At 38.0% G+C, this 71,703-nt stretch overlaps 3 protein-coding genes across 4 annotated transcripts in view; all 3 read left to right on the forward strand.

Annotated features, from left to right (window-relative positions):
* The first annotated feature begins 3,689 nt into the window (after window positions 1–3,689).
* mcm8 (minichromosome maintenance 8 homologous recombination repair factor) lies at window positions 3,690–16,833 on the forward strand. The gene is made up of 21 exons (XM_042010313.1): window positions 3,690–3,788; window positions 4,522–4,800; window positions 4,964–5,029; window positions 5,138–5,220; window positions 5,346–5,495; window positions 5,774–5,871; window positions 5,973–6,171; window positions 6,297–6,382; window positions 7,106–7,251; window positions 7,405–7,479; window positions 7,563–7,701; window positions 8,028–8,058; window positions 8,248–8,385; window positions 8,538–8,598; window positions 10,245–10,325; window positions 10,578–10,773; window positions 10,884–11,097; window positions 12,855–13,064; window positions 13,223–13,299; window positions 13,511–13,700; window positions 16,552–16,833. The coding sequence occupies exons 2-21, from the start codon at window positions 4,524–4,526 to the stop codon at window positions 16,642–16,644; spliced, it is 2,610 nt and encodes an 869-aa protein (XP_041866247.1). The 5' UTR covers window positions 3,690–3,788; window positions 4,522–4,523; the 3' UTR covers window positions 16,645–16,833.
* A 452-nt stretch (window positions 16,834–17,285) lies between these two features.
* On the forward strand, window positions 17,286–25,952 carry crls1 (cardiolipin synthase 1). 2 transcript variants are annotated; one of them, XM_042010314.1, is made up of 7 exons: window positions 17,286–17,918; window positions 21,870–22,007; window positions 23,097–23,226; window positions 23,340–23,425; window positions 23,725–23,793; window positions 24,848–24,939; window positions 25,420–25,952. In XM_042010314.1, exons 1-7 carry the CDS (start codon window positions 17,484–17,486, stop codon window positions 25,511–25,513), a joined length of 1,044 nt encoding a protein of 347 aa, XP_041866248.1. In that variant the 5' UTR covers window positions 17,286–17,483; the 3' UTR covers window positions 25,514–25,952. The 2 variants fall into 2 exon arrangements, with proteins under 2 accessions (XP_041866248.1, XP_041866249.1); XM_042010315.1 differs by having other exon boundaries at window positions 17,302–17,912.
* Window positions 25,953–42,493: 16,541 nt separating this feature from the next.
* LOC121656144 (1-phosphatidylinositol 4,5-bisphosphate phosphodiesterase beta-1) overlaps window positions 42,494–71,703 on the forward strand; it is a 30,665-nt gene continuing 1,455 nt past the window's right edge. The window contains exons 1-28 of the mRNA XM_042011201.1: window positions 42,494–42,869; window positions 45,345–45,422; window positions 49,644–49,712; window positions 50,426–50,566; window positions 50,662–50,741; window positions 51,085–51,138; window positions 51,772–51,847; window positions 54,087–54,187; window positions 54,771–54,934; window positions 55,789–55,935; window positions 57,716–57,873; window positions 58,178–58,260; window positions 58,358–58,442; window positions 58,542–58,707; window positions 61,229–61,284; window positions 64,104–64,200; window positions 64,456–64,540; window positions 65,277–65,401; window positions 66,626–66,780; window positions 67,306–67,473; window positions 67,557–67,656; window positions 68,921–69,025; window positions 69,686–69,798; window positions 69,867–70,017; window positions 70,153–70,206; window positions 70,359–70,536; window positions 70,683–70,815; window positions 71,223–71,299. Coding sequence (XP_041867135.1) covers window positions 42,771–42,869; window positions 45,345–45,422; window positions 49,644–49,712; window positions 50,426–50,566; window positions 50,662–50,741; window positions 51,085–51,138; window positions 51,772–51,847; window positions 54,087–54,187; window positions 54,771–54,934; window positions 55,789–55,935; window positions 57,716–57,873; window positions 58,178–58,260; window positions 58,358–58,442; window positions 58,542–58,707; window positions 61,229–61,284; window positions 64,104–64,200; window positions 64,456–64,540; window positions 65,277–65,401; window positions 66,626–66,780; window positions 67,306–67,473; window positions 67,557–67,656; window positions 68,921–69,025; window positions 69,686–69,798; window positions 69,867–70,017; window positions 70,153–70,206; window positions 70,359–70,536; window positions 70,683–70,815; window positions 71,223–71,299 — 3,098 coding nt within the window. The 5' untranslated portion in view covers window positions 42,494–42,770. The remainder of the gene's footprint in view (window positions 42,870–45,344; window positions 45,423–49,643; window positions 49,713–50,425; window positions 50,567–50,661; window positions 50,742–51,084; window positions 51,139–51,771; window positions 51,848–54,086; window positions 54,188–54,770; window positions 54,935–55,788; window positions 55,936–57,715; window positions 57,874–58,177; window positions 58,261–58,357; window positions 58,443–58,541; window positions 58,708–61,228; window positions 61,285–64,103; window positions 64,201–64,455; window positions 64,541–65,276; window positions 65,402–66,625; window positions 66,781–67,305; window positions 67,474–67,556; window positions 67,657–68,920; window positions 69,026–69,685; window positions 69,799–69,866; window positions 70,018–70,152; window positions 70,207–70,358; window positions 70,537–70,682; window positions 70,816–71,222; window positions 71,300–71,703) is intronic.

Raw genomic sequence — 71,703 nt, forward strand, 5'->3', positions numbered from 1 at the left:
TGTCTTCATCATAATCTTCATCAGAGAGGAGCAGCTGAAGAGCTGCTACAGTTTCAAATCTTCTTTTATCTTCACATATTTACTTTCTCCATTAACCAGAAATATTATTATTAGAAACTCCTCACTCTGATTACAGAAGGTCTCATCAGACACTATTGACTGTATTGATTACTGATTAGTTTTAGTTGATTCACAGGGCTCCTCTATATGTCTTTAATTGATTCCTTCTGTGATCAGAAACCTCAGATCCTAAAAGTCACCTGAAGGAGTGAGGAGGCTGCAGGAGAAGCTATAAGGAGGATAAATTATGAATTTCTATGTTCAACACATTTTTGATCAGAGCAGCTAAACATTGATTTTAGATGTCACTGACTCACAACGCAAACACTGATCCTGCGACTGAAAGCACAGAATTATAACTGTCACTGAGATTTTATTTACCATCTGAAGTATAAACGTCCATCCATCCTTTTTGTCCTGCTTAGCCGAGGTGGGATTGTGGAGGTAGCAAGTTCCAAACCAAGCTCCCGCTGGATGTGTGAGCTCCTCACCTGATCTACTACAACACTGGTTATCAACACCTCCATCCACTGTTTTCTGGGCCACATACACACTTTAAAGCAGTTTTTAACCATGGGGCCAAGGCCTTGAGCGCCACCTTTAATTCAGCTTTCCTCCAACTTCTGTCATCAGAGCGTAAGCACACAGCCGATTTTGTATAGGTTTTTGTATATTATTTTGCACAATAATATAAAATGTAGTTAGCATGACATTATATAGTTTTTTTCTCTTTTTTGTGGCTGTTTTGTTTTGGGTTGGTTTTTTTTATTCATTTTTTGGGGTTTGCTTATTTGGTAGCTCTTTTTTTTCATTAATATCAGAGTACACAAAATTGAGAGCTTGTGCTCTGAAATTCATCATTTTTGAGAGAAAGCAGAATTAACTTAAAGTTGTGAAAAATAATTTAGTATTTACCATTGAGTCAACCCAATTCCCTGTATTATTATTAAGAAATATATTAAACATTCTTCCTAGAGCACTTAAGTAGCTTGTGAACAAACAGCAGGATGACTGGAACCTGTACCTTGATGCAACTCTTCTTTCACTGCGATCCAAAACGTACACCACCACAAAGTTCTCACCGTTAATGTTAATGTGTGATTTCCATCAGAGGTGCCCGTTGAACTGCCAGTAGGTCTCTGTCTGTCTTGGTTTTTAGGAATCCCACACATGCTCAGTAACAGAGTGAGTCCTGGAACATGTTGTTTTGGTTGCTGAAGAACTAGAAAAAGACTAAACTGTCTTTTTACTTGCAAGTGGAGACAACTGGAGACATGTTTAATCATAATTTCACAACTTCGTTATAAACTTATCAGTCATCAAGCGCCACTTGACAGAGGTGAGCACTGAAAAGATTGAATGGAGTCAGAGCTCTATCTTGAGGACAAATGGCACAATGACACCATTCTGCATGACCCCGACACATCTGGGTGTCCACATCAGCGTGGATCTCACCTGAACACTCAACGCCACACAGCTGGAGAGATCAGCAGCGGCTGTACTTCCTGAGGAGGCTGAGGAAGTTCAGCATGTCACCAAAACTCCTCAGAAATCCTCTACAGCTGTGTGGTTGAGTCCATCCAGACCAGCTGCATCACTGTGTGGTACGGCAGCTCTACTGTCACGGACCGCAAACACCTGCAGAGGGGTGAAGACTGCATCCAGGATCACCAGGACTCCGCTGCCCTCTCTGAACTGAATTAAATTAATTTTAGTGGTTGACTGACTCAAATAATAGACATAGACATTAATATTGTAAACTCAAGCTCTAGTAATGTCTGGAAAATGCATTTAATTGTGTTTCAATTCCAAACTACGGTGGCCAGGAACTGCAGAACAATATTACATCGAGTGAGACATTTTTTACATTTTTGCGATACAAATTTACATCCAGCGAAACACAAAAGCGACACAAAATGAAATAACTTCCAGCTCCCACCTTTGGAGTTGTGTCCGAACAGTTGGTGCCGATCCATGCTTCATCTTCAGCTGTTTAACGAAACCTGCTTTATATGCACGCATGTTGAGAAAGCAGTCTTCTGTGAAATGCTGGGTGCACACATAAAAGACTTTAGAAAGTTTTGTGGGTACATTTCTAGCAAAAATAAAATCCATCTACAGGGTCTTCAGGGGCTCAGACAAAGGGAGCAAAAAAAGACTCTCAGATTCACCCATTTGAGCACACATTTGCTGAAAAGTGAAACAAATGAGAGATGTGCCAGAATTTATTTTATTTCTGGGCCTCATAAACAGTGTATGGGAACACATATGACTGTTAGAAAACCTTTAGAAAGTGATTTCAGCATAATATGGGACCTTTAAGACCTTGTTTCCATTTGATTTTATAATGCGTTTTGAGCAATGGGATCTCAGGTAGCTCAGCAAATATAGTGGATGGACAGATTTTGTATGCAAAGTACATGTCTATTTGCATATATAGCAAAGAAGTGAGATCTGACCACAAGTGGTAACTCAAGAAGCACATGGAGACACATTCTAATGTCAAGTGTTTCACTGACATTTTTTTTTTTTTTGTTTTGGTTGTTTTTTTTTTATTTATTTATTTATTTTTTTTTACAATAATCAGCGCTTCTTGGCATGATTAAGAAAATGTTTGTTACAACCCAGCTTTGTGCTTAACTTGATGTTCAAGCAGCTGCACTGATATAAAATGTCCAGAAGATGGTGCCAGAGGACTTTTTAAACGTTACAGTAGATCTATTTTTGGATATTATAAATTACTATATTTATCCAATTTGATTGATAAATATAATTTAATAATTTACAATGTTACAACATGTTATAATATATATATATATATATATATATATATATATATATATATATATATATATATATATATATATATATATATTTGGTAAATATTTAATTTAGGCAATCCTTTTTTGAATGAGTGTTTGTTTTTCTTTTTAATTTTTAAAACTCATGCCTTAATTGTTTATATTTTATATTATTCACATTAAAAATATAACTCCATATATGTGCATCACCACCATTATTATTTCTCTGGGGGATTGTAGGAAAAATCAGCATGCATGTGGGTGTGTGTCTGAGAGTGTGTACCTTCATGATATAAAATAAAATAAAAAATATATATAACGATCTGTTGTATGATAAATATGTGTGACTTTTCTAATAAACCAAACTAATTGAAAACCAGTTGAAAATTCAGCGAGTTATGGTGTTTTTAATCGTTGATAGACGTCTGCCTCTGTTGACTAATGCAATAAGTAGACACGGCTTATCCCGGCCCAAGATGGCGGCCGCGTTGGACAGCAACGTCAGAGGCATTGACTGTATGTTCATTATAAATATTTCCTATAAAATAAAATCAAATGAAAAATTGTTCCCTCTGGGATTAATAAAGATTTAAGGCGTAATGAGCAGTCAGATGAAATCTTATCAAATTTCAGCACGATGTTCAGTTTGTCCTTAAACATTTGAGGAAACTGAACTGGTAGTTTGATCCGTAGATTTGTTCGTTACTACTTTAAAACAAGTTATTGAATTGTCCTGTAGTAATGTTGGTGACCTCTTGGGGGCAGTAAAAAGCGTGATCACGGTGATCTGCTGAAATAAAGGACGAAGAAGAAGAAACGTGACGTCAGTGGAGGGAACTTGGACAGCTTGCTTGGTATCAGACGGCAAGGTTTCTGTTTATTTAGTAGATCGACGACGGTTTGTTCTCTGTTTATGTTATATAAATAGTAAGTTTAGTATATCTTTTTTGAAAGTTACACATAGAGAAATTGAGAAGTATTGCCACTGCCGGTTAAATACACATTTTGTCTTAGCTCTCTCTGAATATTGCCAACTGTTAGGACGCAGAATTAATGTAACGATTATGATATGCACTGATGCTAATGTAATTTAGTCCGAGTTTGTAGACTAAAAAATGTTAAATAAAGATTGAAAATGATATATACTGTTTTAAATATGTCTGCTTCTCAAAGTTTTTATGTAAGAGAAGTAAGGGCTTATTAATTTACGGGGAGCAAAATCAAACATCTTAAATATCTTAATTTTGTTGTTTTATCTATGGGCTTTTACATATTCTCTTTTTTTTCTAAGTCTTGAGCCACCGCTTATTTCTTCCCATATTGCTTCCAAGAAGCCAAACTTTATTTTTTATTTATTTGTTTGCTTGTTAGTAAGTTTGTAACCACCCCCATAAATGATGTTCACTTTTACACAGTACTGTATGTGTAATACAAATGGTTTCCCATTATCTGAAGAGAGATATTGATAGAGCTAACTAGTTGTACCAGACAACTTTGTGAATGGCAGTATCTGTGGTTGGTATCTGATTACTGCTATCCACACACTAGCTGGGTTCATGTACTTTTGAGTTTTACTAAATCCGATCCAAGAAAATAAATCATGTCATGCTTGCTGTTAACTTTGACTCATTTGTGTTCTGTTTCTCTTTAATTACAAAAGCGATGAGTGCAGAGGATTCCAGCAGAGGTACGTGGAGGGGTGGGAATAGAGGATGGAGAGGAGGAGGTGGTAACAGATGGCGAGGTGGTGGAGGAGGATGGAGAGGAGGAGGTGGTGGCAGCAGTAGAAGCGGTGGAACCTGGAGAGGAGGAGGGGGAGGATGGAGGAGTAGACCATGGAGAGGTGGATCAGCTGGAGGAGGAAGAGGCTCAGGAGGAGGCTGGAGAGGAGGTGTCGGTGGAGGAGGATCTGCAAGCCCAACCATTAGTACTCAGAGAGGTGAACTTTATCTGTCTGTTCCATGATGTGTACAGAAATAATGAATTCCTCTTTTTAATTTTGATTGATCACATCTGAAATCAAATTATTTTGTTTGAGATCTTAGCATTTTCTGCTGATAGATGTAAGTTTCTCATTTTGATACCATCTGCTTGATCCCCAGTTCCATGTCAGACTACTCTTGATGCCTTGTGCCCATACAAAGGATGGACACTCTACTTCACAGACGGTATGTGTGTGTATTTATAGTTTTATTTCACATAATGATATTTTATTCAGACCGCAGTCAGAATGAATGTCTTCTTTGTCTCTGTTATGTTTGATGTTTTATGTGCAGGCTTCATAGAGAGCTCACCCAGTGTGGAGAAAATCAAAGTGTTTGAGAAATATTTTACTTCCAGGATTCACCTTTATGACAAAGTCAGTCATATGCATTTTTGTGTTTTAAAAAAAATCTACCATTTTAGTTATAAACGCCATATAAAGTCCATATTTTTGATAAAAGAAAAATAAATAAAAATGGCTCTTGTTTATCTGTGTTACAGGATGAGATTGAGCGTCAGGGCAGTGTGCTGGTGGATTACACAGACCTGATTAAAGACAAAATGGTGTGTAAAGCACTTCCTGGCATAATTACAGATCTGAAGGAGCAGCCAGAGGTGATGTTGAACTGTATGGGAGTGGCCATTCATCAGGTACATCCACAGAGTTGCTGCATAATAAGTTTTCTTGTTTGTCTTCTTCAGATTACAGCTTTTTAGCAGCAATGACATGAGATGAAGCTTTATATATCTGGTTAAATAGCCCCATGTCATTTAAGAAATGAATATTTAATGTAAAAAAAAAAAACAAGTTCAGCAGAAATGATTTTATTGTTATTTTCAACTCTGTATGATTATTAGCAGGATATTTAAATGGACGACTGAATAAATATTCTATGTGAATCCTAATAGATGATGTGTGCGTGTTTTAGGTGTTGACTACAGATTTGGAGAAACAAGCTGCTGAGCTACAAGAGGACGAGCTTCCTATCACTACACCAATCATCAATATTCCCCACATCAGCGCGAGGTAATGCGCACAGTCAAGAAAGTACAGTGAGTTGTTTCCTCATTACTGTGTGACTGTCCAGCATGAACGACGATGATTTGATCTGTTTAAATCTCCTATAGGCTGTATAACTATGAACCGCTGACTCCGTTGCGGACGTTACGTGCCAGTGTGTTCGGACGGCTGGTTTGTGTGAAGGGAACAGTGGTCAGAGTGAGCAACATCAGACCTCTGTGTACCAGGATGGCCTTCAGGTGCCAGACCTGCACAAACATGCTGTCTCTGCCCCTGCAGCATGGGAAATACGCCACCCCTACCAAGGTATACATGCTTTTTCTTCAGATTCTGTGTACCAAAATTTATATTCCACAGCCAAGCATCTTCAACATTGTTTGTAAGGTTTACGGATAAAGGATGCAGGTTTTTATCTGTGTTTTATCACCTAGTGTATCCAGCCTGGATGCCGCAGTCGTTCCTTCATCCCTATCCGTAGTTCTCCTCTTACGCACACTGTAGACTGGCAGATTATCAAGTAAGTTTTATTCTGTGTGACTGAATCATCTAAATATGAAGAAACTGCAGCAAGACACGACCCCCCCAAAATCTTTGTACAAGTTTCAGTCCAAAGCTACAGAGGATATCTAGTATTAAACTCCACTTGTAATAAAGTGAAACATCACTTACAAAGCAGGGTTAGAGACACCTGAATACTGCATGGATTTTAACTTTACATATTCTGTTTTTTGATAAATTGAAAGATTTAATTTCCTTTCTGTGGGCAGTAAATTTTTTGGAATGCATTATTAGCTTGGCTGTTCTCCATCTTGACAAACTTATTCAGTGGGAACCATTTTTCTCTTGAACATTTGCTTCCATTTTTTCAAATCAAAAGGACCAAATTAATAAATGAACACTCAACTAAAATCCTTCCACGTCAAAATCGTGCTTATGAGCACAAGGTATCTGCAGTCACTATGCTCTTCAAACTTTTTTTTTCTTTAGTTGTTTCTGATTTATGCAGCCAAGTTTGCATGAAGACATGAATATGCACAGGTTGATAAATCAACTGTACAGTTGATGCTCCTGTTAAATCAGAAAAAAAAATTATTAGCCAAACAATGGGTGATACATAAGACATACAATGTTATTATAGGTGGTTATTTCTTATAAAATGTTTTATAAAATCTGTCAAAATGCTGTTTTTTTGTTACTGCAGACATAATCACATTTCCTTTACCTATAATAACTCCCTCAGGGTGCAGGAGGTGATGGGTGGAGAGCAGAGGGAGACCGGACGAATCCCACGTACTGTGGAGTGTCACCTGACCTCTGACCTCTGTGACAGCTGCGTCCCTGGAGACACAGTTACCGTGACAGGGATAGTTAGAGTTCTCAATGATGGTACAAAAAAGTTACAATAAACACAATCTGGAGAAATCTCTACAATATGGTGAAATGAAGAATTATTTAATCGCCGAGGGAAATGGTCTAATAAATAAATAATCTACCGTGTGAATAACAAACACTGTTAATCTGTGTGCTTTTGGTGTTCAGGGACTTCCAGAGGAAATAAAGATCAGTGCTTGTTTCTCCTCTACATCGATGCCACTTCCGTTAGCAACACCAAAGGTACAAGCTGCTCATCTGTGATTCAGACTCGATAGATTTCCAACCAAGAGCTCATTGATGAGTTATTTTCTCTAAATGTTTAGGTCAACAGTCCAAGTCTGGAGGTGAAGGGTCAAGAGGGTCGCTTGAAGATCGCTCAGGAGGGGAGGAATTCAGCCTGAAGGAGCTGTATGCCATCCAGGAGATCCAGTCGCAGCCTGACTTGCTGCGACTCATCGTACAGTAAGTTTATCAGCACTAGACTATTTATTTAATTTGCATGAACCAGTATCAAAAACCAGAGCTCCGAAATCCAGAGTTTGATCTTTTAAGATATATTTATACTGTAGGTCTGTGAAGTATTGTGTTGTAGAGTAGCCACAAGCTGTAATGCATGTCTGTGTCTAAGTGAGTCATAGAAAATATAAAATGTAGTTTGTACATTTCTGTCTAAACAGTGGAAAATATTTAGATTTGTTTCATCCATCCAGACGTACTTTCTGATGACTAATGAAGCTGATAACTTGCTTCTTATTACTCACTGCATTCAATCTGTTGGCCTCTTTCAGCTCTTTGTGTCCTGCTATCTACGGCCATCTGGTGAGTTCAGCACTCTCAACAGGACTTAAAGAACCACTAGAACGTTACAGATCATGTGTTTCTAACTTTGTTTTGTTTTTTTTGTTTTTTTTCCAGCCGTCATTTAATCTTGTTTTAATTCAGAATTTTGTCCTAATGAATTATGTTAAGGTTTAACCTCATACATCTGGTGTTCTTGTGTCTCTGCAGCTGGTGAAAGCTGCCCTTGCTTTGGCATTGTTTGGAGGTCGGCAGAAACACACAGGCAAGAACAGTGTCCCAGTAAGAGGAGACCCACACATCCTGATCGTGGGAGATCCTGGACTGGGAAAGAGTCAGATGCTCCAGGTAACACAGTGGATGCGGTTCACACTTTTAATAATATAATATTAAGGTCATAATTTGAGATTTATGCATTCTTATCTTTTGAAACTGTAATGTGTTGTTGCTAAAGACGTTTTGGTGCTAAATCAAAATTAAGGATGTTTCTCTCCATGTAGGCAGTGTGTAATGTGGCTCCAAGGGGAATATATGTATGTGGTAATAGCACCAGCACCACAGGTAAATACACTGTTAAAAATATAAAGGGAACACTTAAACAACACAATGTAACTACAAGTCAGTCACACTTCTGTCCACTTAGGAAGCAACACTGATTGGCAATCAATTTCACATGCTGTTATGCAAATGGAACAGACAACAGGTGGAAATTATAGGTTATTAGCAAGACATCCCCAATAAAGGAGTGGTTCTGCAGGTGGTGACCACAGACCACTTCTCAGTTCCTGCTTTCGGACTGATATTTTGGTCACTTTTGAATGCTGGCAGTGCTTTCACTCTAGTGGCAGCATGAGACGGAGTCTACAACCCACACAAGTGGCTCAGGTAGTGCAGCTCATCCAGGATGGCACATCAATGCGAGCTGTGGCAAAGAATTTGCCGTGTCTGTCAGCAAGGTGTTCAGAGCATGGAGGTGCTACCAGGAGACAGGCCAGTACATCAGGAGACGTGGAGGAGGTCATAGGAGGGCAACAACCCAGCAGCAGGACTGCCACCTCCACCTTTGTGCAAGAAGGAACAGGAGGAGCACTGCCAGAGCCCTGCAACATGACCTCCAGCAGGCCACAAATGTGCATGTGTCTGCTCAAATGGTCAGAAACAGACTCCATGAGGGAGGTATGAGGGCTCGACGTCCACAGGTGGGGTTGTGCTTACAGCCCAACACCGTGCAGGACGTTTGGCATTTGCCAGAGAACACCAAGATTGGTAAATTTACCACTGGCGCCCTGTGTTCTTCACAGATGAAAGCAGGTTCACACTGAGCACATGTGACAGACGTGACAGAGTCTGGAGACACCGTGGAGAGCGTTCTGCTGCCTGCAACATCCTCCAGCATGACCGGTTTGGCAATGGGTCAGTAATGGTGTGGGGTGGCATTTCTTTGGGGGGCCGCACAGCCCTCCATGTGCTCGCCAGAGGTAGCCTGACTGCCATTAGGTACCGAGATGAGATCCTCAGACCCCTTGTGAGACCATATGTTGGTGCAGTTGGCCCTGGGTTCCTCCTAATGCAAGATAATTCTAGACCTCATGTGGCTGGAGTGTGTCAGCAGTTCCTGCAAGACGAAGGCATTGATGCTATGGACTGGCCCGCCCATTCCCCAGACCTGAATATAATTGAGCACATCTGGGACATCATGTCTCGCTCCATCCACCAACGCCATGTTGCACCACAGACTGTCCAGGAGTTGGCGGATGCTTTAGTCCAGGTCTGGGAGGAGATCCCTCAGGAGACCATCTGCCACCTCATCAGGAGCATGCCCAGGCGTTGTAGGGAGGTCATACAGGCACGTGGAGGACACACACACTACTGAGCCTCAAGGACATTACATTAAAGTTAGATCAGCCAAATTTTGACTACAAATCCAGACCTCCATGGGTTAATAAAATTGATTTCCATTGATAATTTTTGTGTGATTTTGTTGATTTTGTCAGCACATTCAGCTATGTAAAGAACAAAGTGTTTAATAAGAAGATTTCATTCATTCAGATCTAGGATGTGTTATTTTAGCGTTCCCTTTATTTTTTGCGCAGTGTAGAAAACTCTGTAATTAGAACGATCTAAACAGTTAAAGGTTTTTTTACATAGTTTTTTTTCATATAACAGAATCAGATCTGAAAATGAATATTATCTGTTTATTCCTCTAGGATTAACAGTGAGTTTGTCCCGAGATGCAGGAACGGGGGATTATGCTCTGGAGGCCGGTGCCTTGGTGTTGGCTGACCAAGGTAGAGAAACAAAGCAGGAATGTGTTAACAGAGCAGTTTGCACCATCTGTGTTTATAGAATATATTTTCATGTTAATAAAGGGCTTTAAACATGAAGAACCTTTAATAGCTTAATAGAATAGAATATATTTAATCATTGTTTATGAGCCTAAATAAATTTTAGAATGGGAGATCCTTTCAGCACAACTTTTTCTTATCTGGGATTTACTTGTTGCTTGTTTCTTCTTTTCACTCTCTTCCTGATGTTTTTAGGTCTGTGTTGCATTGATGAGTTTGATAAGTTGGGGAACCAGCAACAGGCCCTGTTAGAAGCCATGGAGCAGCAGTCTGTGAGTCTGGCTAAGGCTGGTATAGTTTCCTCTCTGCCTGCCAGAACGTCTGTTGTAGCCGCTGCAAACCCCATTGGAGGACATTACAACAGAGGCAAGACTGTCTCTGAAAATCTAAAGTAAGCTCAACATTCAGACAAAAAGCTGAATACGCTTTACAACCTGAAATAGAGGATATAACCACGTTACTGTAGCATTTCACTTGTGTTTACTTGTTGTCTGTCTATAGAATGGGCTCTGCCCTCCTCTCCCGCTTTGATGTTGTCTTCCTCCTCCTGGACATCCCAGACGAGTCACATGACCGCCGACTGTCAGAGCACGTCATGGCGAATAGGACAGGAAAAGGCAGAACCAGCAGCGCTGTGGTCACCAGGACCAGCAGTGATTTAGAGACCTCCATCCTGCTGCAACACTCAACTCTGCCTCTGTCTGAGCGTTTGCAGGTAAATCTCTGCTCTCCACACAGAGGCAAGTTTATTATGAAGCACTGGGGGAAAGAAACCAAACTATCCTCACTTTTTTACTTATGCTACATTCCTGGCTTTATATAGGATTGTAATTATTTTCTTTAATCCAAAACACACTGAGTAGGAATGTATCTGTGGTCTTCTATCACACCACCCGGAGAGGCCTGCCTTACTCTTTGAAAACTATAAAGTGGTTTAATTCACACACAAAGGCATTTCAGAGTATTTTAGATCAAGTTTTAGGAAAAACTACCATCAAAAGATTTATTAATGAGAGAAAAATAAAATCCATCACATAATGCATCAAGATTATTTTGAAATAAGAAGCATTAAAATGCAAATGAAATGAGTGAAATTAATAAAAGTACTTACATGTTTAAAATATGTGGAAGTGTAAAACTGAGTGACGACAAGTGAAAGTAGAGTTTTACTTAAAGGTGGTTATAAATATTTCTATTAAATAACTATGTTTGAGGCAACCCTTCTTTAAATTCCACTACCAGCTGCTACCAGCAGAGGGCAGCATAATGACTGAAACGTTTCAGCTTATCTGGTCTCTACTCTGGGATCTCACTGACCTTCTCTCCAGATCTGAGACACTTTCCAGGTTTATCCACACTAAACATATCTGATATGTTCAAAATAAACCTTAAATTCAGTTCTGTATGTAACTGTAAGCCAGTTTTTTATGGTGTATGTCACTATTCTTACAGAAGCTATGAGTTTTTAATGTTTAAGCTTTCCTAGAATGAGCATTCAAGTAAATGTGAGTTTGGCTTTGACATTTTTTCTCACTTCAGCTGTTTCTAAGACACCAGATTACCAGAAAACGATTGCTAAAAGAATAATAGTTGTTTCTCTTGGTGTTAAGTACCAGGAGATGAATGAATGTGGGAACCAAAAGTTAAATGTTTTTCCTTGATTCTTGATGTGGATGTTAGTTTTTAAATTTCTAGTCTTAAGGTAAGAACTGAGGGCTAGTCTTCCTCCTTTATTAAAAAAATCTGTCTTCTCTATATTTAGCTGCATTGTGTTTTGTTCCATCTACGTTGTCGAGTTTCGCATGCACAGGCCTCCTGGTCTGTAGGACTATAGTAATTTCTCTAGCTGTGATGGACACCCTTATAGTCTAAAAAAATGGAACTATGTACATGCTGGAATGGAAAAGCCTGAGAGTGAATCCTTGCAGTACAAAATGGTGGTTTGTTAAGATCAATAATTACCTATACTTGCCCTTAAGTGTCATCTGAACCACAGGATGATCATTCTTGACGGCCCAACCCAGTTTACAGTCTATCTAGAGGTACTTTATAATCCACTTGTGTCAAATGCTGCATTAAGATCTAATTACACTAAGGCTGTTGGCTTAGTTATGTTAGCATGTAGCTATTCTTGTGCATCAGTCACACCCCACACAGAGTGAAGGACTTGTTCTTTGGTCTTATCCAAACATTCCTGTTTATGTATGACATTCTAGGACATAGATGAATATCAAGCAGTCTTGATCCACTACGGTTTAAATGAATTCCATCAGGGATTAAAGTGGTTTTTACAGTCCCAAAACATACTGAAATTGTCAGTACACTTGACTAAATGTGGAAAAATGCCAAAAGCCAAGCAACGAGGCAGAGGAGTCTATTAATTAAGGATTTTTATTCTCATAGCACATTTTGCTCAGTCAGGATTTGCCAGTTGTATTTCATCTCCAGAATCATTTACATTATCTGTTTAAGGTCCCCGCAGGTGAAAATGTTGACGTAATTCCAGCATGCTTGTTAAGGAAGTACATCAGCTATGCTCGTCAGTATGTCCATCCCTCACTCACTCCTGAAGCAGCACAAACCCTTCAGGAATTCTATCTGTCGCTGAGATCTCAGGCGCACTCTGCTGACGCTACGCCCATCACCACAAGACAACTGGAGTCTCTAATCAGACTGACGGAGGTAAGTTTCTGTACGTCTGGATGTTTGTGTACGTAGCCAACACGCATGGAAACAAATGGCAAGCAAATACTAAACTTATTTTTTCAGTAATGTGTCAGACAGAAGGAACCATTTTCCTATTTTTTTTATCTCTTTGGCAACTGTATGCTCACGTATAGGCAAGAGCCAAGTTGGAGCTCAGAGAAACGGCTACGAAGAGTGATGCTGAGGATGTAGTGGAGATCATGAAACACAGGTAACTGCAGTATTTCACTCTGTTAATCTTTCTGTTGAGCTGGTAAAAATAGTTTATTTACATTTTATCTATCAAACATTTTTTTCCTCACTCTTCCTGTATCTTTGTAATCAAAATGCAGACTTCCCCACAAATATAAGTCATGACATTTCCGACATGCCTGAGTTACAATGCACCGCTCTGTGATGTAAATCTCTTCCTCTGTTCGCAGTCTGGCTGACACGTATTCAGACGGTCTGGGAAATCTGGACTTTGAGCGTTCCCAGCTTGGTTCTGGCATGAGTCAACGCAGCGCTGCAAAGCGACTGGTCAACGCGCTGCACTCACATTCTCAGAGGACCAATCAGAAGCAGTTCGACCTTCAAACGCTTCGATCTATGGCTGACAAACTGAACATAAAGGTGAGAACACTGAGATGTAAAATGCATCCAAGCAGTAAATGGTGTGTCAGAGTTCTACATATCAAAGGCCCACACACCATCTCATCTTTTAAATTTGTGAGGAATTAGCTAACATAACTTCTGCTAAAAATCAAGTTTTCAACCTTGCTAACGTGGATTTTGTGTTACAAGACATATGAGCAAAATTAGCCATTAATGCTATGGCTGGGGATTTCTGGGTTGAATCTGCAGTAATCGTCTACATTTCCAGAAAGGCAAACTAAGACAGCCTGTATGTTTCTTGTAAGCTGTGAAAGAAGCATAATCTAGGCAAGGAAGACAGCCAAAACAAGGAGTGATGAGCAATGGCTGCAGCTGGGCTGAGAGGTGCATTTCTATTATTTTAGAAAGTAAATACATGTTCTGATACTTGTATTTGTATGCATTCTCATATCATTTTTAATGAGCTGCTGCTTCTTGAGAATTGCTCTCTGGTTCAAACATTTACAGCTGAGTTACCCGAATATAAAGATTTAAATAGAACAAAGTGTGAACACGGTCGGGTCAAATCAAACAGGGCAGCCAGAGTCACTGCTGGCAGCTGGAGATGTTGCTAGAACCATATTAGCTCGACACACTTGAGTCATACCCCAAGCTATTCTAAGGCTGTGAGTTTGTTTTTGTTTATTTTTTTCTTTATTTTTAATGTACAGTCTTGAAGGTTTAGTCAGTTATTAACTGTTGAACTGGGACTTTTAAAAATATAATATAATCCTGCATAACTGGCTAGCTGCACAGTGGTGTGGTGGTAATTGCAGGTACAGTCATGGACAAAATTGTTGGTACCCTTCGGTTAATGAAAGAAAATATCACAATGGTCACAGAAATAACTTGAATCTCACAAAAGTAATAATAAATAAAAATTCTATGAAATTTAACCAATGAAAGTCAGGCACTGCTTTTCAACCATGTTTCAACAGAATTATTTAAAAAAATAAACTCATGAAACAGGCCTGGACAAAAATGATGGTACCCCTACAAAAGACTGAAAATAATGTGACCAAAGGGACGTGTTAATCCAAGGTGTGTCCACTAATTAGCATTACAGGTGTCTACGATCTTGTAACCAGTCAATGGGCCTATATATAAGCTACAGGTAGTCACTGTGCTGTTTGGTGACATGGTGTGTACCACACTCAATATGGACCAGAGGAAGCAAAGGAAAGAGTTGTCTCAGGAGATTAGAAAGAAAATTATAGATAAGCATGTTAAAGGTAAAGGCTATAAGACCATCTCCAAGCAGCTTGATGTTCCTGTGACTACAGTTGCACATATTATTCAGAAATTTAAGATCCATGGGACTGTAGCCAACCTCCCTGGATGTGGCCGCAGGAGGAAAACTGATGACAAATCAAACAGACGGATAATACGAACGGTAACAAAAGAGCCCAGAAAAACTTTTAAAGAGAATAAAGGTCAACTTCAAGCTCAAGGAACATCAGTGTCAGATCGTACCATCCGTCGTCGTTTGAGCCAAAGTGGACTTAATGGGAGACGACCAAGGAGGACACCATTGTTGAAAACAAATCATAAAAAAGCCAAACTACATGTTGACAAGCCACAAAGCTTCTGGGAGAATGTCCTATGGACACATGAGACAAAAATGGAACTTTTTGCCAAGGCTCATCAGCTCTATGTTTACAGATGGAAAAATGAAGCATATGAAGAAAAGAACACCGTCCCTACTGTGGAACATGGAGGAGGCTCTGTTATGTTCTGGGGCTGCTTTGCTGCATCTGGCACAGGGTGTCTTGAATCTGTGCCGGTACAATGAAATCTCAAGACTATCAAGAGATTCTAGAGAGAAATGTGCTGGCCAGTGTCAGAAAGCTTGGTCTCAGTCGCAGGTTATGGGTCTTGCAACAGGACAATGACCCAAAACACAGCTAAAAACACCCAAGAATGGCTAAGAACGAAACATTGGACTATTCTAAAGTGGCCTTCTATGAGCCCTGACCTAAATCGTATTGAGCATCTTTGGGAGGAGCTGAAACATGCCGTCTGGAAAAGGCTTCCTTCAAACCTGAGACAACTGGAGCAGTTTGCTTATGAGGAGTGGACCGAAATACCTGCTGAGAGGTGCAGAAGTCTCACTGACAGTTACAGGAATTGTTTGATTGCAGTGATTGCCTCAAAAGGTTGTGCAACAAAATATTAAGTTAAGGGTACCATCATTTTTGTCCAGGCCTGTTTCATGAGTTTATTTTTTTAAATAATTCTGTTGAAACATGGTTGAAAAGCAGTGCCTGATTTTCATTGGTTAAATTTCATAGAATTTTTATTTATTATTACTTTTGTGAGATTCAAGTTATTTCTGTGACCATTGTGATATTTTCTTTCATTAACCGAAGGGTACCAACAATTTTGTCCATGACTGTATAGGCTCCAGCCTCTCCTTGTACTGGAATAAGTGAGTATAGTAAATGTAAATATAATACAATTATGTGGTGGACTGGCATAGATAGACGTAGATGGATGTTTACAAAAAAAAAAAAAAAAAAAAAACCCTATAATAAATAGTATTTTACTAGAATGATAAGAAAGTCTGTGAATTTGTGTAGAACATATTTGATTTAATCCAGCTTTTTCATCTTATAATTGTCAAATATTATCATCAGGATTACTTTTATTTACAAGAAGTCTTTTTCTTAAGAATTAGGAAATTAACTGCAGTTGTTTGACTTCACACTGTTGTCGTATGATAAAACTTTTCCCACCACAAACTTACTCAAGTTATTCCTGCATATGTGCTGTTAAGTCTGTTAACCCGTTCGATGGAAATTTTATTCAGTCAGTTGCTTGTTCATTCCAGGTGCTGGATTTTCAAGGACTCTTGAGTTCCCTGAATGAACAGGGTTTCCTGCTGAAGAAAGGACCTAAGATGTACCAACTGCAGACTGTCTGACCACCGACACCTACAACAGTCACACACACACACACACACACACACACACACACACACACACACACACACACACACTTTTCTCAGATGAGTTGTCTGCTCAATTACTGGTTAAAAATAAATTATATTAATAAAAAAAAAAAAACTAAATAAATAATCTTTATTGGGATTCCATTAACCCGAGAAAGAAAAGTAAGATGATCAAAGTGCTGGAACAACCACTTCTTTCTAAAGTAATATAACACCTCTGCTTAAAAACAAGGACAGTAACAGAGGCAACTACAGCTCAGTCCCTTAACACTTCACTCTTCAGTCACTTAAGACTTATGTAAACAAAACATGTATATGTACATATATATATATATATATATATAGTTCCTGTGATATTGAGTTGGCAATGTTTCCTAATTGCTTTCAGACTGATTTTAGTTCCATTCTGTACTTTAATTTCTTTGCTCTCTAACTTGTTATACATCATTTATCACTTGTTCTATGGTATATGTAATATTTTACAAAAAAAAAAAAATCTGTGAATAAAATGTTATTACCCCTACCTTTTATGTACTACTTTGCACCATTAAATAAATGCTTGACTACAATATGTTAAATATTAGATATTTATTTTTATCAACAGCACAGCTCCACTTCTACATTTTTTACGACTGTATTATGATGAATGCATTTTTACGACATCATATGTCAAGTCGGTTTACGGCAACATGGCAGCCTGCTGTCTCGAGCAGGTTTTCTGTAATCTCTTACTGTAAGACTCTGAAGTTTCATCATGGTCACGCGGACAAACAGCGCGATGCGGGCTTGTCGGTAACGAGGGGCTCGTGAAAATGATGACGACGTGTTTTCGGCGGATTCCTAAGCCGCTGCTTCGTAATGGAGCAAATTTTCCTGCGCTGTCTGCGAGTGTGTGTCGGCTCGAGCCTCCATTATGGCGGCTGAGACACACACCTGTCACGGAATGCACGAGGTTAACACAACCTCAGTTAAGCGGGTCGTGGCTTTTCGGACTTAAGTGGACGGAGAGCCGTGTCTCCTACTGGAGTGGGATCCTCCCACAGGTAAGACAGACGCCCCGGATTGCGCGAGGCTCTGTGTTCGAGTATCGGGGAGGTCACAATAGGTCGACGGTCAGTTTCCGGTCCCTGCTGCCCCCTAGAGCTCGAGGACTGTGCAGTGGGAAGACCGAGAAGGCGCCTCAAAACCGTGACGAAGCAGGTGTGGTACCTGGACAGGGACTGTTCAAATTCAAAGAGCTGGTGAGTGTAAGTCTTAAACACACAGGTGTAACACAGAAAAAGAATTAACCTATTAATTTTTAAATGCTTAAACAGTTTTGGTTTGCTTCTGTAATTCTATTCTACAGTCATTTAGCAGACACTTTTATCCAAAGCGACTTACATTTGAGAGTAAGAACAACACAAGCAAGAATTCAAACAAGATGGGACGTCATCATTAAGTAAACAGTAAGAATATTCATCAGATCCTGACTAGGCTAAAAGCGGACCAACATGATTATATTTATAAAAGCTTAATACGCTTAACTTGAAATATTACATATTGTAGTTTTAATAGTCTTTTATTCATTATTTTTTTATTTTACTCTCATAGTTTTTTTTTATATTTCTTAAATATATATATTTATATATTTATTAAATCTAAGTACGTAGATGATTAGTACTGGATACTAAAATGTTAATGGCTATTGTTGCACCACATTGTAATATAACATCATACGAGGTTTATCTTCAGTGTAAAGGTTAAGGGAATGTTTATTAACCCAAATGAGAGCATTTTACAAAGCTTGATCAAGTTTTCAACATTATAGACAATGTTTGGAAAATGTTCCTGGTGAACCATATGATAACCTAAACTAGCTTAGGAGAACCACAGCTAAAACATTCCTGGAAGGCTGTGGGAAGTTGAATTTGTTATTTGGTTCAACTACTAAAAACCTTTGTGGAACTCCTGAGTTTCATCTTCAGTAGTAACCAGCTGCTTCTCTGAAACCAAATCATCGGTAGATGAATACTTGTGATTGACGATGCTAAGCATTGAATCACCATCTATATTCATAATCATTAAATTTATTAAACTGACTCACATCCCTAAATACTTATAAGACAGACTGGAAGAGAAGAGAAAACAAAAATAATCAAGATAGTCTAATTTCATACTGACATTTCAGCCACTGCACTCTCAGGCTGGATGAGTAACAGGAGCAAAAGATGAAAGATGGAGAGTGTAGATTCATCCAGACGTTGCATAAACCTAAACACCAAGTTTCTTCAAAGGGCTCAGAGTGTGCTCACTCCTGCACTGACAGACATCTGACTGGCACTCCCTCCTCTGGGAACCTTGAGTATTATTCTTACAGCATTGTTGTATGTAACTCGCAACTTCTGCATGGTAGACTTTTTTTTCCCATAAGATAACCACAGATGAACAGTGTAGAATGGTGCAGCATCATTCAAACAAGGACGCATGGAGTAGAACAAAAGCTGAACTTTAATAGTGTTTCCTCTGCGTATAACTTACAGCATGGAAACGTGATACAAATTTTTGATCATCTTGAACTGACAAAGAAGTTTTTGTATAATTATTGAAACTTTGTACACTCAAAATGGAGAAATGATCATTTTAGATAATATTTTATAATACAGAAACACAAAATATACTCGGTACAGAATAAGTTCCACTCAGGGTACAAATACTTGCTTTAGTGTTTTCCAAACTACTTGTAACGATGATCCAAAGTTAAGTTTACAACCAACTTGTCTAACAACACATAAAGCTGATCTCACTACATGACAGCAGCTAAAAATAAGAACAGCATCCAAACTCATCCAAACTGGGCGATGTTCTGGTTCTGTGTTAAACATTTCTCATGCTTCCTTCTCTATATGCACCGACCATACCTGAACATTTATGTGCAGATGTGTGAAAAGTCTTGTTGACATGACATTGTTGAACTGACACTATCTTATAGCAGCTCCAGTTGCCATGTCAACAGTGGCGCATGTTGTGACGTCAAAGCCACAAGGTTGGCGTTTATAGAGAAAAAACTCCAGCTTTCCAGTCCAAACCGCACTGAGAACATGTGCAAATCTTTACCATTTCAATCTGCTGTTGTACCGATTTCTGCTGCTAAAATGACTCAGGGGCTGTTGTTTATTGTTCCAGAGAGGCTGATCTGGTTGGAGTGTTTGTTTATGATGGATTCATGTCTTTATTTGAACTGTGTTGGTGTAAACTGAGCTAATGACACATTTACTTTTACCCTGATTGTGCCATCTTTTCATCCATTCAGCTCAGTTCATATCTGCTGTCCTGACCTTATTATGTTGTGTCCTGGATTTATCTTAGTGACTCTATCTGTAACCATCCTATCTCAGTTTTTCTTCATAAATTGGTGAAGGACAGAATGAAAACTAAGTTACTGGAGTCCGTGTTTGTTCTTCTTTGGCATGAGAACAGTAACAGTCTTCAGCTGTGATATAGGACTCAGTGGACAGCCGGCTCGATCACTGCAGATGAATGGAGCAGATTTGCTAACTCAGAACCTAAGGAGAGATGTCCTGAATCTCTGCAGAAGAGGAAGGTGGATGCTCTGGACTCTGGAACATGGCCTTGGAGAAAGAATTAAGAACTATGAAGCTTGTTCCAGTCTTTGAATGCTTAAAACCCAAGGTGCTTGTTAGTGATGTATCCAGAACAGAAGAAAGGGAGTCATTTGAACTGTTATTCGTGTTTTGCTGCGTTTTTAACGATGAAATTATAATTTTGCTCATTATTGCTGCTTGCTTTTGTAAATTTTAAGTAAAGCAAGCATTTGAACTAGCAGTGGGCTTGGTTTGTTGTAATGACAGTATAAGGCTCTACAAAGTAACAGTAGCCTCTTCTTTGCAGCATAAAGCAACACCATGTGTCTAAGCCAGGTTGATATAGCATACTTGTGCCTAAATATATTTAGAAGTCATAACAGCTGGCAGTGGAGTAAACAGTAACCAAAGGGATTTTGTTATAACTCCCTGTAGTTTGCTAGAGCTGAAAAGGAAGCAGGAACGACGTCTTAAAGTAGACAAATTAGTCGGTTGTTACTTTCGTTCCAAACTAACGTATAGAAATAATATTTTCTTTTGATGTTTTCATCGTGCAAGGTAATTTAGTCTTGCATGTGGGGCTAATTGACATATATTGTACAGTTCTGTGTAAAAGTCTTTATTTATTGTTAGGAAAACAGGAAATGGGTGCAATGATTTACTGAAACGTGCAAACAAATAGAGGCTTCTTAAAGGACTTGAGGGTTGGCTGCTTTTTTGTTCTGTTCTCATCTTCTCAGCTGCTTCTATAACGTTGAGATCTGGGGAGGATTCATCCCTCCATCAGACCCGTTGCCACTGATTTTCAGTCTAGTTGTGTCATTTGGCATACCTCAGCCATTTCTCACTTTTTCCTTCCTGAGATTGGCTTCTTGACGGCCACCCTTCCCTGGAGATCATCTCTGATGATCAACTGAAGGTCCAGATACATCTGTCAGGTCCTGTATCTGGTCTTTGCTAGACTCACAGCACACCATGCTGAGATATGCCAAATTTTCAGCTGATAGTTCTCTGGGATTAACCTTGTTTAGTGTTGTTGTTGCCATTTTTCATAGATGGGACTAAAGAAAATTGGAGCAAGTGATGTGACTTTGACCAGCAGCTAGTATTATGTACCTAAATATATTGTTTTAAAGTATTTCTTTACTAAGTTGTTTGCTATTTGTTGATAAAATACAGGTTCATCGCCTCAGTAAGGAACTTTTTTTTTTTTAACACTTGAAAGATCCATAATTCTGTTAAGTGGCTAAAAAAAAAAAGCTGAACCACATTCCTGTAAAACATTAAGGCTCAAGAACTAAAACGGACTGAAAACCTTGAAAGACCTTCAGAAAGCTGGAGAACCTTTGCTAAAGACCACTTTAAAAGATTATAAGAAACTGGCTGCTCCGAAGCAAACACAGAAATGAGGAGTGTGTCATTACCGTACAAGCATCTGAACAGGAATCTGTCAGTAATGGTGTTAAATGTAATATATGTGGTAGAAACAAAGTTTTCTGTAAGAATTTATACCAAACTCTGATCAATTCTAGGAAACTGTTTTATAAGAATGGTCCATCTCTGCTATTTTGCATGTCTGATTTGCAAACTTGAATGAACCCTGTTTTTCTGCAGTACGAGAACCCATGGACGATCCCCAACCTGCTGTGTGTGTGTCGCATTCTGCTGGCTCCGTTCCTGGGTCATCTGATAATCCAGAAGAACTTTGACCTCAGTCTGGCTCTGTTTGCGCTGGCAGGAGCGACTGACTTGGTAATGCAGATACAAGCACTTTAGTTACGGACACATGTCGACATTCCTGAGAAGAGATTCGTCTGTGTGGAATGACAAATATCTTAAAGATTTAAACGGATTTGGAGACTCAACACATGAAACCACTCAGCTACAAAAAGCCACTGGCCATTATTACTGTTATTAATTAGTGCAGTTTGTTTGTTGTCAAAATTTACACACTATTTGCACGTTAATACAGAAACATAATGCATTTAGTTTGGAAAAGAAAGATATTTAAAAAAATGCTGTTTAGTTTCTCTGAATTACTGAGGACTTTTTTTCTAGTTAAAAATATTTCTGTTTTTACTGTGTTAACAAGTTTCTATTTGAATCCGAAAAACAGTAAAAATTTAATGAATCATCTTTAATTTAGAAAACAAAATTTTCCTAATAATTATATGACTAATTCAGAAAACAGAAATCTGGGAAAAAATCTGATATTTTTTGTATATGTCATAAAGAAAAACAAGCTTTCTTTTTTAATTAAAAAATGTCTGTTTTAAAAATGAAAGATTATTAGTGAAAAAACAAATCTTAAATAAGAGAAACAAGAAAAATGACTTTTTCCTTAAAAAGAAATCTTATTCATTTTTAAAAACAAAATATTTTTGGGGATTATTTTTTTTTCTTTTTTTTTACATAAACAACCTTTTTAAGTGAAAACACCACAATTCAATACATTTAGACTCATTTAGTTTGTGGGGGGGGGGCTACACGATGGTGGTCAGCACCGCAGCCTCACAGTAAAAGGTCGCTGGTTCGAGCCCCGGCTGTGGGTGTAGGGTTAGACAGCGGCCTTTCTGTGTGGAGTTTGCATGTTCTTCCCAGACATGCATGTTAGGTTAACTGGTCTCTCTAAATCCTGCCTAGCAGTGAGTGTTAGTGCTTTTTTCTCTCTGTGCTGGCCCTGTGATGGACTGGCTACCTGTCCAGGTGTACCTGCCTCTCGCCTGCTAATTCCCTGTGACCCTGAACTGGAATAAGCCATATAGAAAACTGACAGATGTATGGATAGTTCTGGATCTAATTTCTTCACATGTCATGTGTTTCTGCCTCTCTGTGTCTCAGCTGGACGGTTTCATCGCCAGAACGTGGCCCACTCAGAAATCTGCTTTGGGCAGTGCTCTCGATCCACTGGCCGACAAGATTCTCATCAGTATTTTATACATCAGCCTCACCTACGCTGAACTCATACCAGGTGTGTGTCGGATTTTCTCCAGTCTCACATAGTTAATTTCAGTGACATTCAAAGATGCATTGAAGTTGATTTAAGGGGGGGGCAGAAATCTTAACTGTTGTCCTCTGTTTCAGCTCCACTGACAGCTCTGGTGATTTCTAGGGACATCGGTTTAATAGCTGCTGTCTTCTGGGTCAGATATAAGACTGTACCTCCACCGGTGAGAAAAACATTTCCATTAAAACCACTTGTTTTGCTCTGAAACTTATTTGTAGAAAACATGCTCAACATCAGTAAAACCTCTTGATATTTAGGAAATTCTGACCTCTAGTGGCGATGTGGTGTATTGTCTTTCTTTTTTTAAGTCCCTTGCTGCTCACAGGCTTATTGTTCCTAAAGGATTCATGTTTGATGGTAGCTGGACTACAGTGAATGCATTTAAACACCACATGGTATATTTAATATGTTCTAGATCAGAGTGGCTACTGTGCTTCACAATCTGTCCCTTTTTCTCTGCAGGTGACGCTTAGTAAGTTTTTTAACCCCTGCTATACCACAGCGCAGCTCAAACCCACACTCTTCAGCAAGGTGAGACACAACCTTCCACAGCGTCACTTGCTTTGAAAAAATGTGTTCATTTGTGCGCAGGCATGTGAATTTAACTGAGGAATACGTTTGATTAAGTTTTTCCAAGTTTATGTTTTTCTTTTTCTTGAGGGAAAAAAACAACAAAAACTTGTATTGTGACATAGATTTGAATCACAGACCCATAAACAGGACCAGGGTTCATTTAAACCAAGTTTATGGTCCATCCAAACTATGTATGAATAAATCATTTCTGTAGTTTAATCATACAAAGTAAAATGTTGTTTAAACTTTTTTCAAAGATTTATGCAAAAATATTTGTCATGACAAGTTTAAATTAACACTTAAATGTCTCCTAATTCCTCTTGTGTATTTGCACCTAACTTCGTGTTTTATTTTGAAAATGACACAAAAATCTGTGCTTTATTATTCTATTAGCCATCACAGTCGATGCATCTTATACTTGATGCTCACAACTACATAATTACTGGAAAAAACATGCAAACTAATCAGAATAACTGGACATTAAAGCCAGTGTTTATAAAATGTGATATTTAATTTCTGGAGTTAAATTTACAAGTTTAATTTTTTACTTTATCCTGATACAAGGGCGTTTAAACTAACATGCATATAATTAAACTTGTGTAGGCACTCACTTTACTTTCCAAACATTTATGTTTAAGTTAAACTTTCAGATATTTTGAAAGTTTGGCTCATTAATAAAATGAAAGTTGGTGGACTGTTAAGTGTTTTATTTATATTTGTACTTCTGTCAACATGTATAATTTTTTATTTATTCATGTTTAAACACAGGAAACGGTAGCCTGTTTCACTGCTCATGTATTTCTGTTTTGAAGTTAATTATAAGAGATCAAACACTGAGTCCCTGAGTCGTCGTCACTCCCCCAGTTGACAAAACCAGTACTGTACATGCTTATAATGAAGTCTGCATCTCTTTCAGACTTGAAAAAAGATAGTGGTGGTTTGGCATAAGAACGTGGTTTGTCTGCCAAAAAGTGGCTGAATGCTAAAGTTTTTTTTTTGTATTTATTTTTAGGCCAACACAGTCATTCAGCTCCTCCTAGTCGCTGCTTCTCTTGCTGCTCCGGTCTTCCAGTACACAGACAGCCTTCTGCTGCCTTGCTTATGGTAAACCACACACCCCACATTCCTCCAGTGTCTCTGCAGATTTGAGATCTGTGGTAAAACCACAAATATAGTCGCAGTCACAGAACGTTTGAATCATAATCAGAAAATCAGATCAAAATAATTATTTAATGAGACATTTTAGGATTTATGATGAAACTCAACTTGCATGTTTTGGATGTTCAGTCCTTTTTAAATGTAATTTATTTATTTTACAGTTGATACGTGCTGCATTTTATTTAAATTGTTCTTTATTAATTTAACATCATTGGTTAAAATATCACATAGTAACTTTTTTTATGTTTTGCATCTTCTACAGTGTTTTTCTTTAACTACCATTAGCGGCAGCAATGAATCGACTAGTTAACCGTTAGAACAGGTGGATTTCTGGCAAGCAGCATTTGAAACAAATATTTGATCAGTCTGATTTTCTGGATGAAAATAAGATTTGAATTTTGATATTATTCATTTATGTCACCGCAGGTACATCACAGCTGTGACGACAGCAGCATCAGGATACAGCTACTGGCATTACGGCCGCAAGACTGTCCAGGTGCTGAACACCAGGTCGCCATGAGAACCGCAGCTGGAAGCACACCAAATTAAAAATAAATAAAAAACAAAACTAAAATAGGAAGCAGCTTCTGCAGAGACACTCATCAGATGTGGCAAACGAAGGACAGACATGCAGATGGACGATCGCCAGGAGCTCTGAAAACAAGTAGCTGTGACAACCATTTATGGGTTGCCATGACAAAGACAGAAAAACAACTGAAGCCGCAGATGGTTTATTGCAACACTACAGAAACAGCAGCCGCTCTGGGCTAGAACCAAGCAAACAAAAATATATAAAGACAATCCACCCACACCCTGAAACATACATGTCAACTGATGCAGCAGAAGATTTTATTTTTCTTCTTTTTCCAATCAGCAGGTTTTGTAAAGTTTACCAAATGATTGTCACATGACTGTCAGTTTTGTAAGCCAATGATTTATAATTAAAAATTTTAATCTGCTTTAATTTCTCTGTGGGTGTGTTACTGATCTGGATGTAGGGATATTTTTATTGTTGGGACAAAGAAAAGAAAAAATCTGGTGGCATTTGGGGTTTTAAATAGAGCCTTCTGATTAATATCTTCATTTAGTAAAACAGTTAAAATGATGCTGTTTGATGAATCATCCAGCAGTTGTCTTGAATCTCTTTAATAGCTACAGACCAAAGACATTTAAACACCTCTGGATTGTCTCGTTATTTTTTACTAAGCAAGAAAATAAAAAGATAAGTCACAACTAAATTGTTAGATCACATTGGAAGTTTTTATTTCTAATTCATTTTGGTTAATTAACAACAAATACATAAAATCTTGGTCTTTGAAGGAGACGTCTCACTGTTAGGATTTCTAAACGAACCAGCGTAGCTGCAGTGCTGCATTTAACTTCTAATAGTCTCAGGATCAATAAGCCCATTGAGCCAGAAGTTATATGGAGACCCCCAGAGAACACGAGCTACCTCTGAACCTTTTTTCACTCAGCTCCTCTGGTGGTCGTATAATCCTGCGCTGCTTGATTTTCCCCTGCAGAAAAACTAGTGATGTGGGAAATGAGGCTCTGTGAGTGTTTCTCTAAACATACGTATGTAATGATGCCTCATTAAGGACGTGTTGAGATGACTGTGGGGCATGTGCGAGTTGTTTTTGTGGCCTTGTGTAGGATGTCTTCTCATTACGTCCCCTGTGAAAATGTTAAATAATCTCATTCTAAAATATATTGCTGGAAGCTCTCTAATTAGTGGGACCTCTGAGGTTAAGACTAGAAAAGTCTGTCACCAGATAAAACTGTTTATATTTTTTCATCATGTCCACTTTGGAAAGCGATCCCTCATCTGAACTGTTAGGTAGTTTTAAATCATGTGGAATAGAGTAGCCATAATGGCTTGCCGATGCTAATATTCCCCTCTGGATACATTAAATAAAAACTAGAATCAATGTCTCAGGAAATGACTCCCGCTTGTATTTTCATGTAAAATGCACAGATTTGTTTTACTGGCTTTGACCAGGGCTACCAGACCTCCAGTTCACACACGAGTATTTTAGTTTATATGCAACAAGTTTTATAAAAAGAAAAAGTATAATCTTACAAACCTCTTAATCCAGAAGAAAAGATGATGTTCTCATGTTCTCTGCTGTAAACAGATTGTATTGTGAAATAGGAAATCTTGGCAATAAATCATGTATGATTCATAAATTTTGCTGTTTTTTAGTAAAATAACAGGTTTAGTCAGATTCGAGGTCAAATGATTGCAGTCGGATGATGCAAGAACAGGTTTAGAGGAAAGTTGATATAATATTTTTTTTAACCTTCAAATGGATATTACACTGCTCCTGCAAGGAGTCACATAAATGAAAGTTGCCATATTCAGGGAAATTGTTAGTAAAACAGTTATTTTCATTTTTGGCTCAGAGAAGAGTTGCAGCTCATCAGTTTTGGGTTTGTATTGTTCATTGTGTGGAGTAGCTTAGACAACGTCCTTTCCTAAACATCCCCATTTCAGAGTCAGTCTTTCTTTGTACTTCGTTAACTTTGTTATTTTTGGTTCACATCAGGAAGATGTGTTAAAGCTCATATTTACTGCTAAGCATGTCTGTCCTCTGCGTCCACCAAAGTGCACGTTTGTAAAGTGTGTGTTTTGTTTGTTTGCAATTAAAATTCAGAAGCAGTAGCCACTCAGCGCTGGGTGTGACACCCCACGGGCCATCGCACCTGCCCGAACAGCCCCACCTGCCAGATACCATGTAGCACGACCCCCCACGAGTTATATTAGTGTGGTGTCAGTGTTTGTGTTTTTTGTTTATTGGCGACTAAGTTCTTTTTAAAACTGAGGAGCGAGCCACCGCAGGGAACTGCAAATGAGGCCACTTAGATGGCCCCATCTGCAACATCATGATTAGTATCATCATCTCCACCACCGTTGCCATGTCTGCTGCTGTAACTGATGTCTGAACACGACACTGCCCTCTAGTGGAGGAATTGCTTAACAATCATGCTAATATGAAGAACCCATGGTTGGCTGAGATGTCTGACAAGGTTTTACAAAACAGTGAAGACTTATACAAGAATGTCAAAAAGTTAATAGTTGAGGCGGTTCTTGCCAGCTTTAAAGACAATTGTTGTAGAGGAGCATTAGGAAACCACTTTGGGATTTTGGATGTCTGATTTAGCCAAATTATAAAATTATGTAAGTTGCCAGCTGCTTAAAGTATGATATTATCAAAGATTAAAGTAATTCCTAAACAAAAACTTTTTTCCATTTTCTTCTCGTGGATGTCCACCACTGTTTTTTCTTCTTTTTTTTTTCTTTCTCGTTTTTCCCACGTCTTGAGTTTTGTTTCCAGTAAAGGACATTTACCTCTTCCACTGAATTGCAATACATTGCGACATAGTTCGTTCCCACGCTGTGTGGCACACCAGGAAACCTTGTTTATTCACAGAAGCCATGGCACAGAAACTTGAATCAAATGATCCATACGTTTTCACATGGTGTCATTTTCTGTGGATTTTTGTTCTGTTGAATTTAGTTCTTAGATTCATATATTTTTTAGTGTGATCATTGGTTTTAAGTTTGGGTTGTCTTTGAGTTCAGGCAGAGTTCTCTGTTTGTTTAACTTGATTCTTGTGTAATTTTGTAGTGTTTGTGATCACTTCCTGCTCCCCTTTCACTCTTATTTCTCAGTGGTCATTGACTTTTCATACATTATGATTTTTATGGGTTTTGTGCTTGCTCCGTGTCTTCTCTTTTTCTGTGCCATAGTTACAGCACCACTTACAGGCCTGGCATATGTACTACAGTGTTTTCAGTTTTGTGTGGACGCACACATTTCTTGAAATTATTCTGTCTTTAAGGATTTTTTTTAATTAACTTAGTTTTGCCTCCATGTGGCTGTAGACTTAATATATGAAGTCACCTGCCTTTACAGCACCTTTTATTTATGTTTACAGAAATTAAATTTCTGTGAAGTTCTCCTGCCTGCCTCTTACATTTTAGTCCAACATTTGGGTCCTCCAACTGTTTTCCATGGACTGAGACACTAGTGAAGAGAAACTCTACAAACATCAGCTCTGACGCTGCTGCCCAAAGCAGAAACATTAGACATTTACACAATTTTAGAGAATAAACCCTAAAAGTTTGCCCTCTACAAACTTGTAGAAGGCATTCAGCTTATCTTGCTGCACTTATGAAAGGATGTAAGTCTCTTAAAATACAGAAAAGAACTCACAAAAACAAATTAGTAATGGCATCTTTACAGGGATAATATCTGGCTTGTGAAGCAGTAATTCAGGCAAACACAAAGCCTTTCAAAAAGATCATTAATGTCTTTAGGGAAAACCATAGGTCAATTTGGAGTGTAATCTTACTTCTCTCTTTGTGGGCGTCATTTTAACTTAAAAACATTTGCTTTTATCAATGGAGGAAAAGCTAGAATACCATTCACTCTGACAGAGACCTGCCTGCACAGCCATCCTGGCTCCATGAGAAAAAAATTCAAGGTTACACACTTCGGTAAGGTCAACACAGTGCTACTAACTGCTCATGCATCAAATAGTTGTTTGCTGCCATATTAATCTTTGAAGTGTCATCCATACCCATTTAAATCAACCCCAGGGTGGTGGGCCAAGAAGCCATTAACTGCCTTTCCTTGACTTTAATGATGTGCATTTAAGGATCAGGGAAGAAGACAACCAGAACAAAGATGTCTTCTACAGCAGAGAATCCCAGATTGGTTGATGCCTCTCAGGCTTGCAGATTTGTTCTGGCTCAGGCTCTTCAGTTGTTTAAACTGTGGGGCAAATGTGAGTTTCGAACTGAACCTGTTGAACACATTCAGCTCTCTTCAGGCTTACAATCTGATCCTGTTTCCCCTTGAAGCCTGCGATTCTTTTCAAGCCTGATCCCACAACCTGTGTGTTGTTCGGCTGTAGCATGCTATCGAGCACTTTCCTATAAAAAAATGTTTCCCTTTGGACTCTTGTTATTAAGAGACTTTCACAACCAAGTAATTCAATTCCACTGAAGTTAGTGACAAAACATGTTTTGATCTATTTAAATGCTGCGAAAAGGTTGACACTTAAATAGATGGTAAAAAGAAATCAAAAGTTGTCTTCATTTAGCCTAAATACTCATCATTCATAGGTATAATATGTGCTTTAAATGTCTTTAATGAAAGCTAATGTGGCTTTTTTTGTTTCTTTTCTTTGTTGCCTCCTTTTGAGTGAGTTTTGGTCCTGTTGGGGTATATTCTGTGCTTCCATTATCAGCACATGAAACACAGATCTCCTGGGACCATCCATGTTTTGAGAGCACGAGGCTGCTTGAAAAGCTGCTGCAGCAACCGGTAAAGAGACTCCCTGTAACGGCGATGGAGGCGAGAGCAGCCAAACGTGCCTTCACACTTCACAGCCCAGCTCTTCTGAGCGCACAGACGGGCTGAATCACACTAACAAGGACTAACTTTTGATCTGTATGCTTATGTCAGCACCTCCCTCCGGCTACCGCTTTCTGCTTCAGTCATTCCTGATCCGAGTGAGTGGAATCCTCTCTCCTCCGCAGTTAAAGAAAGGTTAGCTTTGCTCAACAACATCTCAGGAGAGAATACATGCTTGCACGTGATAGTCAGGCATTACGCTCTTCGCCTGAAAAGGCCCAAAAAGACTGGATGTTAGAGTTTTTCAAAGAGCCTGAAGCACAGTTGATACGGGAACATCAGACAGATGCAAAGTCAACATCAAAAAAGTCTCCTTATCGTAAAAAATCTATGTCATTATGAGCATATCTGCCCGTACAACATACCACCATGCACTTTCAGGAATGTCTTGTAAAACCATTTTCACTGAACACAGTGGACTGCTGCCTCCAGACATGTAACAAGAAACTGATTTACATAAAGATGAATACACCAATAAATCTTTGCAGAAATGCTGCAGACTGCATCAGGACATCAGGTGATCTCTGATGGACAGAAAGACAGTGAGCATGTGTTATGTGATCAGATAAGTCCATGTCTCAGCTGCTTTCTGAGCAGGGTGTCATCAGAGGAAGCTGTGATGATATGAGGGTGTATCAGTATCTGTGACATTCATGACTTAATATGTGTGAAGGTACCACTGATGCAGAGATGGATGTTAGAATTTTGAGATGCATATGCTACCATCAAGCTAACATCTTTTCCCAGGAAGACCTCATTCTGCACAACTTCCCACCGCATGGCTGCCAGCAGTCCTCTGTCTCCTATTGAAAATGTTTGGAGCATCATGAAGAGCAGAATCAGACCAACAGCTGAAATATTCTGTACAAAAATGCACACAGATTCCTCTCAGAAACAACGGGTAGTATTCACAGTTCCCAAACCATTACAAAGTGTAGGAAGCTGATAGAATAGGATGGTAAACTTTCCTGAATATGTTGCAGCATTAAATTCCAGATTTGTTTCTGAAACACAAAGAAGTTTGTCAGAGATTTGTTTAAATTAAGTATTGTTAAACCGCCAGCTTTCCAGGTACATTCTTAAGTTTATTAAATGGACCAAAAAAGGGGGCAGATTCTGCAGGGGATAGGACTTTGGTAGTTTGTAAATAGCTTGCGGAAAACTACTCCTGCACTTTCTTCTGTTTGTGATGTAGGATGCATTCACACCAGGATAGTCTGAGGGACTCGGTTCGACTCAGTAGGGAATTCCAAAAAATTGTGCACCTTTATTTGGTTTGGTTTGCTTTCCACATTGAGCTCTATTCAAGTTTATAAAACCACTTAGACAATGACATTCAGTTACAACAATTACTCGCCAGGGACGGAAGGCTTACCATAGAAACATGTCAGGTATGTGTGACAGATAATGTCTGATAGAAAAGAAACTGAAAATTATCAGAGAACAAGACACAATGAATTTGTTTGGATTATACTTTAATAATATTAATAATTAACACATACTGTGTGCAAATGGTTACTTAGTAGAGATCTGTGTATTCTTAAATGCAAACTGCAGGTAAAGGAGCAAAAGAATGCTATTCAATGAATTATGGTAAATGGTCTGTGTTTATATAGCACTTTTACATATTCACCCTTGCACACACACATTTATGCACTGATGGCGGAAGCTGCCATGCAAGGCAGCTCAACCACGACTCATCGGTGTCTTGCTCAGGGACACGTCGACATGAGCTGTCCAGGCAAGGATCGAACTGGCAACCCTTGGGCTACAGGATGACCACTCTACCCACTGAGTCATGCCTCCCCCCAATTCTAACAATTTTCAGTTTCCTGATTTATAACCCCTACTTGTAACTTACCCAGAATACGGGGAGGGGACACGGCTCCCTCCCCAACCCACCGGAGCAGGACGGTTTTATGATCCAGGTACCAGCAACAGGCAGGATTCGAGCTAGATGCTGTACCTCTGGCGACTTACAGTTCTCTGCCAACCCCACCATGCTACCGAGGACCCTTACATTTTACACAATTCATTTAACAGTATGCGTCATAGGGACTAATCACAGTTTTCACATACAGCTACTTTGCTGGGTACGATGGGTATGTGCCTACAGTATGGCCTTGCGTCAATCTGACATTCAGACATAAATCTGGTTGCTGGTGGGGAGTGAGGGGCTTTTTTTAGGACAACAACTGCAGTTTAAAGGTTTCTGAAAGGCTCTAATCAGAGCTGCAAAGGATGCCACAACAACATCCGGGTGCACTCAATCTGTCTGCGACTGCAACACGTAAACATTTAGGTGTTTTCCAGTCTGTGCATGGCTCTGTGGGAGCTGCATTTCAATGTGTGTGCGGGCAACTGCAGGGTGTGACTGAACACATTGTAAGCGCACACACTTCAGAACTGCCAGAGGTTCTAAGCCAAACTTCACTTCAAACTTGACTGCTTATGAAACCCATCTGATTCAGAGTGCTTATAGTCCTTACAGCAGGCCTACACACAAAGCAGTACCAGTACAAATCCATATGGGTACTACAGCCATACACAATCACACACACATGCACACTTTGTCTTTTCTGGTCCTGAAATAGCTTTCAGCCTCCCACTCTCCCTTATATAAGCTCCCAGCACGGAGATCTGCTGTTGAAGACTGGGGTGTGTGCAAGTGTGTGTGTTAATGCCTGTTTATGCATGTATGTGTGTGTACATGTGCATATCTGCTTCTGTCTGTGTGAGTGCCAGTGTGTGGGCAGTAGGAGTGTCTTAAATTGCGTGTGCATGTGTGTGTGCACATATGCATGTGTGGAAATGTTTGGATGTGTTTCTGTTAGATGATTCCTGCTGGTAACACAGTGTGTGGCAAGTTAGATGACAAGTCCTTGAAGGAATTTTTGGTTTTAATTTGACAATCTCTGTGTTATTTTTGCAGTTTTGACCATCATCCGTTGTGACAGCTCTGAGATCTGTTGATATGATGAGAATGGAGTCTTCAAGGGCAAATAATACATTGAACTTGTGAACGAACCCCTGTATAAGAGTATAACACAGTTATCTTAGTGCTATCTCAGACTGAAGCGTAAATACCCTATGTTTCTTATACAATATGTTTATACAATTGTAAAGAACATCTGAAATATTATTTGGAAATTTTGAGTGAAAATTGTGCAGATTTACATAACCATTTTAAAAGATTTTTTTTCCTGTTTGAAATAAGCATAAAATCAGATTCACTGTTAGGAAATACAGATAACAGCAGAACTAAAACACTTTTTAAAGCACAATTTCTTTCTGTTATCTTATTTTCTTTAGCTCATTTCCATTTTTGCAGAATTCCCTTTAAATTTCTCTGTTTTCCTTGTTGTCTTCCATGAAAATGTTCAAGATTAGCCTCCCAGTCAGTGATGATGAATATACACTCATCTGCCACTTTATTAGGAAGATTTGTTCAGTTGCTTGTAAACACAAACAGCTGATCAACAAATCGCATCGCAGCAACTCTGCATTTAGTCTTGTAGACATGGCCGAGGACTAAAACCGCAACATTGTGGAAGACAGAAAGTAAAATTCAACTTGAATAAATGTAGCCACTTAAAAACATTTTCAGTTGAAGCGGTCAAAAACCTGAGCTTTAAAATTATTTAAAAATGAGTTATTTATTATATTTTCTGTTTCTTTTTCAAGATCTAATTCTAAAGCTATGCCACCTGGGCCAAGTTGCAGTTGCATCAAATCCCAAACTGTTAATGCAGAAACTAAATCCACTGGAGGAAGCTGGTTCCCTAACTGCATCAAACAGATGTCCTTAAAGTCCCACTCCAACAGTTGTTAATCCCCTAAAAACAAAATTGTGTCATTCAGAATTCTACATCTTGAAGATGAAGTTGTGTAAATAACAAAAGAAAACAGTTGATCTTAGGCATGATAAGTCTTCTCACAGAAGATCTTGGGTTTATTAACAAAGTTAAAAGCTTGCTATGATTTTTTTGTTTTGTTTAACAAAAGGGGACTTTAAGTTGCAATTGTACATTATGTTTACTCTTTTTATTGCATTTTTGTATGCATATTTTGCATGAAGATGTTAAGCTGAATACTTCCCAAGACCAAACTTCCAGCTTGAAGGAGTTCCTCAACTGTTCCACCTTCAAGCTGAGTGACCTAAAACTGCTCACTGATTCTCCAGCATGAAGCAAAGTGCCTGCTGTGCTTATATCAGGTACCCTGGCCGACTATGTCTGAAGGTATATTGTCAACAAGAAATAGTTTCTGCACAAGTTTGTTAAAGCAGAATCAGATTTGAGTCTTACAGTCTCTGTCATTCTTTCTGAGTTTGCTTGCTCAGTTTTTTCCAGCTGTTTTTGCAGCATCTGAGCACAGCAAGGCGTTGCTTGATGAATATTTGCAACAGGATGCATCCACATCAGGATACTGGGGTTGTGTCCCTCTGAATATCTTTGAATAAGAAACAGTCTGCTAGACTAAATCATCATAGCGAATAGAGAAACAGTTGCAGAACAATGGACATAAATTTCCATTTAAACAAACAGGATGGCCTCCTTCTCGTGCGGTCTTGGACCGGCCCACCGCTGTTTCAACCTGGTTCTGACATCCACCCACAGACAAAGCTATTTTTGTCAGTTGTCACTAAAAGACTAATGCTGATTGGTCAGTAGTCTAATCAAGATCTTTTTAAAGTATAATCAACATGAGAAAAGCATGTAGAGGAATGGGGAGAGGAGGAGGAACGTGTTCACTTGAATCCTCCTTCTTCCTCATTCTGATGCTCAGCTTGAGCTTCAACAAGTCATCTTGACTGTGTTTACATGACGAAAAGCCTCGAGTTACCTAGCCATGAAAATGCTTTTTTTCAGTTTTGTTTCCCTCTGTCTTAAGAGCATGTTGCTGTATTTCAAATGTGTCTTTCTAATGAAACAGGTCAATAATTTCTCTCTTGTAAAAAACTCAACTTGAGCTGGAAATTTGACTTTGTTTTGAAATTAGTACAAAATAATTATACTTCACAATCATGATACAAACAATTTCACATGGAGTGAATATTTATAAATGTTACGATGCAGTAATGCTGACAAAGTTTTCTTGCAATCCCTCAGAAAAACAATGATGTGACAAAATATTGTGTACTAGTTCTAAACCTCTCCCCCTACCTTGTTACATTACAACACACTGACTCATTCTGGTAAAGGCAAAGAAACATTAGTTCCCTGTTTCATTTAGAGAACAATGGTGTCTGTGCACCTGAGTTAGGATATTAGCTCAAAACTACTTGGCAGCCCTTTGCGTATGGAAGTTAGAAAAGCCAAATGGCTGCGTTGTGGGACTTCTAGTTTTAAACAATGTGTCTTAAGAGTTGCATTACTCTTGAGGTGCATGACACTGACAGTAATGTCATTTAATTGTAGATTTCACTATTATCATCATAATCACATAGAGATTACATGTTGAGAACATCAACTTAAAACAAAGCTATAATAATCTAATCTAATAAACCTAACAGGCTGATTTATACTTCTTAACTCTTGGTTATGGAAAATAATGTGTTAAAATGATCTTAAAATTGCATTAAAAGATTATTTCAAAGTTCACAAGGCAAACATCTTTATATTCAGTAGGGCTGCAACGATTAGTCGACGTTGTCGACAATAGTCGACAATAAAAATAGTCCACAACGAATTTAGCCGTCGACTATTGTCGGCAAAAAAAAAAACAACAACAAAAAACAAAACAAAACAAACAAAAAAAATTGTCTTATAATCCTATCTCTGCTGAGAATTGCATAATGCACATGCGCGAAGAGGGGGAAAAAATACAGAGTGAGACATCAGCTGTGTCCGAATGCGCACCCTACTCCCTACATAGGGCCCTATATAGGGGTCACGCCATTTTATCGGAGTGTCCGAATGTCCAGAGAGAAAAAAGTAGGGCACTCAAAATTACCCACAACACATCTTGAAAAGTAGTGAGCATCGATGGTCACTAGATGGGTCAATAGAGACCACAATGCATTGCCGACAGAAGCTCGACATGACGCAAGGAGGCGAAAAAATTGAGCTGCGCAAAATTACCTATAAGCAAACCAACAAAGAATAAAATACAACATAATGAATAAAAATAAAAACATTTACACACAACTTTGGATTGGATTTGGAATGACATCTTGATGCGGGTTGTGGTTGCCGTGGTGACAGTAGTAGTCACGTGGTTTGCTGCGAGGAAAAAATAGGCAGCTTCTTTCATTCATAGGATGAATCACTATGTAGTGTGCTACATAGTGCAGCCCTATGTAGTGAACGAGGGGTTGGGGAGTTGGGTGGACATTCGGACACAGTCACTGTCTTCTTTTTTTATCTCTGCTGAGAGTTGCACATGCGCAATAAAGTCTGTCAGGGGAAAATTATGGTGGCGGACAAGAGAGGAAAACGGCGGCTGAGAACGTTAAAAGTCTGGGATAACTTCACATTAAACTTACAAAATAAATTAAATACATGTGAGATTTGTAAAGCGGACCTTGTGTACCACGGAAGTACGTCTGCAATGCTCGAACATTTAAAGAGGAGGCCCGTCGGACTTACTTAACAACCTCACGCATAATTTCAAAGCTGAAAGTGAAATAAGATCCATTTATAATAATTATGAGATACACAATCTGATTGGTCGACTAGTCGTTTTAATAGTCGGTGACTAATCGACCATCAGAATAGTCATTAGTTGCAGTTCAGAGGAACTAGCATCTATTAATTAAACATATTGCTTTCACTTATTCAGTATTGAAATAAAACATCAAAATGATTTTGATCCCCTGATGGATGATAAACTTGAGTGTTGTGTTATTCCATCACCACCCTTCCGACCTCCTATCCTGAAATTACGTTACTCCTTTAAAATGGAAATGCTCCCTGCACAGAGACTTGGAACTATACCAGCTTACAGACCATTGCTAGCAGTGCCCCTGCAAAAGGATTTTTTTGTGGGTTCAGATTAGAAATAGAAATTGTCCCAACATGCATGTCTTTTGAAGGTAAGAGGAAGCTGAAGCAAAATATATAAATAAAACAACCTCTTTAAGCCCTATAAACACCCCAAAACTGGATCCATAGCAGGAACCCTCCAGCTGTAAGATGAAAGTAAAAAGACTAAACCCTCTCACAATAGAAAATAGTTTCTTATGGCTTAATGCGGACTATACCCTGCCCCCTCTGCAAGTGACACAATCATATTTCACTAGGCAAATAGCAAAGAGCCTCACATTAATTACTGCACGGATGATTATATTTCAACTAACAAGTTATTCAACCCTAACTGATGCAGTGAGTAGTTCTTATTTCCACATCTTTTAGCTATAGAGAAGATGATAAGCTATTTCAGAAAGGTCCAATAATTGGCACGCATCAAAGAAAACATCTAAGGAGATGCTGAAACTACTAAAACTGAGTTAAGAACTGTCCAACACATCATTAAAAACTGGAAGGAGTGGGAAACAATCATGTTTGAGGAAGAAATGTGGTTGGAAAAATCCTGAATGATCGTGATCGATCACCCAAACGTTTGGTGAAATCAAATTATAAAAGAAGAACCATAGAACTCCTTGAGCTCATGTTTAATAGTCAAAGTAAGATCATTTTCACTTGTACAGTGGGAAGGCAAATCAAGAGACTGGGACTAAACAGCTGTGTAGCCTTAGAATACTACTCATCAGTGAGGATAATGTACAAAAGAGCTTAGATTAACTAGGGAGCATAAAGATTGGACTCTGGAGCAATGGAAAAATGTATGTTTTAAATAAATAGTTATTTTTCTGATAATTTGATTCTGAAATCAAACATATTATCTTTTCACATGTGTGGATTAATCTTTGATAAATTAATATATTCTGAGCAGAAAAGACAAATGTCTAAATATGCAGGATTAATTCATTTAAAACATGAAAGTGTCAAAAATGTAAGGAAGTATATTTATGTAATACAAGAACAATAAAATATACATATGTACATGTACAATTTTAGGGTTCCCCTAAAATAGTGAATCAGTCCCACAGATCTGTGTGTGGTGACGTCGATGTGCTTTCTCTTTACTGAATGACCAGGTTATTCCATCTGTGGATTTTTTTCTTCCCTGATGACACAGGCATACTCTAAGATGAGAATACCGGGATTCATGGGGCTTAAATTGTAAAAGTGGTTCTGGGAACTTGAGCCATACAGTAAATTTCACTCGTGGATTTGAGATTTGAGAATCTTTGGGATGTCCTGCTTGTGCAGCGGTAGGACTCTCCCACCAACATAACCAGATCTTAGAGAAAAGTTCATGCAAGATTTTTGAAATGATGCCGCACTGAATGCATCTTTAAAGCTAAAAGTGGTCCAACTTTACAGCTCTAATAACTGCTACAACTTCTACATCCACTATTAAATCACTTCAAATATGGTTAAAATATCTTTTACAACCACAATGTGAGATTATTGCTATTTAACTGGTGAGAAAAAGTGTCTATTGATGTGAGTACAAACAGCTTTTATGTCACAGTTCCTCTTGCTCATCTCAAAAATCTGCTATGCTTGTGGTTCCTCTCACAGAACTAGTTCTGTTCCTAAAATATATGCCAAAGATCCTAACCAGTGGCCTGAACTGAGCATAAATGTACTCCACTTTATTTCAAGTGTGTGTAATATTTCTTTTTAAATATATTGTTATTCAAAGGCAAAATCTTGATCTTTTTATATACAGTAATTGTCTGTAATTATCTTTCCATTATTAAAGATGTAACTTGTTTTTTTCTCTGCATTAATCTTGGTGTGGTTCTCAGTTTGCCTTAAATACTTTGTAAATTTGTATATGTGTCAAATCTGCCTCTTGCACTGACTAACAGTATCAGGTAAGAGCCCACAGTGTCATGGCAACATGAGCCTCTTTGCACGTGTCTTTTTTATACACTGAAGTGTGTGTGTAGGAGGCTGCATAGTGGTAAAGTGGGCCTTGCTACGGCATATATTAATGTATCATATCTGTGTGTAATGCAGTGTGTAAGTTTTGAGGTCATTAACTTGGTAATTCTTGACTGTGTGTTCTTGTGACTAACTGTACATGTGGAAATCAATACTTTCATGCTTAGGCACGTGTAAAAGCAAACAGGTGTGTGCTGCCTGGCAATTTTGTCTCTAGTGTCTCTTTTTGTCTTAGTGTCACTGCTGACATTTAAAGATTTTTAAAGTAGTCACAGAATATGAATCTGATGTGCATTAAACTTTAATTCCAAAATGGAAAACATTTTAATAACACAATGATTAGCTGGTTGATTAAATCCCAGGGTGGTATTCTTTTGTTTTTCATTGTCAGAGGCAAGTAGGATGTCCAATACTGGTTAAAGGGCTGAGAGGGTAGATTTCACCCATCCATCCATCCATCCATCCATCCATCCATCCATCCATCATCCATCCATCCATCCATCCATCCATCCATCCATCTGTGATCATCTTTATTTTTTTCCCACCCACCCATCCAACCATTTTCCTCTCATCCATCCATCCATCCATCTATTCATATCACTTAATTCCTAATCCTCTCATCCCTCTTCATTCATCCCACTCCTCCCACCTACAACTCAAACCTTGAGCTGAAACAAAACCCCCACTTTAAATCTCCATCTCTCCAATCACAAAACATCCCAGGTGACATTTTGGGATTGGAGAGATGCTAAATTTGTAGACTGTCACATGTTTTCTATCTCTTTCATGTTTTCCAGTGTTAAATCTGTAAGCTTTCACGGTTGAACTGTGGTCCTGTAATCCAGATAACTGGACTGGTCCTTGGTTTTTACATGATTCTGTGCTCAAGTTCAGCAGCAGAGAAAATGAATACATAGAATTTCATTCTTGGTTTATTTTTTGCTAAAAATGACAGATTAGAATTCAACAGCCATCGTTCTGCCCAGAAAGTGTTGAAGTCTGATTATTATGAACTTGTAAAATTAAACAAATCTAATTCAGATTTAAAATTTGATGCATTAACATGATGAGGCAACCTTTAAAATAGATTTATCTAATAACTTTTCACAATTTCCTTGAAATCTGTCTTTTTCTTAAAATAAAATGGGCTTTAAAAAGGAAATTTTAATCCTTTAGTTTAGATAATTTGCAGATTATATTTTAAGTACATGCTTTCCAAGGAAAACTTCAGTCTGAATAATGATATGCTGCATTCCTGCACAGACATTTCACAGAATAAACTGAAGCTTTGTTACAGAAATATATAAATTTCCATTTGATGAGCACTTATTTTATCTATGTAACTGTCTGGTGGTGTGTGAGCATTAGCAACATGTTTTATTGTGTCTGCTTTGCACAAAGCAACAGGTTTGAATCTGCCGCTTATTATTAAACACAACACGCAGGAGTTGATATTACAGACAAGGTTGTGTCCTTAAATGTCTGTACTCAACTCTTGTCCCAGTGAATCATTACTCACATTTCGTCAACCATGCTTACATATTCATCCAACTTGTCACTGCACCAGACCTGCCTGCTGTAGATTCAGCATCTAGAGGATAATTTGTTTGTTTGTCAGTGACTTTATATCGTTCCAGCACTCCAGTAATTCACCATGCACCATCTCGCCCACTCTGCTCCGTCCTCTGTTATAATTAGCTTTGTTTGTAAACATGAAATTCTAATGACACTCTGCATGTTTATTGAGAGTATATACACTCCATACCACACATACATCATTTACATATGTATACAAAAAATTAACACAAAAGTAAGAGTGAAATTTGTGTTCAGTGGTTATTTCTTTCTTGTAATAATTCTTCTTGGCAATAAATCTTATACCATTGGATAATCAATTTATTTCCATTTTAAATGGAGCTACAATTGTACAGAAAATCCATTTGCAGAATAAACAGAAGAGTTGAGTATGTAGGTTGGACCCATGAAAAACTTTTCTTCTAACGCCGAACAGCTTATTCTGTTATTGACTCATGTTTGGTGTCATTTATTGGACTGGATAATTGAAGTCTGAAAAAACAAGACATATTAACAAACAGGGGCCGCAAATCATATAAATGGTAAATGATCTGTATTTATAAAGCGCTTTACTGTACCTGGAACGATACCCAAAGCGCTTTCCATTATACATCACATTCACCCATTCACACACACATTCACACACACATTCACACGGCGGTTGCTGCCATGCAAGGCGCTCAACCACGACCCATCAGGAGCAATTAGGGGTTCGGTGTCTTGCCCAAGGACACCTGGACATGAACTCGACTTGTCCGAGGATGGAACTGGCAACCCTCAGGTTACAAGAAGACAGCTCTACCTTACAGATATATGTATATAAATATATGTATATAAATATATGTATATATATATATATATATATATATATATATATATATATATATATATATATATATATATATGTATAAAGTTTTGACTGGTATTGTCTTGACTGGTGTCAGTTGTGCCCCCAGATCAGCCAAATCATCGTTTCCATCATCAGTGACAAACCTCATTAATGTTCACCAGAAACAAATCCCAGTAGCTTGGTTTTAAAATATGATGGGCAGCCTTCCCAGAGGAAAGGAGGCTGTTATAGCACCGCTTTAATGCCCGTGCTAAGGAAAGCACATACGGTTGTGATGGTGCTTGTACGCATACTTGTGAAAATGTAGTGTGTATTCAAAAGTAGGCTCATTTGACTGCAATCCTGGTTCAATGTATTTCCTTTTTCTCCCACTGGCTTTTCAGTCCCTTCTCCTTTTTGTCATATCAGTCATCTTTTCTTTTCTTTTCCTTTCTCTTCATCTCTCCCACTATCTTCTTTCTTTCTCTCCATCTTCCTGTCCCTCTCTCATCCCTCCCCCATCTGTGGGAAGCTGCCATTGTGCGCATGTCGCCGATGAGTCAATTTGTGGAGGCAGCGCGTGCACGCTTACATACATACACACACGCACATGTATCCTGTCTCCCACGAAGGCATCTGTTTCAGTCTGTCTCTCTATGAGATGCAGCACCAACAGAGAAGAAAGGGGGAGAAGAGGAGAGGGAGGAAATAAGAAAGAGTGGTGTGAGGAAGGAGACAGTGCAGAGAGAAAGAGGAGAGCGCAGATGAAAGACTGAAATAAAAATAAAAACAGTGGCCAGAAAAAGAGCTAGAACAAGTGCTGCCAAAAGGCAAGACAGAATCAGAGGAGAAGATGCTGCTGCAGCCGAGCATCCGCTCCTGACTTCTGAGGAGTTTGGACTCAGATATGACTGAGATGCAGCATCTTAGTGTTTGAGTCACAGCATCTCCAGTTAGTGTGCGTGACAGTGTGTTGATGTGTGTGAAGCCATGGCAAGTGCTCAGCCGGGGGTCCATGCATTGAAACTCCAGCCTCCCTCCGTCTCCAACACGCTGAGGAGCGGAAGCAACTTCATTAAATGGGATGAGGTAAGGACTCGATTTTCATTTACAGAGAAAACAAGCAGAATTTATAATATCTACGAAAGCAATGTACAAAACTGTTGAATTCTAGTGAACATATGGATGGAAAGATGGAAATTTGCCAGTATTGTCAGATGTGTTTATTTCCATTTGTTGATTGAGCTTTGGCAGTAAGTACCTGTGGACTATAGGCGCCAGAAAAAACACTGCGTGTGAAATGTATTTGGAATCAGTTTCTTATTTGCCACCTGTTGGTACAGGATCTGTTGGCATAGGCATGAGCATTGAGAGTGATTTTAGATGTGTGTAAAACCCCTACATACACCTCTTGTAAGTCCTTCATGAGCACAGTCAAACACATAATTGTGAGTATTTTGCAGAGTTGAGTGCATGTGTTGGTATGCTGAAGTACATAGCCTTGACAATGACAAATGCTCTATCCAGTCGCTATGGTAACTAGCATGGTAACCACCACCTAAACAGATCTGATGTGTATGACAGAGATTAGATGTTTGTGTGTGTAAATCAGTGCATTTGTATGTTAAATGTCAGGAATCACACTGGTGTAAAAATTTGTCCCAAAACCCATGAATTCCCTCACTGTTTAAATTTCTCCAGTAAGCAGAGCTATTTTTCTTTTCTTTTTGTTTTTAAGAAGAAAAACAGTATGTTGCTATGGCAACGACTTACAACCAGGGGTGTTGTTAACCATCGTCTGGGCTTCTGGTTTTAGTTTTTACTCTTCTGAATGTAAGGAGTGATTTTCTGAGGAAATCATTTAAAAAAAAAAACCTTTTCAAAGAAAGTAGTTTTTTTTTTGTATATTTACATATTTAAAGGTCTATTTCATGTTTTTTGCCATTGTCTATGTATGAGATGTGTGGTGGCAAAGAAATTTCCCCTTTCAGGGGATGAAAAAAGCTTATCTTATCTTATCTTATCTTATAATGTAAAAGTCTAAACATGCATGAGTATCAACCTATATGCAGATATTTCAGGCAGCTGGTAAGGGTCTTGGATAATAAATATAATTTCTCATGTGCTTTTTGCAGTGAGTGAACATTTATGCAAACTAATCTTTAAATTTCCCCCCAAAAAACTAGAAATAATCATTGCCTCGTGCCACCACAAACAGCGAATTGGAAACTTTCTTTTTCTTCTCCACACAACAGAGAATAATATCGTGTCTGATATAGTCTTAGTCGAGTCTTACACCTGCAATGGCTTAAATGTCACAATTTCCAGTAGAAACATTGATTAATTAAATCACCATTTGTTCAGCTGCTTTTTCACAATGAGTGCTAGAACATGGATGCAGTTTTCTAACTGTAAATGCACTCAGCAGCATTAGCTGCTTTACCTTTATAACAATAATCTTTCTCACTATTTCATCAATCATTTTAATTTCCTATTAGTAAGCAGCTTATAATTTAGGAAACTTGGATTCATTTTTTATGCACTTATGTGGTTTTTATTTTTACATCTTGATGTCAGATTTACGATTTACTGTATATGCATCATATCGAACAAAAGAAACATTATGCATTGGTTTGTTTGGACCCCATATTGCCTTGACAGACCAGACAGATAATTTTTAACTTCAGATTTTGTTTTACTCAGAATTTGTGACATAATTTAGTGAATCCTTATAGCCAACTTATTTGTCAATTTCAAACAGTGAAGAAACATGTGATTTTTTTTTTTTTTTTTTTTTTTTGTAATGAAGAACACAGCAAATCTTCAACAATATAGTGACATAAGATCTGTTAAATTAGCAGATGTCAGATTTAAACTTACTATAGCTTGTTCTGTACCGCATCTTTCACTTAGCAACACAATTATTTTTTCCATGTCATGTCCAACTTCTTTCTGTTTACCAGTAATTACTATTCCCCAAATCTAAGCCTTTATTTTCATTTTATTTGTTCGGTTAATCATTTTGGTATTAAATGACTCTTTTCTTTGTTGTACAACTGTTTGCATTAATTTAATGAAATGTGATGCTAGTTTTTTATCATAGTATTGCTTCTGTACACACATATGTATTAGTTTTTACTGAATCATACACAACCTCTTTAAAATGCAACAGCTTTTAAAACAGCAGCACATCAGGAGAGCTGCATCGTCGAATTCCACCTGGGGCCAATTAGCAACTGTCATGGTGGATTAATATAAAAAGCTAATTGGATGCCATTATAATTGTGCATGCCTTTGGTCTGTAACATGTATGAGTTATCCTGAGCTTAATCACTGTGTTTTCTGTTTCTTCAACACATTCAAAAGTTTACTGTTGTTTTTAGTAAAATAAGACTTTGACACTCATGAGTCATCACCAGAGCAGGTGCAGTGTTGAAGGATTTTCCTACTCCAGCAACATTTTTATAACAGTTTTAGGGTGCAATATAAAAGTTTTTTTTTGTGTGTGTGTGTTTTGTTTTTTTGTTTACTGATTCTCTTCACTGGCTTCATGTGTCTTCCAAGGATCTCTCGACTGTGACTCCAGTGACTCTTTATGTGGATCCACATGGATTTTACCTATACTGGACTGACCAGAACAAGGTGAAGTACACACATCCAAATACACATGAATTATCTCTACATGCAATCAATTATCCAGATTATGAGCAACAAGTTTGATTGAATATAGCTGAGTACAAATTTGACTCGTCATTGGTGTTGATGTTATGAATTGCATGTATGTTTTAATACAGTTTCAAGTTAAATTCTGATTTTATACCTTTTTCCATATTAATATGGGGACTATATTCACTAAAAGCCACAAAATTAAGTAGTTAATAGTTCACAATTAAACATTTTTGGCTTGAGACTGAAGTCACAGACAGCACTGTTTTTCTGTATGAGTCTTGTTCTTTTCACCATTGCAACCAAGACCAAATCAAGAGAAAATTAACTTGGATCAACGGCACGCTGTACCCCAGCATCACACTTTTGACACTACAAACAACTTTATACCCACTTATTTGAATGCGGGGCCGCTGGGGTGTGTGTGGGGGGGTGGAGTCCATCCAACCTCCTACCATGCTAGAGGTAGGGCACACCCTGGACAGGTTGTCAGGCTTTCATAGGACCAGCGTCCTGGAAAGGAAGGTCCATTGGATGGTCAAACCTCGAACTGAGGAGGAGCAGTGTGGTTTTCGTTCCGGTTGTGAACTTGGAGAAGGCATTCGACCATGTCCCCCGGTGACTCCTGTGGGAGCTGCCAGACCCCCTTGTTTGAGCTGTCCAGTCCTCCCTTGGTCTGCATTGCCGGCAGTAAATCAGAATAATTTCCAGTGAGGGTTGGACTCCGCCAAGGCTGCCCTTTGTCATTGATTCTGTTTACATCTTTTATGGACAGAATTTCTAGGTGCAGCTGAGGTACTGAGGGGATCTGGTTTGGAGGCCTCAGGATTGGATTTCTGCTTTTTGCAAATGATGTGGTTCTGTTGGCTTCACTGGGCCATTATTTTCAGCTCTAGCTGGAGCAATTTGCAGCCAGTGTGAAGAGGCTGGGATGACAATCAGCTCCTCCAAATCCAAGACCATGGTCCTCAGCTGGAAAAGGGTGGAGTGTTTTCTCCAGGTTGGGAATGAAGTCCTGCCCCAAGTGGAGGAGTTCAAGTATTTTGGTGGTCTTGTTCACAAGTGAGGGAAGGAAGGAGCGGGAGATCGACAGGTGGATCAGTGCAGTGTCTAGAGTGATGCGGTTTGTCGTGGTGAAGAAGGAGCTGAGCCAAAAGGCAAAGCTCTCGATTTACTGGTTGATCTACGTTACTACTATCACCTATGTTCACGATGTGTGGGTAGTTACTGAAAGAACAAGATCACGAACACAAGTGGCCGAAATGAGATTTCTCCGCAGGGTGGCCGGGCTCTCCCTTAGAGATAAGGCAAAAAGCTTGGTGGTCAGAGTAGAGTTGCTTCTCCACTGTATCGAGAAGAGCCAGATGAAGTGACTCAGGCATCTGGTCAGGATTCCTCCTGGACTCCTCCCTGGTGAGGTGTTCCAGGTATGTCTGATGGGGATGAGACCATGAGGAAGACCTAGGACACACTGGGGGGACTATATCTCTTGGCTGGTTTCCCTGCTTAGGCAGTTGCCCCCGCAACCCAACCCCAGATAAGCGGTAGAAAATGATTGGATGCATGGCATGTTTTTGGACCATGGAAGCTGGAGTCCCTGGAGAGATTATAGACATGCATGTCGTTAAAAAAAAAAAAAAAAAAAAAAAAGTAAAAACCATCACTGATCAACCCAGCCTTGATACATGTAAGTTTTAACATTCCTTAGACCATAGAAAAGTCACATAAAGCACACCCCTATCTAATATGTGCACAACGTGCAAACCACTTCTCTCACACCACTTGTGGCCCTCTAGCTATTCAGCTGGTTATCTAGTGCTGGATGACCACTGATCTCTAAAAATTGGAAGGCAGCTGTTTCCAGTCTGAATCAGCAAGCAATTAATTCACTGGACTGGTATTTTCCTAAATATGATGTTATTTATCCCAGATATTCCCAAACATAAAAGTTATTCCTGAAGTGACTTACTCTCCACTTTGTTTTTGTGGATGTCCACTGCAGTTGTTGTTTTTTACTTCACAAAGTTTGTTTCTAGCTAGGACAGCTTCTTCTACTCACTTACAACTACTTTTTACATGCCTATACCACCATTCTCAGATGACATTGCATATCATTGTAGTTGCTTTAAACCAGTCAATGGAAACATGTCTAATTCACATTTATTTTGCTACATTTTCAAGTATGTCAGATAAGGGTCTTATTTAATTGTTTCTATTACATTGTATTGTATTTGGAAGGATAAATAATAACAGTAGGCTAGAAAAAAGGCAGCATACAGGTCAATAAAAGAGTACGAACCAGTATCTCTTCTCTTTGCAGCACACTCACACACTTGCAATGATTGCTCCAGAGAATTATGAAGGTTACTGAGTTAGTGGTGGGTGGAAAAACTTAGCACTGCCATATTCCATCCTATCTGAAACATATCTGGAAAATGGCCATGGATTCTGGCAGCCAGCATTTCATGACAAAAAATCACCAACATTAATTTGCTAGCAGGGTCTCACATGGCAATAACGAAGATCAATCTAACATTAGCATCACTCTATTAGCTATATGTGAATTTAACCAAGCTAAAGAGACAAGATATTTAAGTAGCTTGGTAACAAAGCTATTAATAAGCTAATACTTAATAAAGCAGAGCTAACAAAGACAGTTCAGAAGCTAATAGTGAAGCAGAGCTATCAAAAACAATAAATAGGCTAATACTTGGTTAACTATAGCTAACAGTAAGATAATACTTGGTGAAGCAGAGCTAGCAATGACCAAATTTGACTTAACCTAAGATTTGGGTTTGACTACTGATAAACTCATTAGTGAACTTGTTTAGATGCTAATGGTCTCTTAGCTTCTACAAAGTCTGTTTCCTTACTGTAGGCTTACTGGAGAGAGAGAGAGAGAGAGAGAGAGAGAGAAAAAACAAATTTGATTAATGTCAAGATAAACCTATGTGAAAATCTGAGAAAGGCGGATGCTAAATTGCTAATGCATGTTATAATGCGCTAATACAGCATTTCTCCTGTAGTAGCATCTAAGAGCTAATTACTACTTTATAAGTATTTCTCTTTGCTTTTAGTTTGTTTAGATAGATAGACAGACAGACAGACAGACAGACAGACAGACAGACAGACAGACAGACAGACAGATAGATAGATAGATAGATAGATAGATAGATAGATAGATAGATAGATAGATAGATAGATAGATAGATAGATAGATAGATAGATAAAAGCAGAGGGTGCTCTGAGCCCTTCTGAGGCAGCAGGTATGTGGAGTTCATCCAGTGTGAAGAGAGGGCAACCAATGATTTTTTGGGCAGAGTTGACAACCCTTTGGGGGTCTTTCTGGGAAGTCATGCAGCGGCTGTACCATAGACACATACAGTACGTTAAAATGCTTTCTATGGAGTAGCTGTAAAATGACTCCAGCAGTTGCTGAGATGTTATTACTCCCAAGGATATGCAAGAAGTGCTGTCTCTGCTGGGCCTTTTTCACCAGCACAGAGGTGTTTGTGCCCCAGGTCATGTTCTCCTTGATTTGGACTCCCAGGAAACAGAAGTCTGCCACTATCTCTACACAGTCTCCACCGATGATATATGATTTAAGGTCCATTTTCATTTTTATGAAGTCTAGCACTAGCTCTTTGGTTTTTGCTGAATTGAGGAACAAGTTGTTTTTCCTGTACCACACTGTCAGTTCCACCTCATCCCAGTAGTCAGATTCATCTCCCCTTGAGATGAGACCCACCTTAGTGGTATGGTCAGCAAATTTGAAGAGGTAGTTGCTGTGGTGGGTGGCGGTACAGTCGTGGGTCTAGAGGGTATAGAGGAGTGGACTCAGCACACAGCCCTGTGGGGAGCCAGTGCTGAGGTTGGGGGCCATGGCTGTATGGGGGCCCACCCTCAACGTTTATGTATTAAATTAAGTATATTTTCAGTGCAAAAAATGTCCAATAAATCTGACTGCACAGCTATAGGCATTCAAGGCATACATGGTGCAGTGAAAGCCTGGAAGAAAATAAAAAGAAAGCACATGAGGCAGCATGTGGTCATTGGTTTTCACACACAAAAAAACACACACACACACTTTATCTCCAGGTGGGTTTAAATCCTTAGCTGAAAACAGGAGGAAGCATTCATCGATAACAGCTGACTCTTTGTGTGTCTGTGCTGTTTGTGTGGGTGTGTTCTCATCAGGACACAGAATTGTTAGACCTGACCTTCGTAAAGGATGTCAGAACGGGGAGAAGCACCAAAACACCCAAGGTACCTTCACCTTTCTGCCTCCAGTCACCATAACTTGAGTTTTCACCCCGCATGTATTAAATATGTGATTTCTCATTCCTACATTTAGATGTTCTGCCTGTCTGCTGCATCTCTGTGACCTCTCAGTGACCTCTCCCTCAGTGGTTCCTCCTTTAATGTAGCAGAAAAACTGATGTTTTATTAATTTATTTCCTCATATTTCATGTTATGTTGGAATGACCTTCTTTAGCTGGCTTTCTAGTTAACGATATCTAGATTCAGATTTTCACCAAATGTGATCACTTTCATCTATCATGTGGTTTTTTTGTGTGTGTGAATTGTAAATATTGTTTTATTTTTCTCTCTGTTTCGAAGAAAATTAAAAAAGATTAGGTGAAACAGGAGGCTATAGTTTATTGCTGGCATATATGTAGGGCTTTCTTTTAATTACATTTAACTGTGGTAGGCAGGTTTCTTACCTTTACCTTTAGAGAACAAAATATTAGTATACATTTTTTACCAACATTTTACATAGATATTAAACTCTGATTGTGAGTGTGTTATGCCTTCATCAGATGCACTGGCCACTTTGAATTTTAATCATTTACAGACAAATAAACTAGTCTAAATAATCTCCCACTGTCCTATCCCTCCCCTTATCTCCCTGTCCGCCCTCGAGTTAACTCCAGCATGACTGTTTCAGCTGACAGATTTAATTTTGTGCCATCCAATAGGAAGCCAAGCTGCGGGAGCTGCTAGATGTGGGAAACCTTGTTGGTCGGCTGGAGAATCGCATGGTTACCGTGGTTACAGCCTCAGACCTTGTAAACGTCAACCAGCTCAACTTCATTGCCTCACAGGAGGATGAAGCCAAGGTTCTGAGCTCATTACTGCATCCATGACTGGGACTGATGATGATGTTGATGATGATAATAATGATGATGACGACAGAGTGTGTGTGTTTTTGCAGGTGTGGTGTGAGGAATTGTTTTCTCTGTCTTCCAACCTGCTGAGCCATAATCTCAACAGAGACCAAAGTCTGCTGAAAGAGTGAGTCTGCACATGCACACACAAATATGCAAATATAAACTGTGATCTACAGACACCATATTTGCATTTTATCTTGGTTTTAGTAAATAAATAATGACATGGTGTAATATGTCATATGTTTGTGTAAGTATTATCCCCAATACCACCAAATAATTTATGAGCTTAAATAACATATGATGTTTATGATAATTGACAGAACTGTCATATATTCACTGATTTTCCAAACTTAAAGCTAAGAGAATGACTAAAAAAATAAGAATATGTGTTTTTTTTTTTTTTATAAAGCTCTTTAAAATCTGGGAGGCTTTTCTATTTGAGCTTCACTCTGCTTTTTCTATTTCAGGTACGTCTTGTTAACTCTAAAGCCAAATGCAGAAGGAAGAATTCCTGTCAAAAAGTGAGTCCGTGATCATGATCATCTTCTTAATTTCCTGCAGTTTTGTCTGCACATAAACTTTGAGGCAGTAGATAGTTTGGAATGTAATGAAATAGTCTGACAAAATCTGCAGAGACACTCACAAACTTAAACTTTGCTCTTTCCTGTCCCTTGTTTCCAAAAATAAACTTAATTCCATGTGCACTTGGGGAAGCAAAAACAGGGACATGATTCACTAAGGTGCTTAATTCAGCACTGACCTGGTAATCAACTACTGCCAGAGCATGAGATGGATAATACAGTTAAGAAGGAAAGCTGTATTTTAGAAGGAAACTGAGAGAAGAATCAAGGTCACTTGAGTTCTTGGAAGTTAGAGAAGATAGAGATGAACTTTTAAGAATGTAAACTCATTTGTTAATTCAAAAGTCAGGGTTTGGGGGATGTGAGAAACTGAAAATGTTCACATTTTTTTAGAAATTATGGAGCACTGGGAGAGTCAGTGTAGGATTAAGTTTTTTAGAGTTATCCTAGATAAATTACAGTTAATAAAATTGCAAATAATGATAAAAGGGGAGACATTTAAGAAAGCAGATGAAGGGCTTGTATAGTATTGTGATTAGAGATAACCTGCTGTGGTGTCATTGTCTGTTGCAGCATTGTTCGGCTGTTTTCCGCAGACAGAAAGAGAGTAGAGAATGCCCTGGACAACTGCAAACTACCATATGGACGGGTAAAAATAAAGTTTGTATTATTATGATTAAGGGTAGTACAAAGCAGGCCAGTCTCATTAAAACACTCTCATATTCTCCTGCTACCTGGACAGCATCATGCGGTTACAACTACTGCTCACTAGGGGCAGTATTAGCCCAAACTACCACTGACAAAGAAGAAAGAAGAAAAACATCCAGCTCATCAATTGGTCCGGACTGAAAACAGCTCGTTTAATGCAAATAAACAATGGAGCAACACCAAATTTATTCAGTCTTGGGGTTTCTGTTTTTACTTTGGTGTTCAAACCTAATGTGGTTTTCACCAGAATCCGTCCAGGATGAGCAGCTGGAGAAACACCCAGCCATCCGGTTGTGTTGTTGCAAAATGATGCGTCCTGTGTCTCATCCCCTCTTTGGTTCACTAGATGGACTGTTTGCTTTCACACTGCAGGCGAACTGCCCCAGGATTCACTTGCAAGCGATCCCAGACCTCCACCAGAGTACAAATGAGCATTCACAGTGCTCCAAACAAACTAGACTTTCCACTTCTCCTTTTACCAGTTCAAGATATTTACTTTTCTAAAGACTGTTTTATTAACTGTAAATTAATGCTGGGTTGTTGACAGGCCCAACCACAGGGGATTTCCAAACAACCGCCAACACTGCACAGTTCATGTCTTTCATTCAGCATTGGCTACATGTACTGAATGTAAATAAAATTAAATGAAAAATTTCAGTCCACTTGCTGAATGACGCCAAGGCTCTCCCTGCCTTTTCCCATGTCAGTAGTAGCAGCTGATTCTCTCCTCACTTCCTCAGTCCACCAATGGAAAGCTGTTGGATGAGTGGAATGCAGCAGATTTTCTGCAGCTGAACTATACTTCTAGACTCTGGCATTCTACTTCAAGGGGCATAAGGGTGGATTTATACTCGCGCGGTGTCTGCGTGCAGTCGGCTACAGCGTATCTGACGCTGGTGAGTTTGCTCTCGCACTCAAGCGTAGGTGTGCACGTCGTTTTGGTGTTGTGTGGCAGTTTCTCCTCCAAACCTGAAGGTGGCAGCAGGGGTGGTTTCGGTTGGTAAACTTACCAGGTCGGAGTTCTTTTGATGGTTACTTCAGTTCGGTAGGTATTTTCTGTTTTAAAACAACAATGGCGTCCAGTATGGTTCAGTGTCTTTATTAGCTTGTGAAAGATAACGAAGAAATAATTTGATCAGCCTCTCATCAACTTGATCCTCTGGTTATTGTTTGTAAAAATGGTGGTTACCATACAAATTCTGCGAGAAGATCCAGGAGGGGTGGAGTCCAATACCCTTAGTATTCAATTCAAAGTCATTACAATGACTCAACTAAGTGACTCAACTAAGTTTTTTCCATGCAAAGCTTTGCTTATTTCAGCAAGAGAAACCACGTTTCCCTTGGTTTTAACATTGTTAAGTACATACTGACGAAAATCCTGAATCTTGACCTGTGCTACTTTTAGACCCATCAAACCACTAAAAACATCTGGAGCAGTTTGAAATAAACAAGCAAAAATCAAAACATCAAGATAATCTCTGAAATGTGGAGCAAATGTAGTCCAATACAAAGCAAAACGGAAAAATGACTCAGCCAGCTTCCTCAGGTCCAATACATCTGCAGGGGGTAACTTTATCTGAACAAATTGCAATCATCAAATTTTAAATGAGAAAATTTAATAACCTTTCTCATTCAGTTAATATTAACATTTAATTAAAGATTAACATTTCTTTCTGTCACACTATTTTCAACTGAATTATTAGGTCTAAATGATTTGTAGATCATTACAATCTGTTTTTAATCCCGTTTTATACAGTATCCCAACTCTTTTGGAAGGTTGTTATTTAGCCTGCTAGAATATGCCATGGACAAATCTAATGAAACGCAGTTGTTATTCTTTGGATAGATACAGAGGATTTTTCAGCTTAATCTTTGTTTTTCTTTATTTTCTATTTGCTCTTAGGCTTATATCAGTGGTTTTTTTTGTCTAGAGTAGTTCACAGTGAACAGAGGAGTTAAATGAGCTTTGATATCTGGGTTGTCAAGTTTTCAGTCTACTGATAAGTAACTGTGCAAAAGAAATAATAATTTTAATAAAAGCTGGTTGCATTTTTTTTATATAAGTTAACAGCTTATTCCAGGCCTTGTGAAAAAAAATTAAAAATACGTAAATTCCCAAATTTAATTTAATTTAATTTAATTTAATTAAATTTTTTGTTTCTGTTCTCTTCATTTGACAGGGTGACAGTATTAAACTGGAGGACTTCACCCTTGAAGTTTACCGCAACTTCTTGGACAGCCTGTGTCCTCGTCCTGAGCTCGGCAGCATCTTCAAATTGCAGTAAGATGTCAGAAAATCCTTCATTTGAACTGCAGCTACAGCCTCTGGCCTCTAATCAGCTAAAAGACCTTGTAAAGATGAAGACGCTAGTTCACAAAATGAGCTGTTTACCGTGTGCTGTTGCTCGCTTCAGGCCAGTTGCTTTGATATGAGAAAAATGATGAATAATGATTCATCTGCTGTCCCACTTGTGTACAGAGAAGGACTGAAGAAAGAGGCTGTTTGTACAATATCAGAGCATTAATCTTATCAGTCATGTTTAGCATATTCAGTCATCCTTCAAGTAATTATTCAGTTGATTTGTTTACAAAACATCATTAAAATGACAAAACTCTGGTTTTCAGTGCAGAGGGTGTCATTTTTCTTTCTTTTTTTTGTCTGAAAAACAATTTATCAGTTTCAATTAATAATAAAAATGCTCAAGAAAGAAAGTCTGCAAATCCTCTAAGCTCATATGAAGTAGTGCCAAAAAGCAATGTAACTTCAAATAAAAATGTTGATTTTGCTTAAAGTGGAAGTTACATGTTTCTAGTTCCCATTAAAAACCCTCTAACCTTGCTTCTGACCCTGCTCTGTCCTGCAGAGGAGCTGATAACGGGGGGATGTCCGTCGATCAGATGACGGAGTTCATCAACAACAAGCAGAGAGACCCAAGGCTCAACGAAATCCTCTACCCTCCTCTTCGTCCGGCGCAGACACACTCTCTGATGGAGCGGTACCAGCACGATCAGGCACAGCTGAAGCAAGGTGCTCACAGATAGACACATTATTATATCTCTTTTACCACATTCCTGACAAGCTAAGTATGGCCAGTGTATTTTTGTGTCTACATGTGTTGTTATCCAAATATTGCACTAACCCACCCACACTCACAGACTGTGTGAACTGCTAAATAAAGCAGTTAAGGTTCTCGTGTTTGTGTTGGCTTCTGCCAACAGAGAATTTAGTTTCAACTTTGTATGAATCATTTTTATTTTTCTCCATAATCTTGTAATCAGAAGCTAGACGAAGTGTTTTGTCATTTATTCTTAATGTTTTGTGATGTTATATCAGAAGGTAAATGTGTTAACCAAAATTCACTAAATAAAAAAAATAAGAAAAAAGAAAAAAACTGTTAGCTGCAGTTTGCTATTCATGCCACTAGGTGTCACTGCATGTCCGCCAAAGAGAAACATAAAAAAAACAGAAAAAATTGTGTTAATTTTTTTGTAAGTGTATGAAGATGTGTTTGGTATGAATTTGATAGGATGTTGTATTTAAAAATAATCTCAATATAATGGATGTCAAGTATTTGTACAGAAACAATTATACCCTTACAGATAAACCACGTGTGAATCACGTGTGAAGAACATGTGGAAAGCATGTGATCTTGAAATATTTTTAGTTGATCACATCTGGAATACATGTGTTCCGCATTGTATGTGGCCCACATGTGTTTTTATTTTCTCTGTAAGGGTGGGTATCATGTGACTTTTACAGTTTGAACTTTGAAACTTAAATTAATTATTTACTAATTAAATTTTTATTGAAATTTGCTTTTCAGTGTTATCTTACGTCATGTTTAATGTGTGTTTTATTGAGTGTTTGAATCTTGTCTTTAGGCATGATTTCTCTCCAGGCCTTCTCCAGTTATCTGTCCAGTGATGAGAATGGAGTCATCCCACCTGAGAAACTGGATCAGTCTGAGGACATGAACTTCCCCTTGTCTCAATATTTTGTGAATTCATCACATAATACATACCTGACAGGTATGCCAACACAATAGAAACACAAAAATTAAATGCAATATTTGAAGTTTGTGCAGGATCTAGAAGAAAAAAAAAGGGAACAGTTACCTGTGGAAATGTTTAATTGTTGTAATTCCAACACATCTGAATAAATTGAACCAAATTATTTTAATTGTCCTTATGGCACATTGTTGGAAGAACATGCAGCTCCTCATAGTGAGCCACGACTGTTCTAGTTTCTATAGTTTCACTATAGTGATGCTGAACTCAAATCTTAAGAAAACACCTTTGCTGTATGTGCAGCAATAACCAAAGGACTCCAACTTCAGAAGAACATGTTACCTGAACAAAAAATGGTCTCAATATTAGAAAAAAGGTCTTGGAACAAATTTGCCAAACACCCTGGCCGTGAATGGGCACTTTAACACAGAATACACACAACATTTTTAGAGTTGTCTCGCTCTAATTGTTCATATGTAAATGAAAAGTATGATGACTGTTAAACAGGAAAATATTTGACAGAACTGATTACTGGAGTCTGTCCAGACTTAATGCCATAGGCCGTCTGTTTATGTAGGTAGCAATGATCTTTCATTTATAAAAAACATTTGATTTGCAGTAGCTTTAAGAGTAACTGTGTGTGTAGAGCCAAAATAATGTGCTTTAGGTTAAATTTGTCAAATCAAAAGTAACGTATTTTAGATTTAAACTTTTTTTTTTTATCATTATTAACCAAGAAGTTTTGATTTCTAAACCCAACCAGAGTGAAAAATGTTTTGCTTTAAGGTGTTGATGCTAATCTGCAACATGGTATCTGTTAATAGTGATGTTGTAGGAAGAAAAAAAAAAGATTTTAATCCAAACATCAATTTTCTCTTCTTAACCACATTTTGGTTTCTAATTCTAAGTAAAATTTTTTCCAGGAAGTGACAAAAGTGTTTTAGTAAAACTTTATTATGTTTTTAGCTGAAAGTAAGAAGAAAAAGATACTTTATTGGTTTGTTAATTGGTTTTTCTAATGGAGGCAATTACAAAACATAACAGATAATAAATAAATAAATAAATAAATAAATAAACTAGATAAACCAAATAAACCAAAAGTGGTTTAGGCATAAGCAAAAGCTGCCCCTTTTAAAAATATAACTCCAGTTGCCAGTGGTTGATAGCAGTGCATTAATCCCAACATTTAAGTCCCTTGTTCTTCATTTATTAAAAGAAAACACTTGAGAAAGATGTTTTATCTGATGTGGAAACACTAAAATGGGATGTATTTCCCACTGAACTGCCTGTACACTTAACCATTTTTAAAGGTATGAACAAACAACCTGTTTGGTCATTTTGACTGGAAGTCTTTCTCTTTCTTTTTCTTGATTGTTGTTCTGCAAAAGATGAAAATCACATCACATTATACGTTATAACAATATAAACATACCAGTTTCTAGATGTAGTAAGTCTAATAAATGGCTTTTTTGTTTTGGTCAAACTTCACCTTATCAACTTCCACTTGTACCATAAAGATGACAAGTGTCCCACTCCCTAAATCAGAACTATCCGAAAAATAAGAAAAACAGACCATAAATAAATAAGTCAATAAATAAATTGGATATTTGAAGGTTAAATTGACTGGAAGAGTTGTTTAATCATTGAGTTTTTCATGATAGTGTTTACAGTGTTTAATCCAAATAACTGATAATAATAACTGAGAGCAATGAAGACAAAAGGGGTTTGTTAGCAGAGTTTTTCTGTATTGAAATGGGCCGTTTTGTGCTTTGAATTTACATTTGTTCTTTGTGCGTTTCAGCGGGCCAGTTGGCAGGTAGCTCTTCTGTGGAGATGTACAGACAGGTTTTGCTGGCGGGCTGTCGCTGTGTGGAATTAGATGTGTGGAAAGGACGAACTGCTGAGGAGGAACCGGTCATCACTCACGGGTTCACTATGACATCAGAAATCTCTTTTAAGGTATTTATGAAGCATCAATGAAATTATCAATAGATTATATATCTTGTCCAAAAAAGAGTTTCGGCTGTGTTGAAGAATAAAGTTGCTCAGGACAAAGTTTCACTTTCAAGCTCATTAGAATAGATCGAAATCTCTTTTTGCATCATCTAATGCATTTCCATTTATGCTTAAATAAATTATTGCACTAATTTCCTGATAACAATTGGTGAAGATAAGAGGAAAATATTGGTGAGTGACTTTTACATGGTACTGCAGGTTTTCGGCTTATAAAAACTCAGTTCTGGTTCTGTTTTTTCTTTTCTAGGAGGTGATTGAAGCCATCGCAGAGTGTGCCTTCAAGACTTCACCGTTCCCTGTCATCCTGTCTTTTGAAAACCATGTAGATTCGTAAGAATCTCATTATTTACATTTAATTTTCTGTTCCAGGTCAGCTGATATGACGGCTTTATCCATACATGTCTAACCATCTGCTTTTCTGTCTCAGTTTGAAGCAGCAGGCTAAAATGGCCGAATATTGTCGATCCATTTTTGGAGAAGCTCTGCTGATTGACCCCCTGGACAAATATCCTGTAAGAAGTACAGATTGTTGGATCATAGTAAGAAGTGTGTTGAAGGCAGACTGCAGTTAATTCATAACTCACTTAACTCTTGTGTGTGTGCGTTTGTAGCTGGAAGCTGGCATCCCACTGCCCAGTCCTCAGGAGCTGATGGGCAAAATTCTCATCAAGAACAAGAAATCTCACAAACCCTCCAACAACACAGACACCAAGAGGCTGATCGACCAACCTGCCAATCAGAGCAACGAACCGGTGTCTCCTAGCAACAACACAGGAGGTATGACACAAAGACAAAAGGACTTTTTCATCCAAGATACATGTGAAATGCATTCAGCTGCAAATGTGTTTGAGTTAAACTATAAAATGGACATGAATTTATTTAGCAATTACTGCAGATTACATCGACTGCATGAGGCTGGAAAAAACATTAAAATTAAAGAGCGTTCAGTGTTTGAATTAAAATGTTTTTGGCATCAATCTGCTGAACTGCTTTCACATTCAGCAGACGTTTGTCCTCACAATCGTGAGTCATCGGCATCATTTTTTAAAAACAGCTACAGTAGTGAAGCGGCCCCAGATGACCAGAGAGACTTAAAGACTACTGTTTAATGATTTTTCTTGCAAAGTATAGCTACTATTTAAATCTTGATTTTGGCCAAAGTGACACTGATATGCCTTCATATTCATATCTAAATGTACGGTCTTCTGAATTTCATCTGGGAGGCCTCAGTAATGAGCAGGACATCCCTGATGAGATCAGAAGCTCCGAACAGCAATTACACTGCAGTGCAGAGGGAAATTAAAGAGTCCTATTGACATGTTTGGCTTGCAGATCCTGAAAGAGGTCTGGGACTGGAGGGCCCAGTTGCACTCGAAAAGCAGACTTGCACCTGTGCTTAAGTGCATACTCATACAGGAGCCATGACCTTTTTAGACAGGGAATGGTTGAGAGGTCTGGATAATTATTTGGAGAGATTTAAAAACAGAGGATTGTTTACACATCTGAAGGCGTCTTCTGGGTTTTTCTCTTCAGTTTTTTATGCACACATTTGAGTTGATCATGTGTTTAAGTATCTGCTTTTGGTTTGTTTGTGGACAAAAATGTATAGCTTCAGTACCATGTAGACACCTTGCGTTTAGTCTGATTTCTTTATAATGTTGCCAGGTAAATAAGAAATAGATGCAGTGATCTGTTTATTGAGACACATGAAGCAGTCTTAACCCTCTTTGACGAGCTTTTTTGTAATTTCTTTGTACTTCTCAGGAATAGTTCTTAAGGCTTTATATAGGACTTTTCAAAGCTCTTCTTTAGATGTTGGCTGCCTTTTGTTCTGTTCCCTGTCTGGATTATGCCAAACTGCTTCAATTATATTGAAGTCATGGGTCAGGGGAGGTTTCATCACTCCATCAAACCTGTTGCTACTGATTTTCAGTCCAGTTCTCGATATATTTGGTAGACCTCAGCTTTTTCTCCCAATTTCCCTTCCCTAGAAGCCCGTTTATGCTCCCTTCATGTGCATAAATAGGTGCGTCTTTTCAAAACATACTTTCATGCGTCCCTTTTGTTGGCATGAGCTAATATTTCCACTAGAGGTCAGTGCAGAGTTCAGAGTTCACTTCAGAGTTCCAACGTCAGTTTCAGACAATCACAAACAAGGCGACGATGGAGGAGATCTTAAAGTTCATTCTCAGAGATGTAAATAGTAGACAGCAGTGGTCTTTGTAGCCATTACATGCATGCAGCTTCTTCTTCTTTGTTCCTTTTGTGGGTCACACATCAGCTATACAGCTCAACACTGCCCAATGCTCCGTCAGGGTACGCAACCACAGGGGCCACAAAAATGGAGCAAATTACACACATAAAGGACACCCTATACAGACAAAATGTTTCACATTAGTCTTTGGTGTAGAGCATAAATGAGCCTCAAGAATGGCTTCTTGCCGCCACTTTTCCATGGAGACCATTTCTGATGAGGCTTCAGTGAACAGTAGATAGATCACCTGAAGGTCCAGATGCATCTCTCACATCCTGTCAGGTCATTATTGGATTTATTCCTATTTATTAAGGACATCATTTTCAGATCCTGTTCATCTGCTGACACTTCTTCTTTTGTCCCCCTCTTGTCCAGTTTCCTCAAATGCTTCAAGGACACACGGAACCCTATGCTGAGATATTGAAATAGTTTTTTTGCTAAGTTGTCTGCTATGTATTGACCCAACACTGTTTTATCCCTTAATTTAGGAGCCTTTTTCATATAGGTCAAATTAAGGTGTCTCAACAAACCAATAATCCCAATGGTAAATGGTAGAGTACAAGAACTGGACAGACAATCACTAGAAAAGCAGTCAATGTCCAAAGAACAACTTTGAAAGACCTTCAGTAACTCTGCAAAACACCACTTCAAAAGATTATAAGAAAGTCTGGCTGCTAGGAAGCAAAACATTCAGTTGAGACCTCTCCACAGGACTGCAAATAAAGAACTGACCAATTTCCTTCAATCACAGTGTCAGTCATGTCTCAGAAAAATTTGATTAAATTTATTGTTTACCTCCAGCTAAGTCATTCCCTTTTCATTTCCCGTTTCTGACTCAGGGCTTTGGTCACTCTCATTATAACATGGAGGCATTTTATTAGGAATGAGGCAGCACATCTTGTCATTGATGACAAATCTGCCTCGTAGCCAGATTCCTTATTTACCGTCAGCTGAACACACGCAGTCATGTACCATTCTGGGCATTGATATTTATGGAAAGGAGAAGTGATGAGGAGGTGATGAAGACTTGTTTGATTTTAACAGAGATGGAGGCTGAGAGTGAGGAAGACGATGATGATGAAGATGATGATGGTAAAAAGGTCAGTGGTGACATCATATGGCGCTGACAGTGGGTCACCCTCGCTGCTGTCGCCATTCGTTAACATTCACAAGTGTTGTGTGCTTTCACGGCTTTGTTGGTTTCTTCTTCGTGCTGCTGTCTTCGTTGGCGTTGTGAGGAATTCTGCTTTATGTTTGCTGTGTTTTCTGCAGTTGTTTATTTGTTATTCATCTGTTCTGTTATTTGCTACCTTCCTTTGTTTTTTGCCCTTTGTGTTCAGTGTTGTTCAGATGTTCACAGCTTCAGCCACAAATTGTATGGAAGACCAAAACTGCCTAATTTAGAAACAAATACAGAAATATAAAAATGGCTCCATTGGCTAATTTATGTGCCTATTCATTTTATAAAAGTATTTTTAAACAGTTTTTCCATTAAGTAATTTATATAAAACAATTAATCAGTAAATAAATAAATTAATTAATAAATATTTTTTTTCTTTTTTTGGCAATTTGTCTCTAGGATAAATAAAGTATTTTTCATTTTTTCATTCAAAAGAAATAAATGAAACAGCATGCATTAAATAAATAAATACAACGTAAATGGCAAAGTAACTAACTAGTACCTATTCTTACAAACTCAAATTAAAACAAAAAAATTACTACAGAAATATAAATCTACGCCACATTTTAATTACTTCATAGAAAGTTATATATAAATACATATATATATATATAATTTTAATAATTTATTGTATAGTTTATTGGCACATTGATTAGTTTATTGAGCCATTCTCCTATTTCTGTATTTATTTTTAAATTTGGTAGTTTGGTTCCTGCTTCGTTATTGTTCAATTTTCTTCTAAAAAAAAAGTCTTTCAGTTATTTCTTTTTTTAACATGTTCTGTGACTAACAACAGACACAACCTAAGACAACACATCTCAAACTAAGTTTGATGTCATTTTTATTTTATGCTAAGAGCTAATGTAGCCCCCAGCTGAGATGAGGAGCAGGCTTCAGAAGTCTGATAATCTGCACCTCTTTGAGCTGTCTGATTTTAAATCTTCAGCTCAAACCGGTGCTGAGAGAGCTCACCTGAAGCCTGCAAACAGACTTTCATGTTTTCAATGGAGCCTCAGAATATTTTATAGAAGTGTGTAAAACACAAGGAGAAGGAAAGATCTGATAAGTTTGGAGTGGAAAAGTGTTTAAAAGTCCACCTGGAGATCCTGCTGGAATTGATTCATTTTGTTAAGCTGCTATTACTTCTTGTTGTAAAATGCCACTGCTCTCTTGTTCTCTGTATTTGTTTAAATTGTAGTTGCTTGTACAAGTTTAACTCAATGAGTAAACCTATAACTGGAGAGGCAGCCTCTTAAAGGGACAAAGAAAATATATAATAAAGATAGCTATGGTTTAAATTACAGAGGAACTAAAAATGAGCATAGCTGCCCTTAAAACACTCATCTGAGGCACACAGGGGAGCTTTAAAAAACTTGTTCTCTTTCAGGTTATATATTTTTTTAATTTTCCAGAAGGTTCCTAATTCTTCTTAGAATAAAACTTTAGCATTAATTATTCATTATTGTGTGTTTATTAATTTATTACATCACATTTTAAATATATTTCTTTACATTTTAAGATGATTTTGTATTGATTCCTTCTGAGGTCATCCGTGCATGATGAAGCCACCCACAATGCTCGTTTGTGACATGTCATTGATTGGTTCAGTAGTTTGTTACTGTGGAGAACTGTAACTGAAATAGTTTTACAGCCCAGGCTACTACTCACTTAAACATGGCTGACTTAAGTCCAATTTAAGATTGGTGTACATTATTTCATGATTTTGATAATGAGATGAGTGTTTCCAACTAAGACTCAGGCGTTTCAATGAGACCAACTCATTGCAGGAGCTGATGTTTCAGCACCATGGACAGCAGAGCTGTTTGTTTCTGTGTGAGATGCTCTGGCGGTGACCATTTCACCTGCTTTTTGTGGTTGTTAAAATGACTTTCCGACCCCTTGTTCATTTTTTTATTTTTAGTGGATAAAAATGAAATATCAGGAAAATTACGGGATAATGACATTTAAACAGCAAAGTAGAAGAGAAGGACAGTGATAAACAGAAGACTGCAAACTAGAGACGGCTGCTTTATTTAACTAGTGTGGCTTATTTCAGTTAGTTTTTTGTTTATTGTTCAGCTAGTTTATTAAAGTGATTTGTTGTTATTAAAGGCAGAAAATGTTAGACTACACGTATATCTCCTGTGTTGCTTTTTGTTTGCTCCAGTTAAACTATTCTTGCATGATTTTTATGATGTTATTGTCCCTTTTGTAAGATGTTTACTGATGGTAGCAGCAGAATGTTTTGGCAGTAACCCTGTATTTGAGCAAGCTGCTGTGCACTAATATACATAAATATATGTATATAAATGCATGTGAATATGACTTGGGAAGTCATTGTGCACACCAGAAAATAAGGTTCCCACAAAAGCCTGAAATCTGTATAAAGAATACATGTCCACATGTATATGCTGCCAGAGCAGTAAGTCCAAAACCAGAAAATTAAACCAGGTAAAGGTAGAAACAGGTAGAGAAAGGGAAACATAACAATCTTGTCATATCACAAGAAAACTGAAACATTCATTGAAGTAATTTTAAACTAATACAGAACCCTGAAACACGAAATCCAAACACCAAAAATAAAGTCCAAACACAAGATAAAAACTGAAACCCCAAAGATCCTGACAGCTGCTCTCTCCAAACATTTGCTCAGTGCACTTTTTTTTTTTTTTTTTAGTTTTTCATTTCAAAATGTCAGACTTCAGCATTAAACGTCATCTTGTTTGTGGTTAATCTCAGGGCTCAGCAGAGAGAGAGGCAATAGCTACGGAGGAAATGTCAACTTTGGTAAACTACGTCCAGCCAACCAAGTTCAACTCCTTTGAAGCATCAAAGAGTAAGACAAGCAGATGAGAAAACTGATGCGTTTATGTCATTTTTTTTCTGATGTTTGGATTTTTCTGTTTCTATGGTGTTGCATGTAAGAATATATATATATATATATATATATATATAATGTATGTATATGTCACAGTTTTTCTGTTATAGGAAGAAATAATGTATAATTTTGACCTTCATCATCCTCATTAATGCTACTCATGGAGAATTGTTCTCAGAAGTGTGTGTTTTCTTATTGTCTATGTGTGTGTAGAGGCAGCTCGTTGTTACCACATGTCCTCCTTTGTGGAGACCAAAGCTTTGGAGCACCTCACCAAGTCACCAGTGGAGTTTGTAGAGTATCCTTGGCAACGGTTACCACAGCTACAGCAAACCATGGCAACCACTTCTATACTTTGTGTTGCTCTTCCTCTTTTTTTATGCTTTTTTATGTCAAATCCTTCAGAAATATGTGAGTCATACAGCTGTTTTTAAATTCATTTTCATTTTGGATTTCTGGTGTTCATGTTGGAGCAAACTCAACAGTCAGGAGTCCACAGCCGAACATTAAAGCTGCCATGTGATCACGCTTTCAGACATTAAGGAATTCCAGGTTGGGGAGACACACTTTCAGGAAATAGGAAGAGCCATGTCAGCCCACTTATACTGTGCAGGTTAATCCTGAACGAGAAATACACATTTGAAATTTTACCCCCATGTAGCTTTTACAGGTTAAGCTGATGGAGAAAATCGCAACTTATAGGAAGTCTGTTATTTTTAATGTCAGAGTACTGCTGTCCGTATAAACACTCAGAGGTACTTCACACAATTAAAGTCTAAAAGAAAAAAGGAATAATCCTTTAAATTTGCCAATCAGTGATAAACATAGTGTAATATCGGTACTTTTTTATAATAATGACCATGTTAGATTCCCATCTCGTTTGATCGATGCATTTTTTCTTTGGACATCAATCCAACATTATTGAATAAAACCTGGTAATAAAATTACTCTGAGTCTTTGTTCAGTTCCTCGAACTTTGTCTGATTTCATTCATGGCTCCTCACATGGAATTATCCTTAATCCACATTAACCAGATACAATAAATCCCAGCTAAGCCGCATCTACCCGAAAGGAACCAGAGTGGACTCGTCAAACTTCATGCCTCAACTTTTCTGGAATGCTGGATGTCAGCTGGTGGCGCTCAACTACCAAACTATTGGTAAAGAAAGAAAAACTGTTACACTTCATAATCTTTATAAACATGGAATTGTTTTCTAGTATTTTCCAGGACTGGCTAAGAATGCAAAAATGGAAATTGTTAGGGGAAAATGTTTGTGTTTCCAAACTATTGCTCACATGCTGTTTTATAAATGATCAGTTTATTAATTAATCTAATAAGGAGACTGATTTTAAAATAGATTTTATAATAAAAATGGGAACTATAATATGACCTTTTGGTTAATCTATCAATTTAGAAGCTTTAAGTTTAGCTTTTAAGGCAGTGACAGCTTGATTTGCGTGACTAAGAACCCACACACCTGTATGGGCATCATAAGTGGCTGTGGCACAGCTATTAGAACAGGATACTCATTAACTGCAAGGTTTGCATTTCGTTCACAACCTTCCTGCACGAGCACATTGCAGCCCTTTAACACAGTATGTGGGGAGGTGAACAGAACATAAAGCAGGTGTGGGAATTCACAACTCTACCCAGGTGTTGAACAGGGCTTTGATGTTAGCTTATCTTACATTTCCTTTGTTTAGTTTTGGTTTGTTTTGTGTTGTTTTTGTAAAGCTCCAGTTTCATGTTCAGCTTTCTGTTTTATTCTGAAAAGGTTTTCTTGAGTTCATCCCAGTTTTATTCAAGTCTCACTCCTGGGTTTAGTTTTGATTGTCAAAGTTGCATTATGTTGGTATGTACCTCCCTCTACTTACACCTCAGATACTTATGTCTCATTACACAGAAAATGTGCAGGAAGTCTAATTTCACGTTCCTGTCTCATGTAATGAGTAATATAATTAGTTAATCCATTCAGTTAAAGACTTTAAAATGCCACATCTGATAACTGTGTCATTGCTGCTGACCCGAGTTGATATAAACTCCTAAATAAATGTGACTCCTTTAAAGTTCCTTCATTGCCTTCATGGGACTGTTTGAATGTTTCTTACTGCAGCTGCCTTTTGGACTCAGTTATTAGTTTTTCTGTATGATACCAGATGCCAGCACACCCGGATTTTAAATCAGCAGTAGTTTTATGCTCCCATGCCTTGGAAGAGCTCCAGTTGCTATCTTCTTAGTGTAGCCTCAGGTGGAAATGAATAAGAATGTTACTAGACCACCGGTGCCTGAAATAACTCCTGCTAGAACAAGAGTGCAACAGCTCCAACCAAAAGTGTGGCTTGAAGCGTTTATATTGATAACTACGTTAGCTTTCTGTTCCAGATTTGTCCATGCAGCTGAACCTCTTCATGTTTGAGTACAATGGTCGCAGCGGCTACAGACTGAAGCCGGAGTTTATGAGGCGTCACGACAAGCACTTTGACCCTTTCACAGAAAACACAGTGGATGGAATCGTAGCAAACACCCTCTCTGTGAAGGTATATCTGCCGCATGGAAATAGCATGTCCACTTTTTTTCTTTTTTTTTTTTTTTTGCCATAATTATAAATGTGGTTCAAGAGAAAACAATTTTTTTCTTATTTCTGCAATTTTGAAGAGAATACACTAAAAGCTTTGCAATTTTTAATTATCTAACATAATATTTCTTCTTTTTCTAGATGTTTTTATGTAAGATTATTTAACTTTTTTTAATAAATTTTGGTCTGGGATTATCATAACAAGATATATGAACTTGTTACTGAGATTCTAAATAAGTTTAAACTAGAAATGTCAAAATTATAAGGTTTTCTGATACTGTGACAAGTAGCTGTTACTGTTAATAAATCCCTTCTAACAGGACTTTTTTGTTTTTGTCTGGTCACTCTAGTTTCAAGATATCTAAAGTGTTAAACTTTATAAAATGTTATTTATTTAAATATCTAATGGAGCTGATGCTGTGTATTTATATCCCAATAAAATTTCTCTCTCTCTCCATATGCTTCTTGATGCTTCTGCGCGTTTCAGGTCATTTCAGGCCAGCTTCTGACTGATCGGAGGGTGGGTGTGTACGTGGAGGTGGAGATGTTTGGACTTCCTGCAGACACCAGGAGGAAAGCTCTGAAGACCAAAACCTCTCAGAACAACAACGCAGTCAATCCAGTGTGGGACGAAGAGCCGATCATCTTCAAAAAGGTGACTAACAACAGATGGGGGGAAAAAAAACCCAAATTGAACCAAACGTCCTCATTAACCATCTGAGTTCCGCTTCCTAACAGGTGATTCTTCCCACTCTGGCCTCCCTGAGAATTGCTGCCTTTGAGGAAGGAGGGAAGTTTATTGGTCATAGAATTATTCCAGTGTCTGCCATCAGACCAGGTATGTATAAGGTACATCATCATCAGAAAGATCTTGTTCATTGTTCATTTTATTTTGCTCATTTAAAATATTCAGTAGATAGAAATAAAAGATACAGTGCTAGAAGAGGCAAAAAAGCTCAACCAGGTTATAACAAGCTTCCACCTATAGCAAAAAAAGCAGTGTTTGAATGAATACATACATAAATAAAATATTATAAATCAACAATGAAACATCTCTTAAAACTTTCAACATTATGACCTTTGTTCGCTAAATGAGAAATATTATTCCACAGTCTAACCCCTCTGTATCTTATTTAAACTGACTGCACCTGGTGAGTAGCTGAGGATGATGAAGATTTGCTCATTGTCCAGTTACATCCTGTAGAAATGGACCTTTGAATTAACTTGGAAATAGGACAAAAATGATCAGGGATCTTTCCTTTGTTTAAATACATTTCATAGAAAAAAAAAAACAAATCTGAAAAGTAATAAAATCATAAATAGTAGAAATTATTGGTTTTTAAATAAAGGAATGGATGGAGCAGATGAGTCGGTCCAGCTTGGGACTCTAACTAAATGTTTCTGTTGGACCAAGATTTTTGAGGAGCAGTTGGAAAAGTATTTGCCTATTTTACAGTAGGAAAGATAAGAATAAATCAAACTATAATAAAGCATGAACAGACAATTTGTTGTGATCAGGCTGACCTTCCTTATTATCCCAACTGCTTTATTAACTTTAGAACTAACCCATTCTACATGTTCTCCCCACCTTAAGTTCTTGTCAGCAATGACTCCCAATAGCTGGTTTGTGTGCGTCATCCCTCAGAGATCTGTGCTCGTCTATTCATATCTGTCTCAGGGCCAAACACTCAACCAACTGGCAAAACTCCTGCACATCACATAAGATGATCAACAGAGATGGGATTAAATCATTTCCTCAGACATGTTAATATTTGTTTTCTTTTGCCAGAAGAGCCCTAAAATCCTCTGATCAATTTGCTACATCATTCAAACACTGACAATCTGCCCAACACTCCCACTTCCTAAAGACGCATCTTGGCTCCCACTGTGTTCAAAAACCCACTCAGCTCTCACACATCATGCTGCTTTGGCAGCTTTAATTGAAATGGGGGTTAATTTGTCCTGATAATTTGATTTTGGAGTTAACAGACTCATCATCATCTCTTTCTGTCTCATTTCCTGCCAGACTTGACTGTTTCATAATATGTTTATTGTCATACTGAATGAAGGGCTGGAGTTACATGAAATATTTTTCTCTGAAGGTTATCGTTACATCGGCCTGAGGAACGAGAAGAATCAGTCTTTGATCCTACCAGCTGTGTTTGTCTACATTGAAGTCAAAGACTACGTCCCGGATACTTTTGCAGGTAAAAACTTGTCAAAAACATGTTTCTTTGGAAAAGTATTATTAGTTTAACTTTTTAAAATGCACTATATTACATATAACAATATTTTACAGAAAATAATATGATAAAGGAGATGAAAAAAGACAGCACATGAAGGGAATCAAGTCTGCAAATGTTTCATTAAAGAAAATAAGACATTTTAGCACAGTTCTCTCCTCTGCAATAATTAAATAAAATGTTTCATAACCTTAGACGCTACAGCAAAACTTCCAAGAGTAAAAATTTGCAGATTCCAGTGAAATGTAATGACCACATGAATGACCACTGCTTCTCAGCTCTATGGAGCCATCTACAGGACATTTTTCAGCATTCATAATGGCCACAGAATACATATTTTGTGCCCGTTAAGATGCTGAAACACCAGAAAATTGAAATGATTTGAATGAATCCTGGTTGGATTGTTCAAACTGGAGTCTTTCTGTTATCAGTATTAAAGCATATGGAGCTGAGATATTTCATTGATAAACAACTGCTGTTATTGGAGCTCATCCATATAGTCAAACTTTAGTTTTTTCAAGCCTACATGAATTATTATTGTTTTCATAAATGACATACAGTTGTGACGTCTTTTAGTTGATGTGGTTGCAGCTCTGAATTTGTATGTTTATATATTTTCTCCAGATGTGATTGAGGCTCTGTCCAACCCGATCCGATACGTCAACCTCCTGGAGCAGAGATCCAAACAGCTGGCAGCTCTGACTCTGGAGGATGGAGAAGAGGACGCTCAGACTGAGGTGAGACCTGTTTCTACTGAATATAATGTTGGCTTTTTCCTGCGATTTATCACTATTCTGATTCTCAGGATGAGACTGAAAACACCACAGAACGTAAGAGTGATCTGAAACCAGCTCCTCTGGAAAATGGGCTCAGTCCCACCTCTGGCCCAGCAGGCCACACCCCTGTTGCCACGACACCCAAGGCCACTGCAGCCAATCAGCAAGCAGTGACGACAGGTAACAAACACACATTCAAATATTACAAGAGTTCTTCATGTAGATCATATACATGCATATGTTAATTATTTTAAATTAGGATTTTGTGCTTAACTTCTGTTTATTGATGCATAATCATATTTTTCTGGATTTTAGATGCAGCCAAACCAGCAGCAAAGACAGAAGACCTGGTTTTAAGTGTTTTGATAGGTTAGTGTTACTTTTAAAGACTTTCTAATGAGTTTTGTGGCTAAATATGAATAAATAAAATGGAGCATTAGCTCTTGGAAAGACTTAAACAGGGAGTTGTGAGTGATAATTAAGCATTAGTGTCTTGTATGCTGTATACCTTGTGGTAACAGATGTTCCAGCATGTAGCTTGGAGAGTCTGCAGCAGTCCAAAGTTTACCAGAAGGAGCAGCGACGGCAGTTTAAGGAGCTGAAAGAATTGGTGAGGAGACACCAGAAGAAAACATCAGAGCTCCTCCGAGAGCTCAACAACAAGTACAAGAAGACGACGAGACAGTGCAGTAAAAACAGGTGCGTCATCATCTTAGAAAATAAAATGTTATGTCAGGAAAAATATATACAAGGTCCTCATTGTCTGTTTCTGATCAATATTTCCAGAGTTAAACGTTTAAATGAGGAGCAAAAATACTCATTTTGTTTGTTTGTTTGTTTGTCAGGGGCTCATGTTCAGATGGTGAGAAAGACGACCGTCTCCAGCAGCTGAGAGATGAACAGCAACAGCAGCTTCTGGCTCTGAGGCAGGAACAATACTACAGTCAGAAATACCTACAGAGAGAACACATTAAAACGGTAAAAAAAGAATACTAGCTTATACTGCTCAACCTGACATTACACTTTGTGAGAGACTCTGAAGTTTTAGCTATTTAATATAATCTTTTTTATTCTGTTGTGTGTAGTTTTTTGTTTTTGTTTTTTCTTTACCTTTATTATATTATATTATATTATATTATATTATATTATATTATATTATATTATATTATATTATATTATATTATATTATATTATATTATTCTAATAAAAAATTAATGAAGTAACAGTATAAACATTTTGAAAATACAAGTATTTAAATATGTGTATTAAAATTAATTGTGTTTCACATTTATACCCTGAGCTGAAGTTCCACTTCATAAAGCTTTGTGTCCCACAGTTCTTGTGTTATGTTAGTTCGGTGTGTTTTGAATGTTTTTTTTCTCCAGCTGACAGAAAGACTGAGTAGTCTGGCGGAGGAGAGTCACAACATCCAGATGAAGAAACTCAAAGATATCTGTGACAAGTAAGATTTTTAATCCAGGTTACCAAAGGGAGAAACATCATATAATTTTCCTTTTATTTATATTATTATATATATAACAAAAATAAAAATTAACCCTTGTATTTTAATTATTTAGCTCAGCAGTTTTACATCAGGGTTAAAAACTTTTCTATTTGCTAACTTTTATCAAAACAGTTGTTAAATTTGCCTTGCCATTGTATTTTTAAAAGGGAATGATAAAAACGCAGGTTTTGTCTTATAATTTCTTTTTCTGAAAAGACAGATTACAGGATATATCATAATATATCAACTACACCCACAAACAAATAAATTCTTTGAAAGTAAGGAAATTAAGCTTTTTATCTGGATAAACATATAGAAGACCTGACACATGCCAAACATATAATGACAATAAAGTTTATTTC

Source organism: Melanotaenia boesemani, chromosome 16 (genome assembly GCF_017639745.1).
Source record: "Melanotaenia boesemani isolate fMelBoe1 chromosome 16, fMelBoe1.pri, whole genome shotgun sequence".
In the NCBI taxonomy this organism is placed as follows: domain Eukaryota; kingdom Metazoa; phylum Chordata; class Actinopteri; order Atheriniformes; family Melanotaeniidae; genus Melanotaenia; species Melanotaenia boesemani.

Coding starts and splice junctions, on each gene's coding strand:
- mcm8 (XM_042010313.1), top strand. CDS start 4,524: ATGAGTGCAGAGGATTCCAGCAGAGGTACGTGGAGGGGTGGGAATAGA. Junction 6,172..6,296: donor AATACGCCACCCCTACCAAG/GTATACATGCTT, acceptor TTTATCACCTAG/TGTATCCAGCCTGGATGCCG. Junction 10,326..10,577: donor CTTGGTGTTGGCTGACCAAG/GTAGAGAAACAA, acceptor TGATGTTTTTAG/GTCTGTGTTGCATTGATGAG.
- crls1 (XM_042010314.1), top strand. CDS start 17,484: ATGATGACGACGTGTTTTCGGCGGATTCCTAAGCCGCTGCTTCGTAAT. Junction 17,919..21,869: donor AATTCAAAGAGCTGGTGAGT/GTAAGTCTTAAA, acceptor GTTTTTCTGCAG/TACGAGAACCCATGGACGAT. Junction 23,426..23,724: donor ATAAGACTGTACCTCCACCG/GTGAGAAAAACA, acceptor TTTTCTCTGCAG/GTGACGCTTAGTAAGTTTTT.